This window comes from Eleutherodactylus coqui, chromosome 13, assembly GCF_035609145.1.
Source record: "Eleutherodactylus coqui strain aEleCoq1 chromosome 13, aEleCoq1.hap1, whole genome shotgun sequence".
Lineage (NCBI taxonomy): Eukaryota > Metazoa > Chordata > Amphibia > Anura > Eleutherodactylidae > Eleutherodactylus > Eleutherodactylus coqui.
The window spans coordinates 22,658,018-22,720,877 of NC_089849.1; the positions used below are offsets into that span (position 1 = coordinate 22,658,018).

At 44.8% G+C, this 62,860-nt stretch overlaps 1 protein-coding gene across 1 annotated transcript; it reads right to left on the reverse strand.

Annotated features, from left to right (window-relative positions):
- Window positions 1-33,202: 33,202 nt before the first annotated feature.
- Window positions 33,203-49,365, reverse strand: OCSTAMP (osteoclast stimulatory transmembrane protein). Its single transcript, XM_066587295.1, has 3 exons — window positions 49,335-49,365; window positions 35,757-36,798; window positions 33,203-33,674 (listed from the first exon to the last, which is right to left on the reverse strand). The coding sequence occupies exons 1-3, from the start codon at window positions 49,361-49,363 to the stop codon at window positions 33,369-33,371; spliced, it is 1,377 nt and encodes a 458-aa protein (XP_066443392.1). The 5' UTR covers window positions 49,364-49,365; the 3' UTR covers window positions 33,203-33,368.
- Window positions 49,366-62,860: the final 13,495 nt, after the last annotated feature.

A 62,860-nucleotide genomic window follows, 5' to 3' on the forward strand; every position in this document is an offset into this window, starting at 1 on the left:
GATTTAAACATGCTTGTGTCTGTATACCAGTACCAGTGTTAGTTTGGTCTTCCTGCTACACCTGCGTATTTCGTGTTTTGACTCCTTATTTTGACTCCCTGCTTTTTGGACCTGACCTTGCCTTGCCTGACCCTCTTGTACCGCGTACCCTCTCGTTGCCGACCCGGATAGCCTGACCCGCCTAGCTGTTGTTTTGCTCCAGTGTCTGTCTTTTCGTTAGTCCCTGTGTTCCTCTTCCTTAGTGAGTGTAGAGACCGTCGCCCAGTTGTCGCCCTGGGGCTTAGCCCAGGGGGGCAAGTAGGTAGGGACAGGGGTTGCGGGTTCTTCAGGGACCTCCAGTATCCGGACCTAAGTCCTGACAATCACTAAATGGCTATTTTCACATTTTTTTTAGATTGTATTTTTTTACAGAATTTACCATACTGGATAAAGAATGTAATATTTTAAAGTACAGGATGTGACAGATGTGGTGATTCCAATTTTGTGTATTTTTTTCCATTCCTTTAATTTTTTCAATGTTTTTAAAATATTGTGTAATAAGATAAAAAACTCTTTTTAAAATCATTTTTCTGTAAAAGCGGTTAGATGTTGGGCTTGGCAATGACTGCAGCATCTGCAAGAAGTGAGTAGATGAACAAGTGCTCAACGTCTCAGTCCTTTTCTAGGATAAAAAAAGACCCCCATGGGTGACAATCAGAGAGCAAAAAGCATTTTTTCAGTAGCACTAATAGAACCTACTGATATTTGAAGTTGAACAAGCTCTGTAATGTACAAATTGTCATGTACTTTTCCTGTTGAAGGAAAATCACATAGAAATGCCCACTTTGTGAGATATTTGCATAAGCTCCACCCCTCTGAGGTTGGTTTGGTGGTATGGGTCAGTCTGTCACATCTGCTGTATATGACTTAATTGACTTATAATGGAATCCATTTGGGTTCTTGTGAGGTCTCCATCATTTTAACAGCAGCGATAGCACTGCAGCTGCACCATTCTTGCTGTGAAAAGGGACAGTGACCCGGACGAATACCCTGATGTAGACGCAGTAGGAGTCGAATACAGTGGCAAAGCCATAGGACAGCTCTGCCTATCTACTGAATAGTCATTATTAATATTAGTGCATAGAAGGTGGGATCAGACTACATAAAATGGTAGGAGATGTTTACTCAACACCAGATTTGCTTCATTTTTTATTTGAGACACATTAAAAACAATACAAATGATCGCTAAAGTTTCTATGACCTTTAAACAGAGTCTAGTTTTTAATTAAATCTGTGTAAACAGCAATAGGAAATTGCATTTTCTGTTTATGCAAATTTCTTGTTTTGATCTAAAAATATTAACCAGTTTGTTTAATATCTAAACGATGACATAGAAGACAGATCACAGATAAAAAGGCGTCTACGGTGTGGAGGTGAGGAGATTACAGAAGGCTCCTCTTCCTGCTGGGCTTATTGATTGATGCAGTAGATTGCAGAACGCAGCAGGGGCGTCATTGGATTTTTGAACTGAGGCAATTAAAATGGTCAATTACTTATAAACATACACTAAAGGTCCAGTTTATTAGAGGCCCCCATCTAGTAGCGAGTTGGACCTCCTTTGACCTCCAGAACTGCAGCAATTCATTGTTGCATCCATTTGTAGGTGTCAGAGGACCAGGGGGTGTGCCAAGAAAACATTCCCTACAGCAACAGGAAGGGGTCATCAATTCATGCTGCCTTCACCAAATTCTGATCCTCCCATCAGCATGGTGAAACAGTTTATCCACTGCTCAGTGATACAACTTCTGCACTCTTTTGCCCACCTCTCGCCTTTCTGTTTCTCTTAGACACAATAGCGCTGGAATTTGCTGTCTGCTGTTATAGCCCACCCATGCTAAGGAATGTCAAGTTGGATGTTTGGATTCATTAGTTGGAACATCAGTTTTTTATGCAGCTCAAATCTTCTTGACCATCAGCGCCTGTTCTTTAAAATAATTCTTGACATCCTCCTCTGACCCCTTTCAGTGACGAGCTGTTTCTGTCCATAGGCTCCCCTTTCACTGGATGTTTTTTCACGTCATTCTTGGCATATTTATAGTTGCCACTCAGTTGGCAAATAACTCCAAAGACCGGTAATCAAAAGCAAGGCGGCTGCCCCACACTATGAAGTATTTCATTCACTCGCTAGCTCCAGTCCACTGCACTGATGTTATCAGAGACTCTGACCCCTCCACCCTGCATCTACATTCCTGCACGTCCTGTTTGCATCGCAGACGCAGGGAAGGGGAGAAGTCAGGAGTTGCAGCTTCTGATTATGGCAGCAACAGCTAGATGCAAGCTAGAGAGTGAGTGAAATATTTGATGGTGTGGGGTTGCTGCCTGGCAAGAGATTCAGGGTGGGGAGGGCACAAAGAAGGGACCCTATTACCACTGGGGTCACTAAGCAGGGCACAATTAATACTGAGGCGACTAATGGGAACATTATTAATACTGGGGCTATTAAGGAGGACAATATTTTTTCTTGGGCCACTACTGAGGTTACTATTACTACATGAGCCACTAAGAGGGACACTTTTTTTGATTGGGGCCACTACTAGGGGCACTATTACTATTGGGGTCATCATTACTGCTGGGGGCACTATTACTACTAGAGCCACTAAGAGGGACACTTTTATGATTGGGGCCACTACTGGAAGCACTATTACTATTGGGGTCACCATTAATGCTGGGGGCACTATTACTACTAGAGCCACTAAGAGGGACACTTTTATGATTGGGGCCACTACTAGGGGCACTATTACTATTGGGATCACCCTTACTGCTGGGGGCACTATTACCACTGGCCAGTATGTTTTTGTGACAAGGGTGGCAAATTTAGGATGGACTGGCCCATCAAAGTGTTCTCCAGTTTCCCTAATTCTACCAATGGGTGCAACAAAAACCAAGGTGTTGATCCCCAATTTTGTACACCTTGATAATAACAGATTACTGCAAACCTCTCCATAATCACAGTAATACCTGCGACCGAAATGCTGTTTACTGATGATGCTCAAGAACAAGTTAATCTCTTTGAAGGTTTTATTGGTTTCTACAGAAATGTTCTTTCGCATTGAACTTTTCAGCCTTTGCGTAATAAAAACACTTCTTGGCGGACATTCCCTTCAGGCGCCACAAAGATGAGCTTTCTTCTATCCCCATTGAAGTTGCTGTACATTGATAATCGCATTGATCAGCTATATGCAATGGTCTACAGAACGTTCCCACTTGGTCTTGTCACATCATCACCAGCGGACAATATTGATTGGGTAATTCCTTCATACAATGTGAGGATTAGTGGAGACACTGAAATCCTTGCAGGCAGTGCAGCCTTTTACAACCTATATGAAGTCCTGGAGACACGTCTCCCGTATAGGACGGCACAGCATGCACTTTCAAGAAATCAAAGGTTTTCTTGATAAGGTTTCTTGCAGCAATCTTTTTGTAGAAAACTCCAAGAGAATTCCATAAAGAAATGGGGGAGATATTGTAGGATCTATTGGAATTTACTGGTGCCCCCTTGTGTTCAGTCAAGGAACTGCAACTGCATTGTTGCTATCAAGATATAACTACCATACTGCAATTTCTGGCAATTTCTGGCAGTTTTACTGAAAGAGAAGCAGACCCTTTTTTTCTAATCACAGACAACCCTTAAACAGGTTCACCCTAGCTCTGTTCCTTCAGATGTAAAAATATATCACAGTTTTGGACATACAGAGCTCGTTCAACTTCAAACAACTATAGTTTCCGTTTCTATCAGTTCTACCGACATGACTCTTTGCTTTAAAATGAGACCAAAAGATTGTCTATATCTCTCACAGAACCGGAGCTACAGCCATTGGAATTGGAGTTGGGAATAATGAATTTACAGCTCTCACTTCAGTCTGTGTGTAGAGCAGAAGGAAATTGGCAGACAAGTAGGTAGCAGAGAACACCTGTGAGTCTACTGCTTGTCCTCCTCCAGGGAAGGAGTAAGATGGACTTTTTTCATGTAACCACCCCTTTATCAATCAGAGAGTTTACTTGCTCTCTGATTGTCACCATGGGATCCTTTTTTCCCAAGAAAAGTAGTGAAAAGATGAGCACTTTCTCATCGAATCACTTGTGTGCTGTTTAACCCTGCAGATGCTGCAGTCAGTGTTGACCACAGCATTCAAGTAGTTTCACAGAAAGAAAATTAACAAAAGGGTATCACCACATCCGTAACAACCCTTGCTCTAAAATATTACATTATTCATCCAGCGTTGTAAATTCTGTAAAAGAAAAAAATGAAATAGCCAAAATAGACGTTTCCATCTTGCTTCCCCAAAACAAACATAAAAAGTTATCAAAAAGTTGCATATATCTCAAAATTGTACCAATAATAACTACAAATTATCCTACAAAAATCAGGCCCGATACAGCTCTATCCATGGAACAATAAAAATGCTCTGGTCCTGGAATGTCGCACCACAAAGAAAATCTTGTCATAACAAAAAAAAAGTTTATAATGTTCAAAAGTAATAAAACTAACTACAACTGCTATAAATTTGGTGTTCTAATTGTAATGACCCATAGAATAAAGGTAACATAACAATTATACCACACTGTGAATGCTGTAAGGCCCCCTGTCCACGGGCGTTGCGGTATCCCGCAGCAGAGCTTTAAGGCGGGAGCCACCGTCCGGAAGCAGGAGCCGCAGACGAATCTCTGCCGGTCAGTCTAATCTGATAGATAGGCTGACCACGGAGAATCAGGGCAATTCGCAGCATGCTGCGAATTGCCGGCCATGAGCAGAGAATCGCAATGATTCTCTACTCATGGACAGGGGGCCGGCGCTTTCCATAGCAATGCTATTGAAAGCTTTAGCCGGCGTGATTCGCTGGCGGCTTACCACCGGCAAAATCACTGCCGTGGACAGAGAGCCTAAAAAAATTAATCAAACGGATTAAATACATAATATGTACCACAAATTGGTTGTGATCATAACTAGAACTCGTCCCGCAGAATACAAAGTGTCATACAGATATACTGATGAAAAAAATGTAATAAGTTAGGACCGCTGGAACACAAAAGGGGGAAAATGTACTGGTTCTTAAGTTTAAAACTAGTTATGTCACTAAGGAGTTAAAAAGGGACTAAAGGCTACATGTAGTATCTGGTCCCTGGGTTCAGCGGTCTCTTTCCAGCAGCTCCTTCAGCAAACTATTGCAGCTTTCTTGGCAGCCCCCCCAGTAGTACCTAAGCTCTTTGTTACAGTCCCTGAATTCCCTTTTATCTGGGAGCCTCAGCTGTTAGAGTAGTCACTTAATTTAGGTGGTTCTCAAAGGGTATCGCAGCCTTATAAATCAGGTATGCCTAATTATTATTCGATGCATTGGAGAAGATTACAATGAAAAACACTCAGAGATGCTTTCAAGCTCTTCTGTTTTATTATTACAATGCAAGAGATTATATAGTGTGGCATCCCCCACAAGGTAAACAATTCAAAGTCTACAGCATGTGTAATACTTCTAACTTAGTAAAACATTACAAAGGTTACTTATGACAAAGGTGCATGCTTAGTGTTCAAGACCCTGTTAGTAAAATTAAACTATAATGCATGTCTTTTGCACACATACTTCTTGCTATGCACATGGCACTACTGTGTAAAATAAAATGTAATACTTTTATGGAATGATTTGGGGGCAATTTTAGGTGCATCTTACTTTCCATTGCTATAGCAACAGTTTAACCCTTTAGGGTAGTCCTATGATAATAATGGTAATTCTGGAACTGTTTGCAGGTGCGGCCTATGTCTGACACTGTGAAGAGGGGCAGTGTATAAGATACAATTGCTTTCACAAGCAAGTACTGTTTGTGGGTGCACTCTCTGGATGGCGCTGTTTGTGGATGTGCTCTCTGGGTGGCAGTGTTTGTGGGTGCACTCTCTGGATGGCACTGTTTGTGGATGCACTCTCTGGGTGGCACTGTTTGTGGGTGGACTCTCTGGCACTGTTTGTGGGTGCACTCTTTGGGTAGCACTGTTTGTGGGTGCACTCTCTGGATGACACTTTTTGTGGGTGCACTGTCTGAATGCCAGTGTTTGTGGGTGCACTCTTTGGATTGTACTGTTTGTGGGTGCACTGTCTGGATGGCACTCTTTATGGGTGCACTCTCTAGGTGGCACTGTTTGTGGGTGCACTCTCTGGATGGCACTGTTTGTGGGTGTACTCTCTGGGTGGCAGTTTGTGGGTGCACTCTCTGGGTGGCACTGTTTGTGGGTGCACTCTCTAGGTGGCACTGTTTGTGGGTGCACTCTCTGGATGGCACTCTTTGTGGGTGTACTCTCTGGGTGGCAGTTTGTGGGTGCACTCTCTGGGTGGCACTGTTTGTGGGTGCACTCTCTGGGTGGCACTGTTTGTAGGTGCACTCTCTGGGTGGCACTGTTTGTAGGTGCACTCTCTGACATTTTATAGAAGGACACTGCTTATGGACCATTTATAGGACATTCTTATGGTCTATATGGTAACGCTGGCACCGTGGCCATATTTATAGGGCCCTGGCCCTGTTAATGAGGTGCTCTTTCTTCTTTTACTATGTTATATTCTTCTGGTTTTGTAAAATAAAGAAGAGACTGTGAAATGTTGTTTTTGAGGCTGTGAATTGTCCCAAACGCTGATGTTCTCCGTTCTGTGGTAACACGCTCCATTTCCCGCCATTGTTCTCCTTTATAATATAGGCCTAATGACTCATTGACATAATCATCCCCCTCATTGCCCTCAGCAAGAAACCAGCGCAGGAACATTTACCTCATGAGCGACGACAACAACATATGTATAGCACTTGTAGGCTGATCTATCGGAGCGGCAGAAGTAGTTGGATCACATTCACCATGCATCTCCGAATGGTGCTGGGGTCCACCTAAGTTAAACGTCAGATAGATGCAGGGCCATGGTGTACATCCTCTGTAACTATAGGACTTATCAAGCTTCCATATTATTTTCAATATGGAGGCTTTTATCCAGGCACCTGCAAACATTACTCCTGTAGTACAGAACAAAAGTAATTGGACACCTGAGCAAGAATCAAAAGTAGTATTTATTTCCATATGTTAATACTATTGTGGGGCTCCTTCGGCCCTAATGACATAGGATACTCTCCATGGCATACTGTCTACTAACATCTGATACACTTCAGATGGTATTTCCCTCCATTCATCCTATAAATGTCTGAGTTTTCTTGTAGAAGGTAGATGCTGTTCATATTTCCTGACCTGATGTTCCAAAGATGCTCAGGTGGGAACTCTGTACAGGCCAGTCCGATCGTGGAACATCTATATCCTCATATCAACATAAAACTGGGCAGCACTAGCCAATAAGAGCAGGTGTATTGTCTTAGACTAATGATGCACACCAGTGCACAGTGTGCTTCAGGCAGTCCAAGAAGCTACATACCGTAATATATTGGGGAACACTTGAAGATGAAAAACGTTTTTTCATAGTGTTTTGGATATATGAAGCACTTCAGCCATTTGCCTTACTTACATATAAAGCAGACATGAATAAATCACGTTCTTCACATTTGCATAAGTAGATGAATATGCAGATTTAAGCGAATGGCGATTTGGATTACATGGTTCAATGCACATAAGGGGTGAAAGAAGAAATGCACGAGAAGGATGAAATGTACAGGCCTTACCGGGGTCTACAGGTTTGATGGGGGTTTCTACTAGTTTTCACATTTTAAGAAGCTCATCCTATGTTTATGGACCAGAGGGAAAAAGGGATGAGTTTCATGACTTTTACAGGGCCTATACTTTGCCCAATGTAGCAAATACTGATGGACATGCCATGTTGATCAGCAGTCGTTTGCATTCCAGTGGAGCATTGGTTGCACATTCCCATTAGCCCCATTGAAATGAATGGAATGGCAGACATGCATGCTCAGTCAGCGCTCCATGCATTCTGACCTCATTGTGTGGGGGTGAAATGACCCTGCAGTGACAGGCAGAGGGGGACACAAGAGCCCCATTCTCCTGGGCGGAGAGAGTTTCAACGGTGAGAGCCCCATTGATCAGCAAGTTATCCTATATCCTGTGGATAGGAGATAACTTGTGATCCTGTTACAGCCCCTTTAACCCCTTAGTGACGGCGCTATCGTCTTTCTACGTCCTGCTGTTGCAGGACGTGTATGGAGGGAGATAGCGCCGCTATCTCCCTCCATACAGCGCGGGCGTCAGCTGTTTATTACAGCTGACACTCGCGGGCAATAGCCGCGCTCAGCCGAGCTATTAACTCTTTAAATGCCGCTGTCAATTCTGACAGCAGCATTTAAATCCCCCGAACGCTGTTCGGGGGTCCCGCACGGCCCCTCCGCGGTAAGATCGGGGGAGCCGTGCATGTGTCATGGCAGCCGGGGGCCTTTAGAAAGGCCCCAGGGCTGCCTTAGCAGGGTGGCTTCATAGGCTGCCTGTGAAATAGCAGTATGATGTAATGCTATAGCATTACGTCATACTGCAGGAGCGATCAAAGCATCGCATGTTAAAGTCCACCAAAAGTCCCCCTCAAAAAGTCGTATGTATTCCAAATTGATACTATCGGAAACTACAAAACATCCCGCAAAAAATGAGCCCTTGCTCAACTACGTCGACGAAAAAATAAAAAAGTTATTGCGCGCACAAAATGACCGCAGAAAATAATTGAAAAAAATTAAATATCTTAAAAAACAAATGCCAGTACTACAGCAAAAAAACCCTGCACAAGTTTGGTATCGTAGTAATCATACTGACTCATAGAATAAAAATATCAGGTCATTTTTGTTGCAGTTTGTGCCCCGTAGACACAGGACGCACCGAAAGATGGTGGAATGTCGTTTTTTTTTTCCATTTCTCTCCGCTTAGAATTTTTAAAAAGTTTTTCAGTAAATTATATGGTACAATAAATAGTGCCATTGAAAAATACAACTCGTCCCGCAAAAAACAAGCCCTCATACAGCGACGTCGATGGATAAATAAAGGAGCTACGATTTTTTAAAAGGGAGGAGGGAAAAAACAAAAATGGAAAAAAGCAAAAAAGCCTGGTCACTAAGGGGTTAATGACTAGAGATGAGCGAGCATACTCGGTAAAGGCAATTACTTGAGCGAGCACTGCCTTTACCGAGTACCTGCCCGCTCGAGATGAAACGTTCGGGTGCCGGCGGCGGGCAGGGAGCTGCGGGGGAGAGAGGAGCGGAACGGAGATCTCTCTCTCCCTCTCTCCCCCCCCCCCCCCCGCTCCCTCCTGCTGACAGCCGCTACTCATCGCTCCCCCGCGCCGGCACCTGAACGTTTCATCTCGAGCGGGCAGGTACTCGCTTTACCGAGTATACTCGCTCATCTCTATTAATGACCTATTCTCAGGATAAGTCATCAATATTTAATCAATGAGGGTCCACCACTCAGGACCCCCGCTGATCAGCCGATTGAACAGACTGTGACGCTCTGGTGAGCACTGCTGTTTCTACTCAGACCTGTGATGTCATGTTCACTGGTCACATGGACTGTGAGCAGTTCAGCCCTATTCAAGCCTAGAACTGGCTTCTTCCCTGATAAAGTAGTCAGTTCTAGGCTTCGTAGGAATTTTTTGGTCACTGATATTATCTATAGGCTAGGGTAGCAACATATATACGGTTGCTGCAGAAAAAACGACTTAGTTGGCGCTGAGTCCCTTTTAATTATTGTCAGGTCATCAATATTGACGTGCATGGTTTTCAAAAAAGTAAATTCGCCAGGGGTCCAGAAAAGGTGTTTTCCAAATCATTTTCTTTATTGTTCTAGTGCATCTCAAATAAAAAAAGAATGAAGCAACTTTACAAGTTGTCCTACAGTTCTATATCTACAAATTCTTTAGTGTGTTATGTATCTCCATGGTAACAGACTGCACATAAAACCTGTGTTGTCTGATTCTGTAGTTATGCTCCCTTCTATTTATTCCATACATTCAGTGGGTTTTAAAAAGTTTCTCACGGCGCACCTGCCATAGGATATGGGCCAAGGTGACATCACAGTGACATCACCAACAAATGCGATCCACACGTCGGCATATGCTCAGTGCCATTCCAGTGCTGGATGCTGGCATGAGTACTTCTCTACTAGAGGATGAATGAATTGATCGACTGAAGGGCGTGTGTCCCAGTTGGCCAATCAGCACATGTCCAGAAGACATATTTATCCTGGCTCCGCCTCATTGAGGACACTGGTTATACTTCTAGTCTGAAGGTATTCCAGTCACTTTGGCTCCTGTACTGTTCCACTGTCAGGCTAATCTGTTTGGTGTCAAGGATATTTGGAGTGTTGTAACATCTATCTCCTGACTAATTGCTATTTCTACATAAGTATTTTATCTGGTTCATTGTGTTCTTTTTTTAACATCTATACCATACATATTGTTATCTACTGTAGTAAACATTACCCCTATTTTCCAACTAAGGAGAGTCAGGGTTGCCTCAGGTTCCTGATATGGGGTCACCCTCATCAGGGCAACTGTTCCAGCATTAGGTAAGGTCTCATTGCATTAGTAGGTTAGGGTCAGATTTCATGACCCCCCCCCGGGTTACATTATATATAGTGAGTCAAGAGGGGTAACATCACTCCTTAAGGAGAGCATCTAGAAGGTGAGTGAGGAGACTTATAAGACCATTCACGTACCTCTGGGAAATATATGCAAGTAAGGAGGATGAATCATATATATATATATATATATATATATATATATATATATACACACACCGTGTTTCCCAGAAAATAAGACAGTGTCTTATATTAATTTTTGTTCAAAAAGGTTTAACTTTTTTACATGTATAGCTGCCTGGACACTATTTAAATTGACTTTTTTAATTAATTGTTAGCAGGGCTTAATTTTGGAGTAGGGCTTATATTTCAAGCATCCTCAAAAAGCCTGAAAAATCATTTTGCATCCTCAACAATTCTGGAAAATCATGCTATGTCTTATTTTCAGGGAAACAGGATAAATAAATAAATATATATATATATATATATATATATATATATATATATATATATATATATATATATGTATATATATATAATATTGCGTTCTCCACATTAGTATATTGTATGTATATCTGTCCTTTGTCCGGATAAGGTGTTTTGCGTCCAGTTCAGATGTAACAAAGTAGAGTACACAATTCATGTAAGGACAGCACAGGTGGGGGGTTCTTTGGGAAATTGGTTTTGAGATGCGCCTTGGCAGGAGTGTTTCAGAGGAAAGCTAAGGCTCCCATGTTCTGAGCCGGAATCTGATGGTGGGTTAAGAACATTTCTTCTAAGGGGCTGATAGACAGTTATTGTCTGCAAAATACGGAACACTTTGTGATGTGAATAGGTGAAAAATATCCTCATAAAAAATAAATGTGGTCGTTGATATACCTGACTATCACACTTTAATATTTTATCAGCCTCTCATATTTCAGTACTGAGTAGGAAGTGATAACGCTGGAGCATCGGTAGTGGAAGTTACACAGTTATATACTTACTTGTAATGTGCGTCTCGCAGGAGTATTTTCGTATCATTGAGTTCACACTAATTAGTTCCGAAACAGACACAATGATAATAATAAGAAAAAAATGACACGAGTTACCTAGGTTGCGTCTCCGTGTTGCCATGGTGACCAGCCCCATCCCGGCTGCTTACACATGTTTGATAAATAGAATCCTAAGCATCCACAATAGTTGACATGGTAACCAGTTAGTATCTCTTCAGATTGTGGCTTTTTCGGCAAATTTGCAATCCCTCGCAATTACTCTATTTTTATATCGCCAGTAGCGAGGTCAGTGTTATGTTGTTCCTTTACCCTCCGCTCAAAATTTACTTTTCTGCAGAAATGTCTCATTCTGCTATAAAATAGCCTTGAAATTTTTATGGCAGACCCGCTATTGTTACACAAGGTTGCCCAAAAACCCATTCATAGTGACACAGGGCATCACCTGCCACTTCACTTAGCCTGCCCGCAAGGCATTCCGCTGGCGGCCCTGTAAGAGGCAGCTTGCACTCACCGCGGCTTTGTCTGCTACATCGCATTCTCTCTGGAAACCGAAAGCAACACCCCCTCCCACCCGCCAAGCAAAAGGTCCCGCCCCTCCACTACCGCCTTGGGCCAGGTTCATATGGCCGTAAGCATGAAACACCGCGGGGCTCCTGAGCTTTTTAAAGCTGTCAACCTGGCCGTAACCCTGCCAACGGCTGCATATGGCGGCGCAATTTTTTTGTTTATATTTCCTGTGCCGTTGCTAAAAGATGATGCATATACACACAGCCCATGCACAATGTAATTGCGTATGGGCTGTGAGTATATACATGAGAATAGAGAACACTGGGCTCTATCTCACATATGTACGCAGCAAGACAGAACATGCTGCATTCTATTTTGCGCACGCAGATTACGCAATTCCAACAGTTTTGATTGGTGGGGGCCCTGGTGCTGAGACTGCCGCTGATCACTTAGATGAAGGTCCAGAAAGGCTCTGCTGTGCCCTGTACCCCTCTGGTGTGGGGTTAGTGGTATACAGGGGCGTAACTATAGAGGATGCAGGGGATGCGGTTGCACCCGGGCCCAGGAACCTTAGGGGGCCCATAAGGCCTCTCTTCTCCATATAGGGAACCCAGTACTATGAATAAAGCATTATAGCTGGGGGCCCTGTTACAGGTTTTGCATTGGGGCCCAGAAGCTTCAAGTTATGTCTCTGTGTGGCATGGTTTGGGTATGGGTACGGGTACAGATACAGATAGAGGGGGGGGGGCAGCTCACGTTTTGCATCAGGGCCCCTGAGCCTTTAGTTACACCCCTAGTGATATACCTTCTATATATAGTTGTCAATGTCTGTTTGTTGGAGCGTCACGCACAAACACTACGACTGATTGACATGACATTTTGCACGCAGTATAATCTCCAACCGGAGAAGGTTATAGGCTAAAAAAAATTCAGAAATGTTGTCTCGGCAAACTTATTTGCATATTTTTGCCTTTCCTTGAATTTTAATGCAGCAGCCCCCAGATTTGCTTTCACCAATGGATTCTACGTCCTTCATTTAGTATTCCTGGTTATTTGCAACAAGTAATTCCCACTAGAAGAGTCAGACTGAGCGCTGAATATTTGTGTTTCAGGAAATGATCTGTCCCCAGACAGGAATACATGGAGCAACCGAGGATTGGAAACTGTTGCCTATAGCAACCAATCACAGCACAGCTTTCATGTTACCTCAGCAGTATAATATTTAGCAACCAATCACAGCACAGCTTTTATTTTACCTCAGCAGTATAAGAAGTATCAACCAATCACAACACAGCTTTCATTTTACCTCAGCACTGAGAGGATTAAAAGCTGTTACCTATAGCGACCAATCACAGTGCAGCTTGCAGCTTTCATTTTACCTCAACAGTATAATATATAGCAACTAGAGATGAGTGAGCATACTCGCTAAGGACAATTACTCGATCGAGCATTGCCCTTAGCGGGTACCTCCCCGCTCGGGAGAAAAGGTTCGGCTGCCGGCGGTGGGTGAGAGGTGACTTGCGGCAGTCAGCAGGGGGGAGTGTGGGGGGGGGGAGAGAGGGAGGGAGAGATCTCCTCCTCGCTCTCCCCTGCCGGCAGCCGAATCGTTGCTCCCGAGCGGGCAGGTACTCGCTAAGGGCAATGCTCGGTCGAGCAATTGCCCTTAGCGAGTATGCTCGCTCATCACTAATAGCAACCAATCAGAGCACAGCTTTCATTTTACCGCAGCAGTATAATATATAGCTGATACATTCACACAGCATTAATCAGCATCGGTGTTTCCATACATTTCTACGTACGTTCTGATATCCTCTTTTCTTACTTACAATGTCCCGTTTTGTATCACCCGCGTTCTGTATCGGGCACCCGAGCTATATATATATATATATATATATATATATATATATATATATATATATATATATATAAAACGCACGATCTGTTTGTATCTTATACAAATCCACACCGCTGGTCCGATTTGAGTGACATTTTGCATGAGCGTTCTTCAGCCCCAGGCGACGAATACTGGCGGAATTATAAATCGAAAACTCCCCCACTGCCCCTGTAATTTGTATTGCCAACAGCAGCCAATCACAGTTCAGCATTCGTTTCTTTTACTTCTGAGGTAAAATAAAAGCTGCGCTGTGATTGGTTGCTATGGGCAACAGCTTTTTATTTTGGAAGACTTCCATAAGAGTGCGGTGCAGGGCTCATTGTTGTGGCTCACTTTGTATATTCCAGGACCGCTATTCATAAAATCGCCGTCCAGCGCACGGGTATATCTGCTGGTGGGTTTATACAGGAAGTCAGACGAGCTGCTTTGTGTCGTGGCCATGGGGTCTCAGCACTCAGACCCCAAATGAGTGACCACCTCAGCCTCCAGGGTCCCGGTTTGACCACAATCTCTGCTTCCCTTTAGCTGTGACACTGGTTCGCCCCCAGATTAGCTCTGTTTGGCTTCTCCATTTATTTCCCCTCTCAGTTTCCAGGAATTCCTCTAGACTCAGAAATTGGTGATTATACTAAAATACACAATAATTTCACAACAGCAGCGAAAACTAGTTCCATTTTATGAATACTAATGTTTACAACCTACTGAATGGAGACTCATTTGCATATTGAAATCCGGTGAGTCAAAGAGTAATTAACATTTCAAAGAGACATTGATTATATAAACAAACATAAAAGCTGTAAAAACAAAAAGGAATCACATGAATCAGAGGAAGGAAATTACACATCACTGACTGTACAAACCTATTGCCATCAACCCCTCTAGAAGCCTACTGGTATGGCAGCGCCATCCACTGTGATCCAGGAGAAGATGGTATATATCTAACAGTAACTCTTGGGGTGATTCAGACTCATATGTAGGACGTCTCCGATACCCATGAAGCTCCATAAAAAGCTTTTCTCGTGCCAGTGAGTGAAGAACAAAACACCATAGCCCACATGTAGGACCACCTCCACCAAGGACAAATATATCTATTAACTTTTGTATGCCAGGTTTCGTGTGCCAAAACTACAACTTTTCCGGCTTTCACAATGGGCCCCATAATTTTTTCAAGAAGTGGGTGGGATCTAGATTTAACGCTTTTCAATCTAATTTGTATCTTGGTTTTCCTAGGGGGCTTACTCTTTTTCTGCCGTTATACAACGACGCTATCTGCTGGCTAAAGCCAATACTGCATGAGGTGACACGTTGGATAGGCTCCGACAGCAGAGAGGCTGGCAATATACAGTAAGAGAACCCTGACGGATGTCTTCCAACATCGGAGGAGTACAGCCTTAAATCATAATGTCTTCAGAGGTCAGACAGTGGATTGGAAAGGGTTAAGAGGTGTGACTGCAGTAGTATACATAAAGCTGTATGAACGAACCGCTCACCAGCCGATATCTGTGTATATACAGATATGAAGTGTATTAGGGTGTATGGGGTGAAGGGATGAGGTTATAAGGAAGAATATAGAATCTGAGTGAGGGGAGAAGAGTTACAGGAGCTTAGAGGATTTGGTAGGCTTCCCCAAAAGGATGAATATTTAGGGCTGTGTGTATTGGATATTGACCTGATTGCCTGGGGTAGCTCAAGAAAAATCTTGGAGATGGGAGTGGGAGGTTTGGGACTATGGAAGAACTTAGTGTAAGGTCATTAGTAGAACAGAGAGCTTGGGTAGGGTGGTAAATGGAGATGAAGAAGGAGATATAGGTCAGTGCTAGAGATGAGCGAGTATACTCGCTAAAGGCAATTGCTCGAGCGAGCATTGCCTTTAGTGAGTATCTCCCCCGCTCGAGACTGCAGGTTCGGGTGCCGGCGCGGGGGAGCGGTGAGTAGCGGCTGTCAGCAGGAGGGAGCTGGGGGGGAGAGAGGAAGAGAGAGAGATCTCCCCTCCGTTCCGCCCTGCTCTCCCCCGCAGCTCCGTGCCCGCTGCCGGCACCCGAACCTGCAGTCTCGAGCGGGGGAGATACTCGCTAAAGGCAATGCTCGCTCATCTATAGTCAGTGCAGCACTGTGGAGAGCTCTATGGATAAGAGTGATGAGTTTATATTGTATTCTATATTGGACCGACATGCAGGGCTGTGACTGGCACAGGGTGGCAGCATCGGTGGAGTGACTGACAGAGGGCCAAGGCATCAGTGTAGTGACAGGCACAGGGTGGAGTCTTCGGTGTAGTGACTAGCACAGCCTGGAGGGATCAATGGAGTGATTGTTATAGGGTGGAGGCATCAGTGCAGTGACTGGCAAAGGGTAGTGAATGTGGTTGGACAAAAAGATGAGCCTGGAGAGGGAAGAGTTTAGTGAGGGGAAGACCAATCAATAGTGAGTTACAATAGTCAAAAGGAAAGGATCAGATGGATCAGGACAACCATAATAGGTTTTTTTAAGTTTCCACTAAGAGAAAATGGTGGATTCTGGAGATGTTTCTGAGGTGCAGGTGACAAAAGCGAGGAAGAGATTGAATATGGGGAGTGAAGGAAAGATTGGAATCACATATGTCCCTAAGTAGTAGGCTGTCTACGAGTTAGCATAGCTCCACACACTGAAATGGGAAAAACAGGGGTCCAAAACATGTCCTACCACCACCCCATGGCATCCACAGTCCCTAATAGGTCATGTGAACAAAGTTTGGCCAGTTGCAGAAGAAAACTTCTCATTATAATGCTCCAAAAACACCTAAAGTTCAACTCCGGGACCATTGATCGCATGCTTATATCATATATAAGAACTCCCATGATTGAAATATGAAGATGAAGACTCCTGTTTCACTTCCTGTCTAATTTATTAAGCCACATCAAATAACGATCAATGTGAGAATTCTCAGAAATCCCCTTCTAGATTAGCAGAACTTCCCATGGAAAGTCCTACAGGATGTTTTTCTGCTTGTAGTAATGACGCATCATCTCATATGAAGAACTTGTAGTCCTTCTTTGTCACTGTCCTAGGGTGGAAAAAAAATGTAAATTTAGAAAATTCTCTGAAGTGGAAAAGAAACATCAACTTTTTATCCCAATGTCATCCTGGATACTAAGACCTTCTTCCATAACGGCTTATACAGCAGCTGAGGAATCTACCGTGTTTCCCTGAAAATAAGACACTGTCTTATATTAATTGTTGCGCCAAAAGAGGCACGGTGTCTTATTTTTGGGGGAGGGGGGCTTATGCTCAACTGGTCCGTGGCGTCCCAGGGCCTCGCACTGCTAGTCTCTGACGGCAATGCGGCAGTCTGCAGTGTCCTCTGCGCAGATATCCTCTTCTTTCTGGTGGCGGGGCTTTGAATACCCCACCTCCAACAAAGCGAGTGCTGCGATTGGATCGAGTGCCAGCCAATCACAGACGAGGCTCGATGAGCCAATCACAGCCATTCAGTGATGTCATTTACTGAATGGCTGTAAATGATCGAGCGCTTGCTAGGTACCATCGCAAGTGGGACTCAGACGCCACAGGCCAGATGAGTATTGATGGGTTTTTTTATGTACTTCCGCTAGGGCTTATTTTCAGGGGATGGCTTATATTTCAAGACTCCCCTGAAAACCGGGGTAGGGCTAACTTTTGGGGTAGATCTTACTTTTGGGGGGAAATGGTAGTATCCACAGAAAACCGATTTTTTAATTGCTGGGGCTCCAACTAACGTTCCTTAGCATTGATGGGCTATAACAGCAGATGACCAGTTCCAGCATCATTGTGTCTAAGTGAAACAGAAAGACGAGACTCCAGTGGGCAAAAAAAGCAGAAAAACATCACCTGGTTAATCCAGATTTCTGTTGCACTGTGCTGATGGGAGGTCAGAATGTGGTGCAAGTAGCATGACTTGAAGAGCCCCCTGCTGTCAGCTGGTCAGAACATGTCAGTACTGCCATATAATTTGCGGAAACTACCGGAAGCTTCCTGTCCACAAGGGCTGATATTCCTTCAGGACATTTTCATCACCCGCTAGCATCTACAGCACTATGACTTGCTGCAGTTCTGAAGGCCAGAAAAGGTCCAACATGCTACTAGATGGGAGGGTCTAATAAGGTAGTGTAGGTTTGCATTAGAAAGCAATGTGTTTTAACCAAGATTAGAAAAAACATTATTGTTTTTTTGTTTTGTTTTTTTTTAAACAGCGCCACAACTTGTTCACAGGTTGCGTCTGGTATTGCAGTTCGAATCCACTGAAGTGAATGGAGCTGAACTACAATACCACACACAACCAGTGGACAGGTGTGGTGCTGTTTCTGGAAGAAAGCAGATATATTTTTCTATACTTGGACAACCCCCAAGATTCATAGGAGTTGCATCTCCACCGTTCTTTTGGGCAATGTTTCGCTGCCCCTTTTCTATCTCAGTTTATTGTTCTCTTCTCCTTTCACATTCTGCATGAAAACATTGTCTCCATCCCACTAATTCCCAGAATAAGCTGTGACATTTATGTTGCTTGCATGGATAAGTAAATAGTATATAAAGAGATAACGAATGGCTACGGGGATTTTGCAAAAACAAGAACAAATATATTTAATTGAGACGCAGGGTAGATAGAGCTGTGAGCAACATCTCGCACTAATAAACCCATCAAACAGTCAAGAACAAGTCAGAAACTGTAACCAAATGTGATCCAATCAGCATACCCCGAAGGTAATGAATCTTTATGCCGTGTTCATTACATGGATGACTTCACTGGACCTGAGGAATACAAAAAGCTTGGATTATTTTTGATTTATCCACAGGGTCTGGTCTAGTAATGTGGCACTGCAAGCAAATTATGTTTGGGATCAGTGTGCTCTTGGCCTTCTAGGATGCCGCGTGACTATAAACGGATAGAGCCCCTGGCCCTCTGCCGAAGAACAGGCAGACCAAGAAGGGTCCAAAGACTTTACATGCGATATATAGTCGTAGGATCTACTTAAGAGGTAAATAAAGCATTGGCCCATCTCATAGTACAGAGATGAGAAACGCAGTGATGTCACAGTACAAAGATAGTGAACACAGTGATGTCACAGTACAGAGCTAGTGAACACAGTGATGTCATTGTATGGATTTAATAAACACAGGAATGTAACAGTACAGAGATAACAAACAGTGATGTCACAGTATGGCTCTAATAAACACAGTGAAGTCACAGTACAAAGATAACAAACAGTGATGTCATAGTAATGATAATAATCTTTATTTGTATAGCGCCAACTTATTCTGCAGCGCGTTTAGGCATAGGAGAACACAGACAATACAACAATTACATGTCATATACAATCAGTTTGAAGCCAACGGGATAGGGGTGGTACAGGAGGCACAAGGGGGTGGGGGGATAAGGCATGGGAAAACACAGGGTGGGGGCGGTAAGGAGGTGCAGGGGTTGTATGCGATAAGCAGGGTGGAAAGTGTTGGGAGCCCTAGGGAGGGGCACGGGGACTAAGTCAGGAGATTTGTTATGCTTCCCTGAAGATGTGCGTTTTTAAGGCGCGTCTGAAATTTAATGCATCAGGAATTGTCCGGATGCCTTGGGGTAGAGCGTTCCAGAGGATGGGTGCTGCTCTGGTGAAGTCCTGGAGGCGAGCATGTGAGGTTCGTATTACAGGGGTGTTTAGTCTGAGTGTTAGCGGATCGGAGTGTGCGGGCTGGGTGTTGTATGGACAGAAGGGAAGCGATGTACGGTGGCGTGGAGCCATGGAGAGCTTCGTGGGTGAGGAGTTTAAGTTTAGTTCTGCAGTGGATGGGCAGCCAGTGCAGCGACTGGCATAATGCAGAGGCGTCTGAGGAATGGCTGGATAGAAAAATGAGCCTTGCTGCTGCGTTTAGTATGGATTGGGGAGGGGAGAGTCTGGTGTGGGGAAGGCCAATGGGCAGCGAATATGGCTCTAATAAACACAGTAATGTCACAGTACAGAGATAACAAGCAGTGATTTTTCTGAAGCAGGACGATTCTGGTGACATGGTGTGGTGGTAACAAACAGAGCTGGAGGCAATATTTTGTTTTATAAAAAATTAGTGGTTCCTCTCCATAGGAGGTTAGAGGTAATTTAAATTTACATACATTGATGTCACAGCACAGAAGATAACAAACTGTGATGTCATAGAACAGATATAAAAACACAGTGATGTCACAGTACACGGATAATAAACAATGATGTCACAGCTCATAAGATAACAAACAATGATGTCATTGTACAGATATAAAAACACATTGATGTCCCAATACAAGGATAATAAACAGTGATGTCACAGTACATGGATAATAAACAGTGATGTCACAGTACATGGATAATAAACAGTGATGTCATTGTACAGATATAAAAACATATTGATATCAGAGTACATGGATAATAAACACAGTGACGTGGATAATAGATAATGATATCTCAATACTTTTGATTCCGATGTTTCCCAGAATAATGTGATGCTCATGTGATGGCCGGTAATAATGGGGAGATTGACCATACTTACTTATAACTAAAGATTAGGAGGAAGTGATAGCGGGAGAAACGTGAGACCGAAGCACAGAAAATTCATTTTGCTCTTTCACTTTTTTTCATATGTTTTGACAGAAACCTTGATCCTGTTTTCAGAAAAGAAAAAGTCCCAATAATTTTGCAAATGTTCTAGGATATAGATGACTTTGTTACTTTCCTACTGTGGGAACTATACATATAGACAGAACAACTGAACTGATTTCCAGGTGCAGAATATGAGGCTGGTGCTTGAGGGGCTAGAGGTGATGGAGGGACTGGAGAAGCTGGAGGGGCTAGAGGTGCTGGAGGTGATGGAGGGGCTGGAGGTGATGGAGGGGCTGGAGGTGATGGAGGGAATGGAGAAGCTGGAGGGGCTAGAGGTGATAGAGGGGCTGGAGGTGATTGAGGGTCTGGAGAGGCTGTGGGGGCTGGAGGTGATGGAGGGTCAAGAGGTGATAGAGGGGCTGGAGAGGCTGTGGGGGCTGGGGGTGATGAAGGGTCAAGAGGTGATGGATGGGGATGGAGATGCTGGAGGTGATCGAGGTGATGAAGGGGCTAGAGAAGCTGGAGGGGCTAGAGAAGCTAGAGGGGCTAGAGGTGATGGAGGGGCTAGAGGTGATGGAGGGGCTAGAGGGGCTGGTGAGGCTGTGGGGGCTGGAGGTGGTGGAGGGTCTAGAGGTTATGGAGGGGCTAGAGGTTATGGAGGGGCTGGAGGTGATGGATGGGGATGGAGATGCTGGAGGTGATAGAGGGGCTGGAGAGGCTGGAGGTGATGAAGGGGCTAGAGGTGATGAAGGTGCTGGAGGTGTTTACCATTGATTTCAATGGGAAATCTCGTATCGCACTTGCATGCACATCGCACGGCATACGAGAGCCATCCAATGTATTTAAAATCCCACTGAAATCAAAGGGTGATGCGTTGTGAGGAACACAATAAAATAGAACATGCCACGATTTTTTTCCTCACAGCATCGCTCATGTGTATGACTCCATTCAAAAGAATAAAGTTTATATTCAAGCAAGTTTTGCGTGTCTCGCGATGCACAAAACTCGCACATGATTCCCGCCCCCGTGTGAAACTGGCCTAAACCAAATGACTAAGGACTTCTGCTGATGGACAATTTTGCGCACTTTTTTCCCTGCTTGTGCAAAACAGAGAAAGGAACCTATTGATTTCAATCACGGCATGGGTGTGTCCCGCGCCGATGTGAACAGGCTCAGCAGTGCAGAAAATGACAGCAAAATGCACGGCTACGCACATGATAGCCTGCTATTACGTCACGCTACCACAAACGTATGAAAACCTACGCTTGTCTGCAGGAGCCATTAGGCCAGCGTCACATGGACGTAAACGTATTTACGCGCACATTTGCGCTGCATATTTACACAATGTGCTGTGTGTATTTGCACGTGTATGTGTGTGTTTTACTGTGCAACCATGCTCCCATTCATTGAAATGGGCAATTAAGTTAGTTAAATATGTTCTATTTTCATGCGCAGGATAATAGAGCATGCTGCGTATTGTTTTGCGCAAACGAAATGCGGGCGCAAAATACGTTTACGTGAACAAACCTATTGAAATCAATAGGTTCTATATACTGTGCAAAATGCTGCGCAAGTACGTTCCTGTGACACAGGCCTTAATCTGCTAACTGAAATCTGCAGTCACTGTCCCCTGATCAGATTACTAGCACAGGACCTTTAGTGGGATTATACGATGATGAAGTCAGAATAATCTGTATTACTGGTGAAGAGCCTGGGTCGTGGTACTCACAAGTACAGAGATAATGGACACATTGATGCTATAGTACAGAGGTAATGCACATAGGGATGTCACAGCACTTGGATAATGCATGCATTGATATCATAGCATATAGATAGTGCCCAGAGTGATATCATACCACAGAACTATTGCATATTGATATTTTCTATGTGACAGAGGGGTCTTCGGGCTCTCTCAATCTCTGGGTGCAACTGGGACCTCTGCAGCTTCTACAGTTACGCCCCTGTGGTCGACCATTCATTGCAGGATTTCTATGATAGCACATCTAGAAAGATCTGACTACCAGGAAGTTTCTAGCTGGGAGAGACTCCGCTGATTTTACAGGGGGTGGACAAAAATATGGAAACACCGTACAAAATGCATGACTTAAATTACATGGGATTAAAAACCATATTTCAATAAGACATGTAGAGACCGGTTTTAAGTGGAGGTAATATGACACAGATGTTGCTGGGCAGAAGTGAACGTCTACCCAAGCAACAAGATCCCATTGGCCAGGGGTTTGAGCCACTCAGCTACTGTTACTGGCTGGCTCCCAAAACCACCCAGAGCAGGGCAAGAGGTGAAGTAAACACAAATTTGGGAGGAAAGCTCTTAACCAAGCAGCAGTCAAAAAGGCAACTTCGTGCTAATGGTTAAAATCACATGCGGTTCCCTCCTAATGGTCCGGGATCCATACATTTGTACTACAGCAAAGTTAGTAGGCGGTGCTGTAGTTGCTGCGTGATGCAAAGATCTGTATACCAGAGTCAACACCTGGTAAGTGTCATTTGTCTGTACAGTTCTGTATAGTTTGGAGGGAATCATGGCAATATTTCTGGTGTTTCCATATTTTTGTCCACCCCTTGCATTTTTAAAAAATTTACCTACAAAGTTTTAATCTGAAACACATTGACTGCATTGGCATATGTTATGCCGTAAATGTCTGAGCAGTGGTGGTCTGATCTCTGGGACCATCACCAAGCCTGCTACGGACCGCATTCGCTAATCATGTTGTGAGAGTAAGGAGAGGTTTATTTCTAGTAATCTTCATCGTAATCTTATAAATTTGCCTGTTTGCTTCGTCGGCCATTAAATCCTCATCTGTCTGGAATTGTAAAATCTCCGCATGGATTATATTAGGTGATTTTCACGGGGGGCGACTCAACATTACAGAAATGACTTTCTGATGCTAATGGATCTGAGGCCCTTGTGGGACCCTTTACTTCCTGGAAGTTTAATATTTGGAAATTGCTTTGCAGCTAAATTACAAAGTCAAGAAATAAAGCTGAATGGACATAGAGAAGCGGCGCCAAGGGCTATGCCAGGTCTCCTGCGCCCGCGGCTATCTGCTGTGTATTTATGGGGTTGGTCTGTTTCCAAGCCTTTGCTATGGGACCATCTGATTACCATACAGGAGAATCCGAGGCACTGGAAATAGCCAGGAAATTAAAGACAGTCTTTTTTTCCTCTCTTCCATAACCCGTTCATGACCAAGGGTCACTGATGCTCCTCTGTCCAGGTCACATTTTGCAGTTCTGGCATTTCCACTTTAAAAAAATCCTAATCATTATGTTTTGTGTCGACGGAGGTGTGTGAGGGCTGATTTTGTTTTTGCGGGACAACCTGTAATTTTTATGGGTACCATTTTTGGGTTACTACTTTCTATTGAATTTTTTTTCTTGGAGATGGGGTGACCAAAAAGTGCAATTTTGGCATGGTATTTTTTGTCTTCTGACGGATTAATAATGTCATTTTTTTAAATAAACTGGGTCTTTATGGGTGCAGTGATACCCGTCTTTACATTTTTTTAATAGTGTTTCATAGTAATGAAAAAGCCTTTATCTTAGTTATTTTTGCTGTTTTTTAGTCCCCCTAAGGGACTGGAACTTGCAATCATTTGATTGCTTATACAATATAATGCAATACTATGGTATTGCATTATACTGTATTATAGGCTGCCTATCAAAGACATGCCACAGTGATGTTTTGCTAGGTGAACAATCTTGGCAGCCTTGAGGGCCCTCAGAAGGCTCCAGGCTCCCATGATACTTTGACGCTTTCAAGCGACCTAGAAAATTGCCTCGAGATTTATGCGTTGCATGAATAGCACCCCTATTCTTTAGAATGAGGTCGTATACAAGAGCGATTTCTTCCCACATCGTATCACGGTGCGGGATAAAATCGCAGCATGTCCTATATTTGGGCATTCCCTTGGAACGCCTCACCCATTTGTTGCAATAAGGCTGGAAAAAATATTGCACGGTGTGCGAGGTACATGCAAGTGCGATGCGAGGCTTCCCATTGAAAGCCATGCTGGAGGATCGCTACTTCCCAGAAGTGATGCAAGGCGTTTTTGACACTAAAACGCCTCGCAACCATAGAGAAATCGCATGGTCCTTAGCGCAATACCGGGCTGTGAAACTCGATATCGTGCTCGCCCGTGTGAAATAAGCCTTAGGGCAGCTTCACACAGCCATATGCGCAACTATGCTCGCTGCTACAGAGTGTGGCTCCATTGTGGACCTCCCACAGTGGATTCCAGCTGTGAGCCCGGCCGTGACCCTGCGAATAACCGGTTACCCACAGCCCAGATGCTATGTAATTGTGTACAGGGTATATCTGCAACCATAGAGCACAATGGGCTTTAAGTCGCTGATATCTGCGGTAAAATAGAACATGCGTTCTATTTTCCGCAAGCGGATTACACAGTTCCGACCTGTTACGTTGCGGAAACCGCATCAAGAAGTGACAAACTACATCGCGAAGACAGGGACACAGATTCCCATTGAAATAAATGGGGTGCAAATTATATGCAGATTTTTACATAGATTTTATCCACTGTGTGTTAACCCTTAAATCCGCTATTTAACCCTTAAGGTTACGCTGCATTTACTGCTGTTATGGGGACTTCAGGCTGGCTATATTAAATAGGTAATGTGTCTCTGCAATGGGGGCACTCAGGCTTGTTGTGTTATAAGGGCACCGTAGCTGGCTTAGTAATGGAGACACGAAGGCTGACTATGAGTCACCTGTAAGGCGAGCGGGGGGGGGGGGGGGGGGGGGGTAAGCCTTACTGTGTTTAATTTTGTCTTTTCCCCTTATCTATACAGCAGACTGCCACTCCCAAATACATATGGTGTCACAGGTTGCCAGAAAGTGAGGTTTAATGGCTTCCTGCTGGGCACAGGAGGAACCTGCCATCTATGGGGGTTCAGGGAAAACCAGGCGCAAGGGCAGCACTGAGCATTGCACCATGGCATTGCCATAGGATGAGCATAAAGGAAGTAATAAAATGGGGGGGGGGGTGACAGAAAGGGATCAGAGTGCGGCTGTGGCCACATGTGCAGTCTACACCAACATAGAAGGGGGTTCTTTACTGTAAGAGCAGTGAGATTATGGAACTCTCTGCCTGAGGACGTGGTGATGGTGAACTCAATAAAGAGTATAAGAGGGGCAGAGACTTATTTCTTTAGTGTAACAATATTACATGTTATATGACTGATTACTTCAGAAGGGTCGGTGATTGAGGATTTTTCTGATTACCAGATTGGAGTCAGGAAGGAATTATTTTTGCTTATTGGGGAAAATTGGCTTCTACCTCATTGGTATTTTTTGCCTTCCTCGGGATCAACATTGAGGGGAAATAGACTGAACTGGATGGCATGTCTTTTTTGACCTTACATACTATGATACTATTAAGACCTAAAACTTGATTGTGTTATAGCTGGGGATATGTCTCCTTAAAAATTGTTTTGTAAGGGATGTTGACGAGTCTTGCGGACAGAACCGGAAAATAGCCGATGCCAGATTAGCGTCTGAAGAGCAGGCCTACAGCCAAGGAAACAGCGGGGTAGAGATGCTATACTTCTCATGGGGCTCTACCATTTCCTTCCCTGAGGGTAGCTCGGGACCCGACCCTGTTGCCGCTCAGGGAGATTACAGGGATAGTAACCAGCGGTTACCCTAAGTCAAATTGTCACTTCCGACGCCACTATTCCTCCTCCTGCAGTGGATCTTGTAGATGAATAAAATAGTCCAACACCAGAAGAATATATTTTGGCACAAGACCGGGAAAGGTCCATCTTGTCCATTTACTTAACTTCTCAAAAAAGTCGATAACAATTGCAGGAATCACAACATAAAAGTCTTCTACCTCGGTGGAACTCATGGTGTATTAGAGCAGTCCACAGTCCAAGTTATCTGCATGTCCTTTCACTCCCGGAAATCACTTTTTCCACCGGCAAAACACTCACACTAATCCTCCTGTCTTCTCGCTGATAAGCGGTTCCATTCCCTCAGTACTCAGCAGTAGTACAGAGGATTCCTAGGTTGAACAGGCCCAGGCTGAGCATCAGGCAGTCTCCCGGCCTCCTCAATACCCTATGCATGGGCCGGCCTGACACCCTCTCTCTTTCTCTTTTCTCCCTTCTCACTGCACTCTCTCTTTGGAAGCACACACACACACTGACTATTGACTCCTTGCAAACACATATATCAAGCATCATCACATGATCACAAATAATACACACAAAATGATACATTTTCCAGACAGGACAGAACATACCAGACATTAGCCCTTTCAGTCCTTCAAACATCCAATACACATAACCTGATGCACTGACACTGACAAGACAGTGGCACAAGACAGACATAGAACATTCTGGAGGGGATCCCATTAACTCCGGGTCACTACATCAGCTTACTGATTAAACAAAGAGATTCAGAGGGGGCGATCAAAGGACAGGAAAATTAAGGAAAGACCCTGAATCCTGAAATTGAAATCTGGTGCAAACCTGACTCATCAACACCCATCAACCCATACGGTTGAGCAGAGCTCAAGTTTGCATCAACTGTTAATAAAAAGTTAGAAGCAGTGATGTTGTGAGCAATATCCTTCTGCAAGTAGCTGTTGATGGGGTCAGGCTGTGGTAGAGGAAGCCCCTCAGGGACTCATAGATCCCAGTTTAAGGACTGTACTGTAGGGTCTTTAATTTGGCATTTTATTCATGAACCAAAAACCTCAGGATAGGCAACTGAAAGCGAATTTAAAATAGATGGTCATCTTAGTATGTGATGCCGCATCTGGAGGTGCAATCTCTGTGGAAGGGGGGCTCCCATAGAATATAAAAACTTCTTCTTTACTTCCTTGATTCACATATTTTGGTTACTAAAAACCTAATGCAGATATTTGGCCATGAACTTTTCGGTTTTGATCGTCTCTTGAGGTTATGCTACATTGTTGTGCCTCTCTCTATCTTAATGGTAAGAACAATGCACTGAATAACACTGCAGATGTATGAGCGGATGATCTTTCCAAATCAAGTGAATACAGCATTGTGGGAACTTATAAACATCTAATGAAGCGCCGGCCTCATTCACCACAGTATCTTTCGGAGATTATGATACATTGTATTAAAAATGTGTCCTTGTATTCTGCTTCTTTCCTTCCATTAATTGAGAATTCCAAATACGAACCATGAGAATAACAGAATGGTAGAATTGGAAGGGACCTCCAGGGTCATCAGATCCAACTCCCTGCTCAATGCAGGATCACTAAGTCATCCTAGACAGATGTCTGTCTAGCCTCTGTTTGAAGGCTTCCATTGAAGGAGTACTCACCACCTCCTGTGCTAACCTGTCCCACTCATTGTTCACCCTCACTGTCTAATATCTAATTTGTGTCTCCTCCCTTTCAGTTTCATCCCATTGCTTCATCTTCCTTGTGCAGATGAGAATAGGGCTGATCCCTCTACACTGTGACAGCCCTTTAGATATTTGTAGACTGCTATTAAGTCTCCTCTCAGCCTACTTTTTTGCAAGTTAAACATTCCAAGATCCTTTAACCGTTCCTCATAGGACATGATTTGCAGACCGCTCACCATCTTGGTAACTCTTCTCTGAACTTGCTCCAGTTTATCCATGTCTTTTTCAACTTGGGGTGCCCAGAACTGGACACAGTATTCCAGATGAGGTCTGACCAGGAAAGAGTAGATCTGACGTGATCTAGATTCTATGCTTCTCTTAATACATCCCAGAACTGTGTGTTGCACCTGAGCCCCGGCAGCTGTGGAGAGGTGAGTATATATAAATTTATACATTTTAGGGATGATTTTTCAGGGAAGGGCTTATATTTAAAGCCCTTCCCCGAAAATCACTGCAGGGCTTGCTGGCAGCCCATTGCTTTCAATAGAGCTGGCTGTAGTGCCGGCGCCATTGAATTCAATGGGAGAACATTGCGCTCCTGTGCCACAGCTGTGACAGAGGATCACAATCTTCTCTGTATGTCAATGCGGACACATCTGCTGCTGCCGGCCCCATTGAGCACAAGGTGAAACCCCTGGATGTGACAGCATCAAGGGGTTTCACATCCATAAAAGATGGATTCCGCAGTTACTTGTGTTTTAAAATCTGCTGCCCTATATTTACCGCTGCGCATTTTTGTGTGCAGGTAAATATCGGGCATATAACTGCTGCCATTGAAAAGCATTGATTCTTACTAGATGCGGATCGCAAACGCAAGTAACATGCGCACATAAAAGCATCCGTCTGACTGAGCCCTTAGAGTACATGTGCCCACAGTTGATAATGAACGCATATGAGCATATGCACATAGCCGGCCTAAGCTATGAGCAATGCATGTAGTCACACAAGGTACCAGCCACTAGCTTGTAGGCAGAGCACCAGGCGGGTACAGGCTGGGGGTGACCACCCCTCTTAGGTCCTCCTGATATGATGATCTTCTTCCTCTGCGCAGCTGTGTCTTGTTGAGCTACATAAATCATTTTCCTACTGTTCTTGTCTTCTCCCTTCTGATACTCAGAGGTACAAATGTCATCCCATCGGCATAGTTCTGATACTGCATTTATGTTATGAGCTTGGATCTGGGACTGTACGTCTGTTATGAGCTTGATTCAGGTTATGTATCTATGTACTGAGGCAGGTCCTGGAGCTGTATTTGTGTTATGAGCGTGGTTCATGTATTGTATCTAGGAACAGAGGTTGGTTCTGGTACTGTATTTATGTTATGAGCTTGGTTCTGGTGCAGTATTTATGTTGTGATCTTGTTTCTTGGTGCTGTATTTATGTTATGAGCTTGCTCTTGGTACAATTTTTATGGAATGATCCTGGTGCTGTATTTGTGTTTTTAGCTTGGTACTGGTGCAGTATTTATGTTACAAGCTTGGTTCTGGCGCTGTATTCATGTTTGAGCTTGGTTCAAGTATTGAATCTATGTACTGAGGTCAGTTCTGGTGCTGTATTTATGTTATGAGCTTGGTTTTGGTACAGTATTCATGTGATGGCCCTGGTTCTGGTCCTGTATTTATGTTACGAGCTTGGTTCTAGTATAGTATTTATTCACCAAGCTGTTCTGGTATGGATATGCTGCTATCTCTCTGCTTTCTGCACAAGTAATATACAGGCGGACAAAAATTAGCACCGTAACAAATTCTTCACAGCGTGCCATCTGATCTAAGGCCGGCACTGTATATGTCCTGGGAGCGATTCGCTTCTCATAGGGTTTCCATTCATTTCCATGGAGGGAGTAGCTAGGAGAAGTTTTGGAGAATCAAGCTACAAATACCAAGCCGTATAAGGCCGGTGCATTTTACCATATGCTTGAGTTCTTTGGGGGAACGTGATTTTGAAAGACCCAGAAAGGTTCGACTCTGTGGGAATACTTGAAATGTAAAAGTCGTGTCTTGAGCAGCGCTGTCTCAAGCTGTGACTCTGTTACTTATCTCAATCCTTCACTTTTAAGCGCTAAACAAATGCTTCATTGGATATTTATGAGCAACAAACACAAAGTGAAGTGGATGGTAAGACGCTGATGCCTTTCAGGAGAGGAGAGCGGCGACAACAGATGTTACCGCTAATGTAAATATGAATTTTAATCAAGATATATTTGATTCTACCGCAAGATGCTCTCAGAATCAAGCTGCTCCGACGCTCCGGGGATTTCCTGCAGAGATGTTTCATAGTTACCAGGTGTATGTCTGATGAAAAAGGGTGAGGGAATCGTGCCAAGTTACAACCCCATGATGCTCCTTCACCAATCTAAGCGTGGTTTCACAACTGCGTTGGCATCTCCGGTTGGAGGTTCCACCACAAATCCTAAATTCTGGAAGAAAAAGTCAATGGGATCTATTAAGTGCTGGTCTGCTCCAACCTGAGACGGAACCCGATTGGAGCGTTTTAGGGATGATTTTCAGGGAAGGGCTTATATTTAAAGCCTTTCCCAAAAAAATCACTGCAGGGCTTGCCGGCAGCCCATTGTTTTCAATGGAGCTGGCTCCATTGAATTCAATGGTAAAACATAGTGCTCCTCTGCCACAGCTGTGGCAAAGGATTTCTTGTCACTAGACACTGTGATAATGCTGTCACAGTGTTCAGTGACAAGGGGACTCCCCACAGAGATGAAGAAATCCTCTGCCACAGCTGTCACAGCTGTGACAGAGGATCGCAATCTTCACTGTATGTTCCCAATGGGGTCAGCACTGTTGCCGCCGACCCCATTGGGCACAAGATGAAACCCCTGGATGTGACAGCAAGGTTTCACATCCAAGAAAGACAGATGCCACAGTTACCTGCGTTTTAAACTCTGCTGCCCTATATTTACCGCTGCACATTTTTGTGCGCAGGTAAATATCGGGTATATGACCGCTGCCATTGAAAACCATTGGTTCTATACAGATGTGGATCGCAAACGCAAGTAACATACGCACATAAAAACGCCCGTCTGACTGAGCCCTGAAAGGGTCTTGGTTATATTGCTGGACACTAAACTTTACTAACCAGTGCCAGTCAGCTGCTGCCAAGGCACATAAAAAGATGGAATGCATTATTATTATTTTTTTTTTTTAATAGGACATAGGACATAATTTTACTTCTTTGAAAATTACTAGTTACACCCCACATGGAACATTGCGCCAAATAGTTGAGCTGGCGTAAGTACAGAGGTTGGCAACAAAAGTAATTATGTACTGAATTCTAGAATGGTAGAGTTGAAAGGAACCTCTGGAGTCATCGGGTCCAACTCCCTGCTCAGTGCAGGATCACTAAATCATCCCAGACAGATATATGTCCAGCCTCTGTTTGAAGACTTCCATTGAAGGAGAACTCGCTGCCTCCCGTGGCCGCCTGTTCCACTCATTGATCCCCTCACTGTCTAATATCTAATCTGTATCTCCTCCCTTTTAGTTTCATCCCATTGTTTCTAGTCCTTCCTTTTGCAAATGAGAAAAGGGCCAATCAGTTCTTAAGATCAGCAGGGGTCTCTCAGTGATGTGAGACCCCCACAGATCAGCACATTTTTCCCTATCCATGGAATAGGGAATAACTTGTAGTAAATCTAGACAAAGCTATAACCACTGAATATTAGCGGGTGAGAGGGTTACTTTTTTTTATTTCACAATGCACACAAAAAGACAAAGCAGTCAGACTATGACATAGAGGACACAGTTATGGACCACCACACTTGTAATGGGAGTCATGATCCCAGAACCGGACCTCTGCTCTGCACTACTCTGGCAGACAGCAAAGGACAAACTGAAAAAACGTTGTGCTGTTCACTGGTAGCAAGCCATGGTGAGAGGAGAGCAGGGCACACAGATGCTATGCACTAGATGTCCAGGAAAAGCAGGATGACATCATCATCTGGCTATGCTAAGCTGCATGCACTGCATCAGCATCCCCTCCTCCCCGCCTCCAACAACCACATACCGCGACTGGTAGTAATGCACTTAGTATGTATCTGTATATCGTGGGGGCCCGTGGGACCCCTAAGCTCAGTCGCCGGGTCGCAATTGCAACTCTTGCAACCCATAGAAGTACGCCTGTGGCTGATCCCTCTGCACTGTGACAGCCCTTCAGATATTTGTAGACAGCTATTAACCCTTTGCAATTCAATTTTGGATTCAGGGTTTCCTAGGGGGCTTTCTCTTTCTGCCATTTTACAATGGCACCATTTGATGTGACATGCCAGAGAGGCCCCCGCCAACAGAGCAGCCGGCAATATACAGTAAGAATACCCTGCCGGATGTCTTCCGACATCAGAGCTCCAAAACAAATGAGGTAGGCACAAGAAAGAAAAAAGAGGAAAAAAGAAAGGGGGGGGGGGGAAGAAAAAAGGCAAGGATGAACTGTGGGAGGGGGGTGGGGGGAATAGCAACATATAAGGTATCCCATCAAAAATATGCCAACCCTCTGGTGCCAAGAATCCAGCAACCAGAACTAAAAATTAAAACATCAAAGGGGGATAACCTATAAAGAACCAAAATCCGAGATTGGAGGAAAAAAAATAGAATACTACTTGAATAAAATAAAATACAAGGGAAAATGGACAGCTGGGTAAGGGTTGGAAGGGAGGGTACACAAGGGTTGTTGAGGGGGTGAAAAGGGACAACCAGTATAACCACCCCATGGTCAGTCCAACATGTCTACAGATTTATAAATCACCTCAATGTTAACTGTCCTCATCTTGAGCTATCAAGGTTTACGAAAGTTTATGAAGACAAGGTCTTAAACGCCATGGAGGACACAAAGTCCAACCAAGGCTGCCATATTATAAGAAATTTCTCCGTCTCTCTATTACATTCAGCACAGAGTTCTTCCATGTGGCAAAGTTGTGGCATTTCCTGCTGCCACTCACTCATGGAAGGCACGTGGGCCGTTTACCAGTGTCGTCAGATCACCACCCTTGCAGCTACCAGAACAAAATCTAAGCAGTCCCCTTTTCTGAGCTGTTGTGCTTCGGGTATTTTAACCTACAAATGCTTTTTTGTGGCATTTTTATTGTTTTTGTCACTTTTCCCCTTAGAAAATGGCTAAAACACAGCATTGCCTCAGAGCTTTGTCTCTGTGGGACCTCCAGCAAGGCCTTGTGTGGTGCAGAGTGTTAAAGCAGTATGCAGTCCTAAGCTCTCGCTATCTGAAGGTTGCAAGTTCAATCCCCACCTGGTTCAGGTAGCTGGCTCAAGCTTGACGCAGCCCTCCATCCTTCTGAGGTTGGTAAAATAAGTACCCAGCTTGCTGGGGGCTAATACATAAATAAATTACCTGAAAGCACTGTGGAATAAGTTGGCACTATACAAGTAAGTCCCGTTCCCCCTCCAGCAGCATGCCACTTCAACTGTTGATTTGAGTATTGTATGGCAAGTTCTTATTAGACAATGTTTTTTGAGTATTTGCTGTTTTTGTGGTTGTTTACTATCTGGTCAAACAAGTATAGAATTCTTTCTTCTTCTCTTGCCTGATAGAACATGGCAGAGATCTTGCGGCACAAACGTTGAGCATACGTTTCCAGGAATACCACAACAAACAAGATGCAATAGATGAATGCAATTGATGCACTGACGGAGGGATCTGGAGGAGTCGCAGGTCGCTTGCAGTGCTCAGGGAAGAAAGTAAAGTTTAGATGGTGTTCTACATCATGTGAGGCAACGGATTTGCTAAAGAATAATGTTGAGACCTGCACAAGAAGAACACATGATCAGAACAGAGCTATCATTATGACAGTCAAGCACCAATAGAGTAATAAGAAACTGTAGGAATAAAAGGGGATCTCCACTAATTGGGGGTATCCCTCTTTTAGGAACTTTATTAGCCAGAGCCTAGAGCAGCTACAAAAAGCATGCCTGAGCATAACATAGTTATCCCCTTTAATATCAATATTAATTGTGGAATACTTCATTTCTCCTGCGGGGGCACTGTAGGAAAATTGTTCACTTGCTGCAATGTTCCTTCACAACTTACAGCGGATTCCTGGAGGTCCAAGCAGCGGGACACACTGCGATCTTGTCTAAGGGCCCTTTTACATGGAATGATTATTGTTAAAAAAAAATGTTTGATCGTGTGAATTTGAATGATAATTGTTCAAGGTAAATCTGGCCAAGATTGAACGATGAATGATAATTAATTCGCTTATCATTCGTCATTCATTCTATGCAGGCATAAAAATAATAGTTTGCTTTTTCGTAACTCGTTACTTCCAAACCGCGATCATTCAGTCATTGATATTCATTCCTACAGAGTTCTGAATGATCCAGTGAATGAAAAAAATTAATGATTTACTTGCATGTGTAAACTGGTTGCATTTTAAAGCGATCGCTCGCCCGAACATTTTCTTGCTCCATGTAAAAGGACCCTAACACAAATGGATTGCCTAGAGCGAACAAACCCTTTAATGGACTTTTTAGCATTTAGCCTATTAACAATCAATTACGTGATGCAGTTGCAGGGTTGGTATGCATCAGCTTTGGGACCCAAGCTTGCTCCACAACTGGAATGCGCCAGCTGTTTTAAAGAGCCAACACTCACCAGCAATGGCCATTTAACCACTTTGATGGTGCAGTCCCACCCATAACGCAAATGCAGATCTGCTAAGTATTTTGGTTTATTAAAGGGATGTCTAATTCTGAAAGATTCAAACCTCAAGACAGATCATCAATAGTTAATTGGCAATGGCTCACCGGGCTGCTGTTTTGGTGTATGGAGCAGAGAGCATATAATTCCACACATTGAGCAGTGGTATTGCAGGCACAGCTCCCATTGAAGCAAGCCACAGCCCAATGTTTGTAGCTATCTGCTTCTTGCTCATACACAGAGACAATTGATTGTCTGGGTAGCTTGTGGTGGACCTTCAATGGTCAGCTATTGATGACTTAACCTGAGGATAGGTCATCAGTATTTCAGATATGAACAGCTCCTTTTGATACCACATTAGTTGTCTAAAGATACAGTAACAACCAAGACTTAAGGTGCTTTTAAATGGAACAATGGTCTTTCAAAGGATCATGCAAACAAGCGAAAGTGAACGATAATCGTTCGGTCTAAGGCTGCATTCCCACGAACGTATATCGGCTCGGTTTTCACGCCGAGCCGATATACGTTGTCCTCATCTGCAGGGGGGAGAGGATGGTTGAGCCAGGAGCAGGAACAGAGCTCCCGCCCCCTCTCTGCCTCCTCTCCGCCCCTCTGCACTATTTGCAATGGGGAGAGGTGGGACGGGGCGGGGCTAATTCTCGGCACTTAGCCCCGCCCCCTTTTGTTGCAAATAGTGCAGAGGGGCGGAGAGGAGGCAGAGAGGGGGTGGGAGCTCAGTTCCTGCTCCTGGCTTTTCCATCCTCCCCCCCCCCTGCAGATGAGGACGGCGTATATCGGCTCGGCGTGAAAACCGAGCCGATATACGTTCGTAGGAATGCACCCTAAACGTAAGCCAACGCTCGAATGATGAACGATAATCATTCACTTTTCATTCATCATTTATTTTAGGCTGGCATAAAAAATCATTGTTGGCTCATTCACTAATGGTTCAGTTTAAGCAGTGTTCGTTCAGTCTCTCCCATTCACTTATACAGCGAATCTGAAAGACTGAATGATACTTGTTTGAACGAGCCAACAATGTATCTGCCTGTCTTAACAGGCTGCACAAGAGCAAACAAGCTAGCGGTGACGTCACTCGCTCGTTCACAAAATAATTGGCTCGTCTATAGTGCATTGACCAATGAGATACAACTCTTAGTTACTCTTCACTGTTGTTATTAATACTTACTTTTGCTTCATAGACCATATCAAATGTCACTAGCAGAGCTGGCAGATTTTCCACCCAGTTGCCAAATGCTAAAGCAAGCTTGAAGACAATGTGGTCCATTGCTATGATGAGCACAGAAAGCAGAGCAAAGGCCATGATGACCAAAACTCGAAACAATATAGAGCCAAGCTCCTTTCTCGACATCTTGAATCCGGTTGACTTTATTAATCCTAATGAAGAACCATTACTCAAATCTGTCATGTTATTTTTCTGGGTCATCTCCAGCAGTTGTCTTGTAATATACTTGTTGTCAAACTTAATATTAGTTAGATAGTTTCTTAAGTACCAGGTGGAATTAAAGAGAACGTACAAAATGAACCATCCAGCAAAAACCCTATTTGCCACTAGGGAAAGGTCCTTAAAAACCAATTCCACAGTCTCAAAGTCCTTCTTCATGTTACTGGCCACCTCAGATATTTGATGAGAAACTACAGAAGTATTTATATTTGCTAAGAAGTTCACCTCCGGAGAAAACTTAAATGTGAGGCCTTGCATAACATCTATGGTCTTTTTGAACATGTTCTTCAAATCACCCGTCAGATCTCGGAAAGTGCTGGTGGAGTTTAAGACACTTTCTGAAGAGTGTTGGGAAATACATCTAATGATACTGAAAATATTCTGGAGGTTTTTGAAGATATTTGGGAGGATGTTAAGAGCCACAAACATAAAGCAGGTGGATAACAGTAGCCGGCGACCTTGCTTGGTTCCTAGGGTTGGGATGATGATGGTAAAGATACAACGGATAGGGTGAATGAGAACAAGGACCGTGCATATAAGAAAGGATGTGGTTAGGGCCAAGGTGGAGGCAAGTAATGACTCATACTGTAAGGAATGAGATAGCCATATGTAAAGCAGAGTTCCAGCTAAGAAGGAAAAGATAAAGCACAAAGTAAAAAGTAATAGGGTTTGCATCCAATCTTTGGGAACCGGATCAGAATATGCTGATGAGAGCTTCCGAAGCCAATCATGGACTCTTAAGTAAATGTCTGGCTGACATAATAACCTAGAAAAAAGATGAAATATGAATTGGAATAAAAAAACATCCAAAACATCTAGACAGACCAAAGAACATGTGGTCTAGGTTAAAGATGAAAGCGGCATGGTTAGCCCTGATCCCAGTTTCATCAGCACTGCACCCAGCACCTACTCCAGAGAAGTCTCCAGGCTCTTTTCCGCTGCCCGCCCCACCACCCGCGCTAGCGACCCTCTCACCTCCTCTGCTCCCTTTCCCCAGCTCTCATTGCTCACCTTACCACAATCTGCAACCTCTCCCTAACCTCTGGCACTTTTCCCTCCTCATTCAAACACTCCATTATATCCCCTCTGCTTAAAAAACCAACCCTTGACCCGACTAATGCTGCCAACTACCGACCCGTCTCAAACCTCCCCTTTATCTCCAAATTACTGGAACGCCTGGTCTACTCCCGTCTTACTCGCTTTCTCTCTGAGAACTCGCTCCTCGACCCCCTCCAGTCTGGCTTCCGCTCTCTACACTCGACCGAAACTGCCCTTACAAAAGTAACAAATGACCTGATGACTGCAAAGTTGAGAGGTGATTACTCCCTACTAATCCTCCTTGACCTGTCTGCTGCATTTGACACTGTCGACCATAATCTCCTTCTCACTATGCTCCGCTCTATTGGTCTAAAGGATACTGCTCTCTCATGGTTCTCTTCCTACCTCTCTGACCGCTCTTTCAGTGTTTCCTTTGCTGGTTCTATCTCTGCTCCACTTCCTCTCGCTGTCGGGGTACCCCAGGGCTCGGTCCTTGGTCCCCTTCTTTTCTCTATCTATACTGCCCCAATTGGACAAACCATCCATAGATTTGGCCTCCAATACCATCTCTACGCTGACGACACCCAACTATACACCTCCTCCCGTGAGATCTCTGGACCATTCCTCCAAAATATCACCGACTGTCTGTCTGCTGTCTCTAACACTATGTCCTCCCTTTTTCTCAAACTAAACCTCTCTAAAACTGACCTCCTTGTCTTTCCACCTTCTAACCGACCTCCCCTCAACATCTCCATTCCAGTGTCTGGCACCATCATAACCCCCAGACGGCATGCCCGATGCCTTGGGGTCACACTGGACTCTGACCTCTCCTTTGCCCCCCATATCCAATCTCTGGCTCAAACATGCCACATGCACCTCAGAAATATTGCTAAAATACGTCCGTTCCTAACCACGGACACGCTAAAGACGCTCGTGGTTGCCCTCATCCACTCCCGGCTTGACTACTGCAACTCGCTACTCATCGGCCTCCCCCGCATTAGACTCGCTCCACTCCAATCCATACTAAATGCAGCAGCTAGACTCATTTTTCTATCCAGTCGTTATTCAGACGCCTCTGCATTATGCCAGTCGCTGCATTGGCTGCCCATCCACTGCAGAACTAAATTTAAACTCCTCTACCTCACTCACAAAGCTCTGCATGGCGCTGCGCCACCATACATCGCCTCCCTACTGTCAGTATACCACCCAGCCCGCTCACTCCGATCAGATAACACCCTCAGACTAAACACCCCTGTAATACGAACCTCACATTCTCGCCTACAGGACTTCACTAGAGCAGCACCCATCCTCTGGAATGCTCTACCCCAAGGCATCCGGACAATTCCCGATGCACGAAATTTCAGACGTGCCTTAAAAACGCACCTCTTCAGGGAAGCATACCAAATCTCCTGACCTAGTCCCTCGCCCCTCCCTATGGTGCTCCACCCTGTTTTGCCTTCTGATAAATGATCTGTACATAAAATTTCCTGTGGAATAAGTTGGCGCTATACAAATAAAGATTATTATTAAGATTATTATTAAGATAAATGTCCATCAAGAACATAAATGGTCCTCCCAGTTAGACTAAATCTGGTACGAAGATGCTGCGGCTTTTACAAGTCTGGAACATCCTAAGATTAACGTTCTAAGAAAGTCGGTTGTTTTTCCCTTTTGTATAGGCAGAGCTGGCATGCAAAATATCTGGGCCCCATACAGTCCCATATCCAGGGCCCTGAACTGTCTAACATCACCTGTGCTCAATCAATATACATTTCCTGGGCATCTCTGCATGGCATAAATGTCCACTAAATGACACAGAGGGTTAACTATAGTCCTATATAAAACCACAGATGGCACATCACGAGTTGTGCCAAACGTCAAACGTTCAGTTCCGCTAAACCCATAGCTTGAAAAATAAACACTTATGCCGCTGAACTTTTCTACTTGTACAGTAAGTAATGAAGTCTTGTGTCGTTCCATTTCAGACTTGTGGTCTGTGGAGTGGAGAGCATGTTTGTCTTTAGTAATCGCGTAGGCTTTTCTGCTTAATGCCTTAGAATTCTTTATCCCTCTTTGTAGCCAGGAATAAAGCCGGCTTTTTAACGCAAGAAATGCATTAGACGGAGAGGATTGAAAACAACTCAGGATATGTTGTAGGTTAGCGTGTTTTATCGTGTACATGGTTTAGTAGAGACAGATAGATAGATATGAGATAGATAGATAGATAGATAGATAGGAGATAGATAGTTAGATAGATAGATAGATAGATAGATAGATAGATATTAGATAGATAGATAGAAGATAAGAGACAGACAGATAGATATGAGAGAGATAGATAGATATTAGATAGATAGATAGATAGATATGAGAGAGATAGATATGAGATAGATATGAGAGAGATAGATAGATAGATATGAGACAGATAGATAGATAGATAAATAGATATTAGATAGATAGATAGATATTAGATAGATAGATAGATAGGAGATAGATATGAGATAGATAGATAGATAGATAGATAGATAGATAGATAGATAGATAGATAGATAGATAGATAGATATGAGAGAGAGAGATAGATAGATAGATATGAGATAGATAGATAGATAGATATTAGATAGATATGAGAGAGATAGATAGATAGATAGATAAATAGATATTAGATAGATAGATAGATATTAGATAGATAGATAGATAGATAGATAGATAGAAGATATGAGATAGATAGATAGATAGATAGATATGAGAGAGATAGATAGATATTAGATAGATAGATATGAGAGAGATAGATAGATAGATAGATAGATAGATAGATAGATAGATAGATAGATAGGAGATAGATAGATAGATAGATAGGAGATAGATAGATAGATAGATAGATAGATAGATAGATAGATAGATAGATAGGAGATAGATATGAGAGAGATAGATAGATAGATAGATAGATAGATAGATAGATAGATAGATATGAGATAGATAGATAGATAGATAGATAGATAGATATGAGAGAGATAGATAGATAGATAGATATGAGAGAGATAGATAGATATTAGATAGATAGATAGATAGATAGATATGAGAGAGATAGATAGATATGAGATAGATAGATAGATAGATAGATAGATAGGAGATAGATAGATAGATAGATAGATAGATAGATAGATAGATAGATATTAGATAGATAGATATTAGATAGATAGATATAGGATAGATAGATATTAGATAGATAGATATGAGATAGATAGATAGAGTTAGAAGCTGCCTAGAATATACAGTAGTTCCGTCTTGTTGTGTATGTGTGTTAGCAGATTGTGCAATGAGAGTAAAATAATCTTCTGTGGTTGTACCTCCACATGAAGCATGGATCATAGAGCTGAAAGAGACCCCCAGGGTCATCGGGTCCAACCCCCTGCTCAGTGCAGGATTCACTAAATCATCCCAGACAGATGTCTGTCCAGCAACTGTTTAAAGACTTCCATTGAAGGAGAACTCGCCACCTCCCGTGGTAACCTGTTGCACTCATTGATCACCCTCACTGTCAAAAAGTTTTTTCTAATATTTTATTGGTGTCTCCTCCCTTTCCGCTTCATCCCATTGCTTCTGGTCTTACACCAGTGCAGGACACAGATGAGACAGCCACTCACACTGCCTCTTGATATAGAGGGAGGTGGCTGCTTGGCGTATACTCTCACATATAGTGGATACAGGGTGCCAGACCATTCTGATATATGTAGTTCACCATGCAGACCAGCAACCTATTAACCATTTCCAATCCACTGTCTGATGTCTAAAGACATTCTGATTGAAGGCTGTGCAGCTCCAATTTCAGATGAAGTCCGGCAGGGTATTCTTACTGTGGATTACTGGCTGCTCTGTTATTGGGGTGCCTCTCCAGCATGTCACATACCGCAGTACTGACTCTAGCCAGCAGATTGCACCATTGTATAATGGCAGAGAGAGAAAGCCCCCTAGGAAACACTGAATCCAAAATTGGATTGCAAAGGGTTAATGACGCCATGATAATTCGGCGGGTTGCCCTGCATTTCCATCAGTGAACCATATTGGTACTGCCACTCTGGGCTCCCCCTGGAGTCTTAATGTCTGGGTGATTTACTTATATTATGATGAAAGATTTCAAGGGGTTGTATTAGATTAGAATAATAAGGCTACCTCCTTCCAGAAACAGTGCCACTCTTGTCTATAGGCTGTGTCTGGTATTGCAGCTCAGCTCCGTTCACTTGAACCTGGCTGAGCTGTATCCTGGTGTGTCATGAGTAGAGATGAGCGAACGTACTCGCCCGAGCTTGATACTCGTTCGAGTATTAGCGTGTTCGAGATGCTCGTTACTCGTGACGAGTACCACGCGATGTTCGAGTTACTTTCACTTTCATCTCTGAGACGTTAGCGCGCTTTTCTGGCCAATAGAAAGACAGGGAAGGCATTACAACTTCCCCCTGCGACGTTCAAGCCCTATACCACCCCCCTGCAGTGAGTGGCTGGCGAGATCAGGTGTCACCCGAGTATATAAATCGGCCCCTCCCGCGGCTCGCCACAGATGCGTTCTGACATAGAGGAGGGAAAGTTTTGTTGGTGCCGGAGCTGCTATAGGGAGAGCGTTAGGAGTATTTTAGGCTTCAAGAACCCCAACGGTCCTTCTTAGGGCCACATCTAACCGTGTGCAGTACTGTGGAGGCTGCTTTTTGCAGTGTTGCACTTTTTTTTTTTTTGGTATATCGGCCGTGCAGAGCATTGCGCCCTGCAGTAATACTCCAGGGCCAGAAGTGGTGGTTAGGCAGGGACAGAAGACATATATTGTGAGGCAGGGACAGAAGACATATTGATTGAATATAGGCAGTGGGCCTTTGCAAAAACATTTGGGGGAAAAAATCTATTTGGGCTGCCTGTGACTGTCCTCAGTGTTCTGGGTCTCTGCTGGGTGTAGTAGTCCTCCTAATTCATACGCAGCCAGCTAAGTGTTACAGCAGGCTTGCGCAAAATTATTTCCTGGCTCTGTGTTGGCTGTTAAATCACCGCTGTATTCCAGTCCACAGTGCAACACTCTGCAGTTCTTTTACATACTCCAGGGCCAGTAACGGTGACGCAGAGAGAGAAGAGATATATTTATTGTATATAGGCAGTGGGCCTTTGCAAAAACATTTGGGGAAAAAAATCTATTTGGGCTGCCTGTGACTGTCCTCAGTGTTCTGGGTCTGTGCTGGGTGTAGTAGTCCTCCTAATTCATACACAGCCAGCTAAGTGTTACAGCAGGCTTGCGCAAAATTATTTCCCGGCGTTCCGTAAGCGAAGTCAGCCTCCAACCACAGGCCAATAAGAGGCACATTTAATTACAGCGTTCTGTTTCTGCATTACTGGTAATACAGCATGCTGAGGGGTAGGGGTAGGCCTAGAGGACGTGGACGCGGGCGAGGACGCGGTGGCCCAAGTCAGGGTGTGGGCACAGGCCGAGCTCCTGATCCAGGTGTATCGCAGCAGACTGCTGTGGGATTAGAAGAGAGGCACGTTTCTGGCATCCCCACATTCATCTCACAATTAATGGGTCCACGCGGTAGACCTTTATTAGAAAATGAGCAGTGTGAGCAGGTCCTGTCGTGGATGGCAGAAAGTGCATCCAGCAATCTATCGTCCACCCAGAGTTCTGCGCTGTCCACTGCTGCAACTCTGAATCCTCTGGCTGCTGCTCCTCCTTCCTCCCAGCCTCCTCACTCCATGAAAATGACACATTCTGAGGAGCGGCCAGACTCCCAGGAACTGTTCTCGGGCCCCTGCTCAGATTGGGCAGCAATGGTTCCTCTCCCACCAGAGGGGTTTATCGTGACTGATGCCCAACCTTTGGAAAGTTCCCGGGGTCCGGGGGATGAGGCTGGGGACTTCCGGCAACTGTCTCAAGACCTTTCAGTGGGTGGGGAGGCCGATGACGATGAGACACAGTTGTCTATCAGTGAGGTAGTAGTAAGGGCAGTAAGTCCGAGGGAGGAGCGCACAGAGGATTCGGAGGAAGAGCAGCAGGACAATGAGGTGACTGACCCCACCTGGTTTGCTACGCCTACTGAGGACAGGTCTTCAGAGGGGGAGGCAAGGGTAGCAGGGCAGGTTGCAAGAGGCAGTGTGGTGTCCAGGGGTAGAGGCAGGGCCAGACCGAATAATCCACCAACTGTTTCCCAAAGCGCCCCCTCGCGCCATGCCACCCTGCAGAGGCCGAGGTGCTCAAAGGTCTGGCAGTTTTTCACTGAGAGTGCAGACGACCGACGAACAGTGGTGTGCAACCTTTGTCGCGCCAAGATCAGCCGGAGAGCCACCACTACCAGCCTCACCACCACCAGCATGCGCAGACATATGATGGCCAAGCACCCCACAAGGTGGGACGAAGGCCATTCACCGCCTCCGGTTTGCACCGCTGCCTCTCCCCCTGTGCCCCAACCTGCCACTGAGATCCAACCCCCCTCTCAGGGCACAGGCACTACCGTCTCCTGGCCTGCACCCACACCCTCACCTCCGCTGTCCTCGGCCCCATCCACCAATGTCTCTCAGCGCACCGTCCAGCCGTTGCTAGCGCAAGTGTTGGAGCGCAAGTGCAAGTACGCCGCCATGCACCCGCATGCTCAAGCGTTAAACGTGCACATAGCCAAATTTATCAGCCTGGAGATGCTGCCGTATAGGGTTGTGGAAACGGAGTCTTTCAAAAGTATGATGGCGGCAGCGGCCCCGCGCTACTCAGTTCCCAGTCGCCACTACTTTTCCCGATGTGCTGTCCCAGCCCTGCACGATTATGTCTCACACAACATTGTACGCGCCCTCACCAACGCGGTTACTGCCAAGGTCCACTTAACAACGGACACGTGGACAAGCACAGGCGGGCAGGGCCACTATATCTCCCTGACGGCACATTGGGTGAATTTAGTGAAGGCTGGGACAGAGTCAGAGCCTGGGACCGCTCACGTCCTACCCACCCCCAGAATTGCGGGCCACAGCTCGGTGGTGGTATCTGCGGCGGTGTATGCTTCCTCCACTAAAGCACCCCCCTCCTCCTCCTCCTCCAACGCAACCTCTGTCTCGCAATCAAGATGTGTCAGCAGCAGCAGCACGTCGCCAGCAGTCGGTGTCGCGCGGCGTGGCAGCACAGCGGTGGGCAAGCGTCAGCAGGCCGTGCTGAAACTACTCAGCTTAGGAGATAAGAGGCACACGGCCTACGAACTGCTGCAGGGTCTGACAGAGCAAACCGACCGCTGGCTTGCGCCGCTGAGCCTCTAACCGGGCAGGGTCGTGTGTGACAACGGCCGTAACCTGGTGGCAGCTCTGCAGCTCGGCAGCCTCACGCACGTGCCATGCCTGGCCCACGTCTTTAATTTGGTGGTTCAGCGCTTTCTGAAAAGCTACCCATGCTTGTCAGACCTGCTCGGAAAGGTGCGCCGGCTCTGCGCACATTTCCGCAAGTCCCACACGGACGCTGCCACCCTGCGCACCCTGCAACATCGGTTTCATCTGCCAGTGCACCGACTGCTGTGCGACGTGCCCACACGGTGGAACTCTACGCTCCACATGTTGGCCAGGCTCTATGAGCAGCGTAGAGCTATAGTGGAATACCAACTCCAACATGGGTGGCGCAGTGGGAGTCAGCCTCCTCAATTCTTTACAGAAGAGTGGGCCTGGTTGGCAGACATCTGCCAGGTCCTTGGAAACTTTGAGGAGTCTACCCAGATGGTGAGCGGCGATGCTGCAATCATTAGCGTCACCATTCCTCTGCTATGCCTCTTGAGAAGTTCCCTGCAAAGCATAAAGGCAGGCGCTTTGCGCTCGGAAACAGAGCCGGGGGAAGACAGTATGTTGCTGGATAGTCAGAGAACCCTCCTGTCTATATCTCAGCGCGTTGAGGAGGAGGAGGAGCATGAGGAGGATGAGGAGGAGGGGGAAGAGACAGCTTGGTCCACTGGTGAGGGTACACATGCTGCTTGCCTGTCATCCTTTCAGCGTGTATGGCCTGAGGAGGAGGAGGAGGAGGATCCTGAAAGTGATCTTCCTAGTGAGGACAGCCATGTGTTGCGTACAGGTACCCTGGCACACATGGCTGACTTCATGTTAGGATGCCTTTCTCGTGACCCTCGCGTTACACGCATTCTGGCCACTACGGATTACTGGGTGTACACACTGCTCGACCCACGGTATAAGGAGAACCTTTCCACTCTCATACCCGAAGAGGAAAGGGGTTCGAGAGTGATGCTATACCACAGGACCCTTGCGGACAAACTGATGGTAAAATTCCCATCCGACAGCGCTAGTGGCCGAAGGCGCAGTTCCAAGGGCCAGGTAGCAGGGGGGGCGCGGAGATCAGGCAGCATGTACAGCACAGGCAGGGGAACACTCTCTAAGGCCCTTGACAGCTTTATGGCTCCCCAGCAAGACTGTGTCACCGCTCCCCAGTCAAGGCTGAGTCGGCGGGAGCACTGTAAAAGGATGGTGAGGGAGTACGTAGCCGATCGCACGACCGTCCTCCGTGACGCCTCTGCCCCCTACAACTACTGGGTGTCGAAGCTGGACACGTGGCCTGAACTCGCGCTGTATGCCCTGGAGGTGCTTGCTTGTCCTGCGGCTAGCGTCTTGTCAGAGAGGGTGTTTAGTGCGGCTGGGGGAATCATCACAGATAAGCGTACCCGCCTGTCAACCGACAGTGCCGACAGGCTTACACTCATCAAGATGAACAAAGCCTGGATTTCCCCAGACTTCTCTTCTCCACCGGCGGACAGCAGCGATACCTAAGCAATACGTAGGCTGCACCCGCGGATGGAAGCTACGTTCTCTATCACCATCAAAAACGTGGACCTTTTAGCTTCATCAATCTATGTATAATATTCATCCTCTTCCTGCTCCTCCTCCTGAAACCTGACGTAATCACGCTGAACGGGCAATTTTTCTTAGGCCCACAGGGCTCAGTCATATAATTTTTGTAAACACTTTTTATACGTTTCAATGCTCATTAAAGCGTTGAAACTTGCGCCTGAACCAATTTTTATTTTAACTGGGCTGCCTCCAGGCCTAGTTACCAATTAAGCCACATTAACCAAAGCGATTAATGGGTTTCACCTGCCCTCTTGGTTGGGCATGGGCAATTTTTCTGAGGTACATTAGTACTGTTGGTACACCAATTTTTGGGGGCCCTCGGCTACAGTGTAATCAAATTAATTTTTAGCCCACCTGCATTACAGCTGACGTTACATCAGCTGGGTTGGGCACTGCAATGGGATATATTTATGTACCGCCGGTGGCTTCCTGGCACCCACCCATGCTGTCGGTCCACAGGGAGTTGTAACTGCATGTGTCCACTTCTAAAGAACCCCAGTCTGACTGGGGCATGCAGTGTGGGCCGAAGCTCACCTGCATTAAGCACGACATTACCTCAGCTGTGATGGGCACTGCAATGGGATATATTTATGTACCGCCGGTGGGTTCCAGGGAGCCACCCATGCTGTGGGTGCACACGGAATTCCCATTGCGGAGTTGTACCTGCCTGTGACTATTTATTTATAAACCGCGCTCTGACTGCCGCATGCAGACACCTTGACAGAATGAATAGTGTGTGGCACATAGGTTCCCCATTGCTATGCCCACGTGTGCAGCTCCAGATGGAGGTGGCACAGGATTGGATTTCTCATTGCTTCTGTACAGCATTGTGGACTATCGCCCCGCCCCTTTTAAAGAGGGTCACTGCCTAGCCGTGCCAACCCTCTGCAGTGTGTGCCTGTTCTTCCTCCTCATGGCAGACGCACTTATAAATAGACATGAGGGTGGCGTGGCATGAGGGCAGCTGAAGGCTGGGCAGGGACAGTTTGGTGTGCGCTGTAGACACTGGGTCGTGCGGGGGGGTTGGGCAGCATGTAACCCAGGAGAAGTGGCAGCGGAGTGTCATGCAGGCAGTGATTGTGCTTTGTTGGAGGTAGTGTGGTGCTTAGCTAAGGTATGCATTGCTAATGAGGGCTTTTCAGAAGTAAAAATTGTTGGGAGGGGGGGGCCCGCTCTTGCCGCTATTGTGGCTTAATAGTGGGACCTGGGAACTTGAGATGCAGCCCAACATGTAGCCCCTCGCCTGCCCTATCCGTTGCTGTGTCGTTCCCATCACTTTCTTGAATTGCCCCGATTTTCACAAATGAAAACCTTAGCGAGCATCGGCGATATACAAAAATGCTCTGGTCGCCCATTGACTTCAATGGGGTTCGTTACTCGAAACGAACCCTCGAGCATCGCGAAAAGTTCATCTCGAGTAACGAGCACCCGAGCATTTTGGTGCTCGCTCATCTATAGTCATGAGCAATTTGGAGACCACCGAGCCCCAGAACTCAGACCATGGATCCACTGCAGTAAGGCATCCAGAGTGTCAATTTTGATGCCAGATGCCTCCCTGCGCCGGATGGAAAAATATTGCATGAAGCATTTTATTTTTTGCTATGCACACCAGATTGGCGCAAAATATTTACTAGAATTGCACAACTGATGAGTATGTGAGCCAAGCCCTAGGGCTTCTACCCACTAGTGTTTTTTAACGCTGCAATATCACTGTGTTTATTTAATGCTAATGTCAATGGGACTTTCTAATGTTAAAATCGCATCGCACAAAAAATTGCAGAAGCATAAAATTGTGATTTTTGTACAATGCAATTTTAACATTAGAAAGTCCCATTGACAATTGCATTAAAAAAAAACGCAGCGATAAAAAAATGCTCGTGGGTAGAAGCCCTTATTAAGGAGACCAAAGTATCATTTACTCCACAATGATGCAACCATTACAAGGAATCTAGTGAAAAGGCAGATAAGAAGGGTGGGCTACAGTTGAATATATAATTGTGCAGCATGTCTATATACAATAGACAAATATTAGATAGATAGATATTCAATTGATAAAAAGAAAGCTGAAATAGATATGATATAGATAATGGATAGATAGATAGATACGAGATAGATAGATAGATAGATAGATAGATAGATAGATAGATAGATAGATAGATAGATAGATAGATATGAGATAGATAGATAGATATTAGATAGATAGATAGATATGAGATAGATAGATAGATATGAGATAGATAGATAGATGATAGATAGATAGATAGATAGATAGATAGATAGATAGATAGATAGATAGATAGATAGATATGAGATAGATAGATGATAGATGTGAGATAGATAGATATGAGATAGATAGATAGATATGAGATAGATAGATAGATAGATAGATAGATATGAGATAGATAGATAGATGATAGATAGATAGATGATAGATAGATAGATAGATATGAGATAGATAGATGATAGATGTGAGATAGATAGATATGAGATAGATAGATAGATAGATAGATAGATAGATAGATAGATAGATAGATAGATAGATATGAGATAGATAGATAGATAGATAGATAGATATGAGATAGATAGATAGATAGATAGATAGATAGATAGATAGATATGAGATAGATAGATAGATAGATATGAGATAGATAGATAGATAGATATGAGATAGATAGATAGATAGATATGAGATAGATAGATAGATAGATAGATAGAAAGGAAGATAAAATAGATAGATATGAGATAGATATATTAGATTGGCAGATAGACAGACAGATAATAGACAATTAGATACATAGACAAATATTAGATAGATAGCTAAAAGAAAGAAAGAAAGAGTGAATAGAATTGCAAGGGATAGATACAAGATAGATAGAAAGAAAGAATGTAAGACAGATAGATATATAATAGACAACTATTAGATAGATAAGATAGATAGCTACCACGTTTCCCCGAAAATAAGACAGTGTCTTATAGTAATTTTTATTCAAAAAGGTTTAACTTTTTTACATGTATAGCTGCCTGGACACTATTTAAATTGACTTTTTAAATTAACTGTTAGCAGGGCTTAACTTTGGAGTAGGGCTTATATTTCAAGCATCCCCAAAAAGCCTGAAAAATCATTTTGCATCCTCAAAAGTTCTGGAAAATCATGCTATGTCTTATTTTCAGGGAAACAGGGTAGATAGATAGATAGATAGATATGAGATAGATAGATAATATTTGATTGATATAAAGAAAGACAAAGGAGATAGATAGATATAACATATAAATGAAATGTATAGATAGAGAGATAGATGTGAGATACAGTAGATAGATAAAAGATTGTTTTAAAGAAGGACAGATGAGATAGAAATTAAATGGATAAATACAAGATAGATAATTTTTCCATGAATTACTAATAGCCTAATTACCTCTTATGAGAAGTATTCTGGAGACTCATTCTATGGATCGTGAAGACTTGTCAATGTCAGATGACGGTGCACACTACTTATACCACATGCAGCTGGTATTGAGAAATCATATTGCCAACACCCTCACATCTGACGTGTGGTTTTTAAGGAAATTCCTTTTCTTATAAATGGATCTGGAAGTCATTTGATTATGAGGCACTGTGTGTTTGTGTGCATGTACAGTTGTAATCAAAATAATTTAGTCCTCATTACAAATTACGTTTATTTGACAAATTTACAGTGGTTTGAAAATAAAAAAAGAATTTAAATAGCTCAATACAACTAATATAACAAGTGGCTTCTCCTAATTCACCACGAGATGCCACTTTAACTGACTACTGCAGTCTCAGAATTATTCTACCTCCCTGAATAGAATCCCTCATTAGAGAATGCATTTGCCAATCAGGTATTATCTCAAGAACACCCGATGCAACTAATCAAGGAATTAATTCATTGCATCAGGTGTGCTTGAGATAAAACGCATGAAATACCTGCACTGGAAGGGCTTTGTGGACTGTGATGTATGATTGCATGTTAGAAATACAGCTGTCGTGGCTTGTCGGTCAAGACAACATTGTGGCATGGTGGTTTCAACACAGGCAAAGACCTGTTGCTTTGTTAAGCAGGTCAAGGGTTAATGCACCATGTGTTGAGTCTGATGGTGCTGTCTGCCTTGCTGCATGGATGCATGCTGGATTAGTCATGCCTGGGAGTAGGTTGGAGGTGTGGTTTTCTATTCACTCTGCCAGTTTTTCAGGTGCAGAGTGGCTATATATTCTCACCCCTCTTGGTGTTCAGTGCTGCTTATTCAGTTCTCTAGAGGAAAGGCTGGAGTCTGGTGTTCCTCTAGGCTGCGTGAATTGCTACGTGTTCAGATAAGTGCTGTTTGCTTGCGGTCAGTTGTATTTTGGTTTCCATTATTATTGTTACTTTTTGGTGTTGGTTCATCTCTCCAGGGGTTCCTATAAGGACAATAAGGGCCCAGAAAGAAGACAGTGGGGCCGCCTTTTATCAAGGTGATGTCACCTCCCTGTTAGTTTAGGGCCAGGCTTCCTTCCCTCTCCCTTGAGTCGTGCTACCATCCCACAATACGTAGTGTGTGGCTCTTTCCAGCTGTGCGTATGTTCTCTGTTGCCGTGCTGAAGATCTTTGGTGAGATGTGAAGAAGGAGATTGCAGCACACACACAGGTGTAACAGTGTATGGCATTACTGAGCACTGTATAGCGATATTAGGCTGCTTTCAAACCTGTGCTAAGGCTGTCAGTCACAAGTCCGTCTCTCTGTTCAATTTTTGGAGCAGAAAAGCGGAATTCATTGTTTTCATTTTTCCTCATTGATTTCAGTGGGTTTTCAAATGAAAGAGAAAGCTGTCAGTTTGCTTCCATTCCATTAGGTTTCCTTTTTTTTAACAGAAAAAAGAGCGCTGCACACTGCACTAATCCTGACTTTATTCCGTTTCTTTGAAAAGCCATCGAAAGCAATGGGTAAAAATAGAAATGTTCAGATCTGTTTTTGGCTTCGTACACACTGACTAGGACAATATTGGGCCGAGAAATTCTGCCTGATGTAGCACTCGCCAATGGGCGGCTTTACTGCGATGCAAGGCATTTCTATGGCAAAAAACAACTCCCATCACTTCAATAGAGTAGCGATCCTCCGGCGCGACTTTCAACCACGTTAGTGTTTTCCATTGTTTTCCATGGGAAACTTCGCATCACACTCACACGCTGAGTTTTACTGTCCCAATGAAAACAATGGACAATGCTTTCCGAGAAACACAAAAAAAATAGGACATGCAGCGATTTTTTTTTTTTCCAGCACCACATCGCTCATGTATATGGCTCCATTCACAAGAATGGGGTTCATATTCGTGCGTCTCACAATGCACAAATCTCACACTAGTTTCTCAGCCATGTGAAACTCGCCTTTCTACTACTAGGGATGACTGATTGTCGTATGCAACCATCCAGCTTCTCACATCCCAATAATGCGCCCCCTCTCAAACCCTGTGTCAGGGATCGAATCCGGGACCTCCTGTACTCCAGCTGGCAGCTCTTGCTGCTGAGCCATCAAACCCTTGGACAGCTCCTCTGCCAAAGCATAGCAATGATCCTGCGTTCCCTGGCCTGTTCCCCTGTTCTAGCTCCGCTCAGTTTCCAATTAGGCTAACTATAAAAGCCTGATGCTACTATTGCTCGAGTGTGCGGTTATTATTCTTCCCAGCCTTAGGCTTCATGTCCACTGGGAATTTCGGCTTGCGTGGATTCTCCATGCAGAATCCTGCAGTGGGTCCCTCCTTTCCCACAGACTTGAGGCCTGAAAATAAGATTTCTTACCCGTCCTGACACTGCGGATCTGCCCTCCGTCGAAGACGGATCTTCTTTCTTCGGCCCCGGCGGATGTGCTCGGCATGCCGGCAGCGTGCAGATGCGCCTTGCATACTTTTTTTTTTTAATTCTTGCTCTCCCGCGCAGAGTAGAAATTCAGCTGCGGGTGTGCCGCGGATACGGACGGCTTCCATAGGCTTCAATGGAAGCCTGCAGGAGCTGTCCGTGCGGGAAACCCGCAGAAAATGGAGCATGCTGCGGGTGATTTCCCGCATGTGCGATCCGCGCAGCAGGGAAAAATGACATCCGCAGGTATTTACTTACCTGCGGGTGTCTAATGCATCCCTATGGGCGCGGATCACACGTACGGGTCTACCATGCGGATTTACTAAATTTAATTACCCAGTGGACATGAGACCTAAGTCAAGCTCTTCACCTGCTTGCTCCTCTACGACCTAACTGAGAACTACCGATACCAACCTCTGGCTTTCCTCCTGACCACGATACCCGCCTCCTTTTTTTGTACTGCGACCTGAGATCACCTGTTGCCTACTCCTGGCTCTCCCCTGACTACTCTCTGGTCCTGCATGGCTACTACACCTGCAACTCCAAAACTATCACCAGAAACACCACACTGATAACTTGGTGAAATCTGTTCTCTGCGTCATAGAGGCGTCTAGTGGTCAACAAGCTCTACACAAGCGGAAGAAAAGGTCACTACACACAAGGAGCCTCTGAGAGCCTTTTATAGGCCAAGGGGGCTCCCACTTTTAGGGTCTCAGGTGACAAGACCGTTCAGTTAATTCCCAGCCACAACTCTCATCATTTGCCTGAGATGTAACTGCATGCCGAGTTCTGCAGCAAGACGACAACTTCTTCTAGAGGTTGGATTTTCTGTGACAAGGATTGTATATATCTTTATCTAGCACCCCCTCAAAGGTACAGCTGGGCAAGCTGAGATTTCAAGGAGATTATTTCACAGGTCCATATGGTCAGAAATACTCAATAACCTTCCAGAGCATGCTGGGAGTTATAGTTTCACCAAAGCTGGAAGGCACAGGTTAAAGACCACTGTTTTAGGTATATTCTTGTTCTTTAGCCTCGACTCATGCAAGAAGTAATGGACTTGCAGTGATTTGCAGTTGTAGCACCAGCCTGGCCGCATTATGAACAGTCTGTATTACACAAGATGAAACACTACTGCCATCTTGTGGGCAGTAGGTATAACAGCAAGTTAATGGTACCAGATCTGTGTAGAGATGTCACTACCTTAGTTTTAAATGTCAGCATGGGTAGAAATAGGTTAAAAGGCTTGTATTAAGTTCTAATTTCACGGTTTCCGGTTATGGACAAATTTAATAATAAAGTGAATTTTCGCCTTCGGGTAATATTGCAGCAAATGTAAAATCTACAATCCTTGAGGTGCACTCTAAGGACCAGTTTTCCTGTTTTGTCATTTTTAGTATGTTTTCCCCTGTGCAGAATAGATTTATTCCTTTTATGGATCTTTCACACGGGAAGGAATTACGTCGCAGGACGCAGTCCAATCCGCAGCTGGGGAATTTAACACCAAGATCTGCAGGTCTGATTGTGGATTTTGATACAGAATTGCAGGCAGATTTCAAGCCATTTTCAATTCCGCATCAGAATCCTCAGGTGTTTTTAGAACTTGGTGCGTAATTTACCGCGGCTTGCGGTGTGTCGTGCTGCCTATTCCATCCTGTGTGAAAAGTCCCTTAGAAAACCATCAACAAGCAGACTAGCTGCTGTTGAAAGGGCTTATTATTAGAGATGAGCGAGCGTACTCGGCCACGCCCCTTTTTTGCCCGAGCGCCGCGATTTTCGAGTACTTCCGTACTCAGGCGAAAAGATTCGGGGGGCACCGTGGGTGAGTGGGAGGTTGCAGCGGGGAGTGGGGGGGAGAGGGAGAGAGAGAGAGAGAGAGGGCTCCCCCCTGTTCCCCGCTGCTACCCCCCGCTCCGCCACGCCTCCCCCCGCCCCCCGGCGCCCCCCAAATCTTTTCACCCGAAACGATTAGGTTCGCTCATCTCTACTTATTATGCTTTGTGAGAGGCTCCAGATAAGCTGAGCTCATGGAATCTCATGATCTATAACATTACTTAACATATACTATACCTGAAATTAAACACATAGACACCAATGTGGAATTTAAAGGCCGTGGTATTTATTTTTAAACGTAGTTACCTTATAACCTTTAATAACAAAATCATAACCATGTATATAACCGGTAGACTCAGTCCTAACCACTCAAGTCTACACCAATAACCAATTTTATACCCATTCCCCCATTTAAACATGCCGCAACAGTTCATAACAAAAGGGCGGGCGGGAGGGACAAACGTTGCGGTGCTGTAAAAGAACTGAAGCCCCCGTCATGTCAGCACCTCCTTTTATTTACTCTCCCTCTCCTCTCACCACCAGCTCCCCCCAATCAGATTTTATTGCTAGGCTCCAAGCTCACTAGCAGATCTTCCAGGCTTCTTCCTGCCATTTCCAATAGACCAATCATCATCTATCACCAGTGCAGCGTCCCGTAGGGTGACCCCAGACACAGGACACACATTGAGGAGCTGGAAGGGTAGAGAGGTCACTTGTCATGGTGGCACTTATCACGCTCCCTACCAAAGGGGGAGCAGCGCTGGGCCTCTTCCGGACACCTCTAGGAGAGTGATGCCCAATAAACTTGCAAACAGATTTGGGGTTGTCACGGGTGACGCCACCGTTCCGTTACCCACTGGAAAGACCCTCAGCAGTAAAAAAAAGGAGCTGTAGACTTGTGTAAAGTACCTCAGGTCCCTGGGAACAGTCAAGGCCTGGTAAAACTTTACTTGCAATAAACACTGGGTGGAAGGCACAATTTACACAAAATTGACATGCAGGCAGACCACAATAAGATGATCCTATGCGGTGATCCTAGGCACAGGACGGCCGTGTAGGAAAATTAGGATTAAAGTACCTCTACACGGTGATCCCAAGGCACAGGATGGCCGCGTAAGAAAATTAGTAGGGAGTACCTCTGCATAGGGATTTGGCCTTGACTCACTACCAACACGCTCACGCTCTCTCTCTTGGGACTCCGACTCCTTCACGGTCACTGACACACAGAAGACCAGGAACTGCTCTTCCTCCTCCATTCTTCATCACATGGGAGTTGAGGGTACCCCCATGTGGCTGGCACTCTCAAGAACCCAGAAGCAATAGACTCTAATCTCCTCTAATCTCCTCTCCACTCCACACAGACCTAAAACACTATATATATATATATATATATATATATATATATATAATATATATACACACACACACACACACACAATTTCTTACTTTTGAAACTGAGGTTTTTCAACAGCAGCAGTCTCATAATACATAATTCAGCTGCTGCACAACCTCATAATACACACCTCCAGTCGCTGCAGAACCTCATAATACACACCTCAACTGCTGCAGAGGCACGCGATAGACAGCTCAGCTGCCCCATAAAATTATTGTGCTGACTGTCTGTCCGCTGTCTCTAACACCATGTCCTCCCTTTTCCTTAAACTTAACCTTTTCAAAAACCGACCTCCTTGTCTTTCCGCCCTCAACCAGCCCCCCCCCCCCCCCCCTTCCCCCAACGTCTCTATAACAGTATCTGGCACCACCATACCCGCAGACAGTATGCCCGCTGCCTTGGAGGTCACACCGGACTCCGACCTCTCCTTCACTCCCCATATCCAATCTCTGGCCCGAACAAGCCACCCACACCTCTGGAATATTGCTAAAATCCGGCAGTTCCTCACCACGGACACGCTAAAGACACTCGTCGCCTTCATCCATTCCTGACTCGACTACTGCAACTCGCTGCTCATCAGCCTTCCCTGCACTAGACTCTCCCTTCTCGAATCCATACTTAACACGGCAGCTAGGCTCATCTTCCAGTCTAGCCGCTTCTCAGGCGCCTCTGTGCTATGTCAGTAACTGCACTGGAAGCCCATCCACTGCAAAACTCAATTCAAACTCCTCACCTTCACGCACAAAGCTCTCCATGGTGCAGCGCCACCATACATCGCTTGGCTCCTGTCCGTACACCACGCAGCCCACACACTCAGACTAAACACCCGTCTAATTCAGACCTCATATGCTCGCCTCCTGGACTTCACCAGAGAAGCACCAATCCTCTGGAATGCTCTACCCCAAAGCATCTGGACAATCCCTGATGCACATAACTTCAGATGCGCCTTAAAAACGCACCTCTGCAGGAAGGCATACCAAATCTCCTGACCTAGTCCCCTGCCCCTCCCTAGGGCTCCCCACATAGTCCACCCTGCCTATTGCATTCGACCTCTCCCCCTGCACCTCCTTACCGCCCCCCTCCCCATTTGCTTCCTAATAACTGATTTCCACATGTAATTCCCATACTGCCTGTGTTCCCCCTTGCCTCATCCCCCCCCCCCCCCGTACCTCCTGTATCACCCCTACCCCGTTTGTTTCAAACTGATTGTATATCACATGTAATTGTTGTATTGTCTGTGTTCTCCCATGCAAGAAACGCGCTGCAGAATAAGTTGGCGCTATACAAATAAAGATTATTATTATTATACACACCTCAGCTGCTGCACAGCCTCATGATTCAGATACAGCAGTAATGCCTATGTAGTGGCCTGAAGGGTCCTCTAGAATAGTCACATTAACATTTGTCCTGTCCCACCTAGGTGCTTTCCGGAGACGTAGAGGGTGCCGCATGTCGGAGAAAGATTGTCCTGCCCCCTCCTAAGCTAAGAGCTTAGTGCTGGCAATAGCTGGTTGCCTATTGGCTATGTGTCATGCCTCCACTGATTGGTGGGAGAGTCCAGAGCGGGAAAACATCAGTATGGGTCTCTATGCAAAGGGGGAGGAGAGCAGAGAAAGTGTGGGAAGAGAGAGGAAGTGAAGGAGGAGGTAGTGAGCAGTCGGAGGAGAGGAGTATGCAGCGAGTTGTGGTTGGAGAGGAGGTGTGTTATCAGTGCAGCCGAGCGTGGAGTGATTAAGCAAGCCTTCAAGGGTAGCGGGGTCCCTTTTCGCTCGCTTGTCCATCCTGCAGTGAGGAGATCTGAGTTGGAGGCCAGCATTCCACTAAAACAGTAAGTTAAACTACCCGGTGAATTCAAATCCAGGACTCGTTCAGCGGCCATTACAACTCTCACCCATCACCTACATCTTACACTTCCAGTGAGCTCATCAGATCGTCAAAATTGTGGGAAATCATTACTGAGTAACTAGGAGAATAGAGAGAGCGTTGAAGAAAGTGTTATTCAAATTGCAATTCTACTGTTTTAAACGTGTTAATTGACTGCATAATTTCCGGCTCTGCTAAATCCTTGTAACGCTGCAAGTCCAAGTGTATTTCAACTGTTTATTTTCTAAAAGCTTCAGTAAATCTGCGTGCTCCCAGTTTACTGGACTCGTCTCAAGTTATTTCAACATCGCTTTACTTAAGAGACCAGGTTGGAGTACTGGCGTCACCCGTGACAAAACAAGTGATTATTTTAAATGTATCCTTATACATTATTTGTGCCACTGTGCGACAGCTGAGCAGAGCCCCGTTATTGGCACTGTCGGTAGGGATTACAGAGCCACCCATTAAAATCATCTTACAATTCCCGTGGTCTCCCCCACTTTGGCGCGCTCAGCACGCCACTTGCACTTACCAGACTTGATTTTTACTGTACTTTATGCACGGCCAGTGCTATTTACTTGGGGCGCAGGATACTGCTATGCATCAAGTTGAAAGGCTATTACGCCTAATTAGTCCCCGGTAAGTACTATTCCCTAAAAAATTGCACAGCGTATTGCGCAAACTTGCAGGTGCTAGCTGCGCATTTGCGCACTCCCCATAGACTCCTGTAGGGCCTTAGGTGCGCAAATGTGCACAAAGATAGAGCATGCTGTGTTTTTTTTTGTGCATGTGAAATGCACATGCAAAAGTGAAAATGAGAATGAACCCATTGAAAAAAATGGGTCCTATTCTCTGTGTATTGCGCACACAGATTTTGCGCACTCGAATACCTTAGTAAACACTCTCGTGTGAAGCTGCCCTTAGCCTGTATTTACATGGGCTAATGCGAGGTCCTTGTGCTGTGTGAGGTGCAGTACACCGCATATTACAAACCCCACTCGCCCAAAAATATATATTTAAAAAATGTATATCTTTTCCAGACCGAGTGCTGGACTTTTCTACTTAGAAACTCATGCTACCTCAGATGCTGCAGAACCTCTTACAACACACAACAGCTGTTGCAGAACCTCATAGTACTAAGGTAAGCACCGCAGTTACTGCAACACCTTCTTTGTGGAAAGGCTGAGGGAGTTTGACATCAATTATGGACAAAAAGAGATTCTGCAGCAGCTGCGGTATAAGGAATAATATGCACCCAACTAGAAGTTATAAGGATTAGGACTCATCTAAGAATTGTGGGACCTTTGTAAATACAGTCATCGTACAGCCTTGTACTTTCATATGATCACTTCTAATAGTCGTATCACACCAGCATCCTGTTATATGGAAAATTCCAATAATCTGGCATGTACGGGATCATTGAAAACGGACATCCACTGGACGGTTCAAGAGGATGCAGACTCCTTCGGAGGACCAGCGGCCACTTAGCGAGTGGTGATAATGATGGCAGGGTGATCCCACAAGGGGCTTCAAGCAGGACTGAAAGTGCCTGAGCCTGCGTCCAGTGCCTGATTACCAGAAAGTCTGGATCATCAGAGAACTCAGAATCAATCAACACAGATCAATAAATGCAACAATAAATTAGTTTATTTCTCCACTCAATATTCCCCCAATACAAAGATATCAAACTGTGCGCACATTTAAGGGGTTGTCTGAGAAACGGCGCCACTCTTCTCCGTGGGTCGTTTATGGTATTGCTCAGTCCAGTCAGTTTAACCCCTTTTAAAGTTTGGCTTCCCATTAAACAGAAGGCACAAGATAAATACAAATAGAAACACCATATAGATCTATAATATACCATATAATCACCGATTACTGTACATGGAATGTCCATGATCACAAATCACAGTGGAGGATTATGGGGGATATAGCAGCCGGGAAGATTGGTGTTGCACCCTTTTAAAGAGCTTATAGGGGTTTTCCAGGACTAAACTATTGATTACCTATTCTTAGGACAGGTCATCAATAGGTGATCAGTGGGGATCCGCCACTTGGGATCACCACCGATCAGCTGACTGAAGAGGTTGAGGCGCTCAGGTGATCACTGCAGCCTCTTCTCAGGCCGGTGACGTCACATTCATCATTCACATGACCTGAGAGCAGGGGATTATGCTGCCATACCAGGCACATCCACTATTCAATGTACAGCGCTGTATGGGCTAAAGTGACAGGAGTGCTCACACAAGTGCCGCTATCACTTCACTCAGCTGATCAGTGGGAATCCTAAGTGGTAGCTCCCCGCCAATCAAATATTGATTACTTATACTAAGACTAGGTCATGACTAGTTTAGTCCTGGAAAACCTCTATAAAAAAGGAGCTCACAAAAGAGACATTTTGAATTAAAGGGTTTTTCTGGGTCTTAGATATTGATAACCTATCCTGAGAATGGGTCATCAAAATCAGATTGGTGGGTATTTGACTCCCCACGATCAGTACTTTGAAGAAGCCGAAGCACTCGGGTGAGCACTGCAGCCTCTTCATTATATACTAGGAACAGCACTGTTCATTTTGTAGTGGCTGTGCCTGGTATTGCAGCTCAATCCCATTCATATGAATTACACTGAGCTGCCAAAGAAAAGGCCACGGTGCTCTTCATAACCTGATATTGATAGGTCATCAATATCCAAATCCTGAAAAACCCCTTCTAAATTTTTGACATTATATGAGACAATAAATTGTGGATGAGGTTTATAAAAACAATGCTGTCCATATCAACCAATCAGAACACAGAGTACTATGGAGTCATAGACACCCATGTGCCACCATAAAGAGCCTCCACATAACGCCATATCATAAGGTATTCTCCCTTAAAACCATTGCTACTAGGGAAGCACACTCCATAACATGTCATCCAACTTCTGTATGTTCCCATATGTAACTGGAGACATAGGGAAGTCCATAGAACTCTACGGGTGCCGTAATATGACGCATACAATGTGGAAGTTATATGGCGTCATATTATGGTCCCCTTAGGGCCCATTTAGATGAGCGTATATTTTGGCTGTGTATTTCACAGACAGCACACATCTCCATAATAACCAATGCGACTATTCACATGGCGGTTCCTTTACATGGTCCAATGGTCTGTGTGAAAGAGATTGCTGCATGGATGAGAATAACACATGCAATGTAGAGTCCGTGCACGTCGGAGGGCACACGGATGTCCAATGTGAGTTGTGCCTGAGTTCCTAAAGTGGCCACATTACATCCACAAAGACTCTCCAGAATTCTAGTAAACCAAACTTGATGATGGAAGTTGTGATTACTTGACCTCTGGACTCGGGGTTAGAGCCATGTTTTGCGCCATACAGTCGTTTGAATGAGGCCAACGGCAATTTGCAATATACATCAGATAAAATGAGACACGACCAACACATCGGACATGAACAAAAACAGACGCGCTCATCAATTACGCAGTAAGGGAAATCTGTCAGTAACCCTGCGCCCCACACAAATCCTAAGCATAGGTAGGGGTGTGAAGAGATCTCCATCCATACCGGTAGTCCTTTTCAGGGACCTTCCACAAGGAATAGAAAAGGACACACGAGGCACCGCAAACTTTGATGCAGAATTGAAAATGGTCTAAAACTTGTTTGCGATTCCACATCAAAATCTGCAGTTTGGATTTTGGTGAAAATTCCACACCTGCGTATTTGACTGCGTCTTGTGGCGTAATTCCGTCCCGTGTCAAAGCCCCCTTACAGTGCTGCCAAGACCTGCAAAGCTCCATGCTCAAGCATACGCTGTATTCTAATTAAGCACGCACCGTCCAATGGGTGATTCAGATGCTCGGACTGATTGGACTCGCTTTCCTCTCATCTAGCTGACATTTCACTAGTGGTTGATGTTTCCAGCTCCCTTGAGCCTTGTTCAAGATGTTGAGGTGGGGCATGGCCTAAACCAGGGGTCCCCAACTCCAGTCCTCAGGGACCACCAACAGGTCATGTTTTCAGGATATCCTATGGTAAGAACACCTGTGGCAATGTCTGAGGCACCGACAATAATGACATCACCTGTGCAATACTGAGGAGATCCTGAAAACATGACCTGTTGGCGGTCCCTGAGGACTGGAGTTGGGGAACACTGGCCTAAACGCACCCCTGTTGCCAAAAAATTGTGCCAAATCTTGGCACAATTTTAGACATAACTAAACACACTAATAGGTGGTATAAAATAAGACTACGGGTTTGTTTACACAGCGGATCTCTGACACAAAACGTGCAGCAAATCTGAATTCCAATTTTTTTCAATGGCGACCCTTGCCGCAGTCTATACGATGAAGATTTTTTCTATACGCAGATTACAAATCCATGTGTTGAAAACAAATAAGTGATGTCAATTGTGGATGCAGATTCCGCGCCATTTCATCATAGCAACCGCTTCTGGAATTCCACACGCTTTTTTCCCAGTTGAAAAGGGCTAAATTGGCATGTGGATCCACGGGCAGATGCAGATTTGGGCCAATGTTTTTAGAGTTGGAATCCAACAGTCACTGCGATAAACTGGTGAATTTTATGACTGTCTAGTATAAGTTTGCATTGTCTAGGCATTAGTAAATCTGCCACACTGTGCATACACTGAACGTTTCATAAAAGCGCTTGCGCAATGACTAGGTTGCACGCCATCTCGGGAGCCGTCAATCACTAGTGAAGAAGACGGGTTTCGGCAGATTGAGAGGAAAGGGAGCCAGACCAGTCCTAGCATGTGAACCACCTATCGGAAATTTGCATGTTATTAGCCTACAGCTCATGGCACACGAAATTAGAGTTATGGGGGCCTTAGTGGGGTGGTCCGGTAACTGGCCAACCCACTTTTAATAGGGCTGTATGGGTTAAATTAACAAACCGAAACATTCTTACCTCTCTGCGGCCACTGAGATCCAGTGCTGCAGAACCGCTGTGGTCCTGGTTGTTGTTTTGATAGCTGCCATCTGAGGAATTAAGGTGACCGCTGCATCCAATGAGAGGCTGTAGCATCACGTTCTAGAATTCCTGGCATCATGGCACTTAGGATGTGAGAGCCAATGCCAGGAGAAAAAGAGGTGACACTGTAGCGGTCACCTGGGTTCCTCTGACGGCAGGTATCAAAACAACCACCAGGACCACAGCGGGGCTGCAGCTCTGGATCTTGGTGGCTGCAGAGGGGTAAGTATGTTTCAGTTTGTTGTTTTAACTCATACAGCCCTATTGAGGTGGGGTTGTCCGGTAACCCGACAACCACTTTAAGCTACAGACAGATTCCCTCCCTTCCGAAAATCAACAACAATCATCCAACATAATCTGGCATATAAGACAATGCAACTTGTTTTACATATATACACATTTCAATCACATTATTTGGGATTGACAACTACCAGGAGTAATTTTTCCATTTAGAGGTACCATTGTGCAAATTATATGGGACCATGAGGACAGAGAAGCCAGTTCTGTCAGGCCACATAACTTTTTCCCATGGCTGGTGTGAAGTCTACAGAGTTTCACCTCTGCACAGGGAAGAAGGAATCACCCTGAGGGTTATGCCATCCTTTTCTCCTACTATGAAAGATAAAGAAGCTCATAGCCATTCCTTCCCAAAAAAGGGAAGATGGTAGGACCAGTGCTAAGAGAGGGGTCTGTTATTAGTATTGATCCAAGGACGCTTCTGTTTTTGTAAGTCCCTAATCACTGCATTTACTAGCAGGAAATCAGAGAACTTTCCAAGGCCCTGACTACTTGGGAATGTTCTACCAAATCAAGAAGGAACATCTGTGTCCACATGTCAAAAACACAAATCAAAAAGATCCGCCTTGATGGGTGAGATCTATGGCATCAAACATCTTGAAGAACACGCCTTTGAAGATGCATCTACTTTCAAACTTACGAAGACCTTGAGTAGACTGACGAAAGTCCTTTGTCAGTCCATAAGCCACTACTGACTCATAGACTTGTATCGTTGATGCCACCT

Bases quoted from the DNA above. Each gene is read 5' to 3' on its own strand.
- OCSTAMP (XM_066587295.1), bottom strand. From the start codon at position 49,363: ATGAGTCTCCAGAATACTTCTCATAAGAG. The intron at 36,799-49,334 runs GTAATTAGGCTA...TCTTTTTTCTAG, and splicing joins CAGAATACTTCTCATAAGAG to GTTATTATGTCAGCCAGACA. The intron at 33,675-35,756 runs GTAAGTATTAAT...CTTCTTGTGCAG, and splicing joins ATATGGTCTATGAAGCAAAA to GTCTCAACATTATTCTTTAG.